Below are 72,089 nucleotides of genomic sequence, written 5' to 3'. Positions count from 1 at the left end.
AAATAAACTTTTAATGGTTTTGATTGGGTAAGATTTTACGCATTTGCAAATATGGAAGAAAATTAGATACATCAAAACAAACTGGGTTTCTAGGTCGTAACAAAGACGCGATGACCTACAGATATATGGATGTGAAGAGTTTATGTATACCAATATCAATGCAATGACATTTACTAGGAATTTATAACACATGAGTTCAACTTCTTTGGAATTACAGGTGAAATAGAAGGTAGTTCAAATGAAGTATATTAATTTTGATGCTCATGAGAGCGCTAAACAGAATACGGCAGAGTAATAAAGAAGTGGTTCTTATAAGCTGGCAAAATAAACTTTTAATGGTTTTGATTGGGTAAGATTTTACGCTTCATTTGCAAATATGGAAGAAAATTAGATACATCAAAACAAACTGGGTTTCTAGGTCGTAACAAAGACGCGATGACCTACAGATATATGGATGTGAAGAGTTTATGTAAAACATTCCATATGACTGATGAAAATCTATAAAAAAAAAATCCTTTTATAGACATGGTCGGAACGATATTGCATCTATTGTAGATCTATGTCCATGTCTTTCCCTACGACGAAATCTGCGTCATTATTAATGTCCATTATAAATAAAATGTATCAACATCTTAATTTGTATATCACTTGCATTAGTGTATTCAATAATGGTTCAGTTTTATTTTGCTTTTTGATAGATTCATATGAATTGATGAATTGAAGTAATACTCCATCTAGTGCATTCAAAATTCAAACAATATAAAGAAAGTAAAGGATTCAGTAAATTAATTATCATTTAGCATTAACCTCACTTCTATTTTTAGGTTTCGGTTTCGGTTTCGGTATCGGTATCGGTTTATGGAGAGCATGTTTGTTAGAAGAATACGCTTTAAAAAATCTTAAATAAACTGAGCAGTGAATTGACCCCAATTAATTTTGTAATTATTTATTTCTGACAACATCTCGTGAAGAATGTCGATAAACATTAACTTCGTTCGATTGCAACATGATCGTCAGCTGTCTTAAATTGATTGTTAAAACAGATATTAATCTTAATCAGGTCAATGATTTTAAGTAAGTGTTGTTAACCATCAAATTTATCTCAAAAAGCTTTTTTTCTAATCATGGTCGATAATGTAATACTCTTCAAATTTGTACTTGTTTGGCTTTTTAATTATTTTGATATGAGCGTCAGTGATGAGTCTTATGTAGACGAAACGAGCGTCTGGCGTATAACATAATAATCCTGTTAACTTTGATAACTATATTAAACTCCAAATATTTCATTCTTGTTTGAAGACTTTTAGTGAAAGAAAATTATTTTATATCATTATTCATGTAATTACGTATTAACAGAGTTTTCAAAGTTATCAAAGGTATAGTTCAGTTTCAAAATCATTTATTGCATTTATGCAACTATATCTTTATTTCGTCGGGTAAATAAACTATAAAAATATATTAAAAAAAAAAAGATTTTTTTATTCATTCACTAATAAGACAAAATCAATCATAACCAAGAAGTAAACAAATACTAAAAAAAAAACAAAGGACATTTTCATATTGATTTGTCATAATAGATAATTCTGCTTCTATTTCATGAGAAATATAAATATATATACATGTATAAATATTTATATGATGTGATGCATATTATATATGCCGGTCTATAAACCAGTGTAAAACGAGTTCATCTCGTGCTTCTGTTTTTGATTTACATAAACATGATAAACAAAAATGTGTTACTTAAATAGCACCAACAGGTGGAGCAGAATCTGATAACCCTCCAAGTGATTTCTATCACTGATAATATATCACAACAATATATCAAATCGAACCATTTTTTAAGTGAATAGCATGGTCTTTATACGATTTTCAAGTAATTTGAAAACAGAACTGAACCGAATAAACTAGTCGAAGGAACAAACATCACGACAGTAAAAGAATACATTTCTATATTACCTAAATTGGATCTAACTATTGTGCAGACAGCATGTCATTCTGCCAATAAAACCTTGGAGTATATCTGTGCGCAGGGTGTTAGTTGTATACCCTGGCTAGATCGTTCATCACACGGTATACCATTGTAAAGATGATTAAGTTGCACAGTGTGAATGATTAAATGACTTTCATAACCTTTGTTACACATAACTAAGCTCCTGATCGAATGAATAATATATTTTAACCTGAACACTACAAGGTTCAGTTGCACCGTGAAAGTGATTAAGTGGTTTAAAGATTTTCTGTTAAAAAAACCCTGATTTTTTTTGCATGCTTGAATTGATATGTTTTCTAATTATTTCTTATAACATTACCAGTAATGTCTAATGAGTGGGAGTATACTCGGCACGACATTGCCTTGAACTTCATCATACACTCATTAATCATGACAGACAATTAGTTACGAGATTTTACTAAATTATTGTTTAGTCTTATAGTAAATACTTGCAAAAGATTAAACAAATCTTAATCTTACTAATACAAACTTGTATATGTGTCAACTTTTAAAAGTCTATCACTACCTTGATTAGTTTATCGAATACAAAAGTGTCTTGTTATTTAGGTTTATTTCATAACAACATGTACACGTTTTGACAAAAACACATGATAAAGCATAGCATTAAAGCTAAAAGCAATTTAACCGACAAACAATTTAAGTTTACCTTAGGGAATTGAAACTTAAGTTTAGGAGGTCGCTACTCAGTTTTAAAATAACAAGCTTTTCATAATAATAGAATATATTGATAGGGGATTATTAAAGGAACCAAAGAGCAAAAACAAATCTATGTCAATGTGCTTTTATTGAAGATATTAGCCGCTGAAGTTTGTGCAGGAAAATATTCTCTCTTGACTTTTCTTCGCTTTATCTTTGACAAGTTTAAGGTCTCAAAATCTATTAGAAAAATAACAAAGATTGTATTAGACTTTTAGAGATGGCTTATAATTATACATGTTAAAGATTTATTAATCGAAACTGCTCAAAATAGTTCATTGTTATTCCATTATCAACTTTTTAGTTTTACACTTTCAGTCGAAATTGTTAGATTTTACAGCACTAAAGGCAATTATGTAACAATTTTAACTATTTATGTTTGCTCCATAATATAACAGGGAGCTAGAAAGCATCTACCAGTTTTTTTAGGGCATTATCCGTGAGTGTGAATTTAATCGAGAAATTTAAATCTAATAGTACCGTAGTGATTAAAAAAAAAACCAATAATATAATCAAAGTTATTCATTATTTTGACGTTTAATTATCGACAACAATTATTAAACATAACAGAAATAAACTTTTGAAAATTAATACCAGTGGAGTCTCACCTAACCACGAGACATTTTTTTAATGTCATGTTAAATCAATAAGTAACATTGTTATTTTGTCACAAATTCTTTATTCTGCTACTAAATAATTTTAACCGGATATTAATACTCTGCTCTATATAAGGAATCATTTTTTTGTAATTGTAATGTTCTGAGGATGTTTTTTCTCATCACATCATTATATCCGGATTTTTTTATGGTTTATCTTATGGAAGTCAATCCATGTTGGATTCTCACCGCGAAACTTTGTTTTACTATAAGTGGCGATAATAATTCTTACTTTTAAAGGATTGTCGTCATTCGGTTCAAATTAATTTGTTTACAATTTCTATATTATACTCGCATATTTGAAAATAAATACAAGGAAAATCATTTAACTGAATGTCGATAAATAGGGATTTATTTTTGTTCTAGTTTCATTGTGGGAAATTCAAATTGTATTCCCACCACGAAACTGTTTAAATCATTTCAATTGTATACAAATTCTAACGTATAACAGATGTTCGTCACAAGGCTTAAGCTATGTTTTTGCAATTTCAAGATTGTACTTGAACACTTAACCCCATTCTTTGAAAATAAATAGGAGGCACTTATTTTTATTTTAAATGTTCACAAGATTTCTTGTTTTAAAATGACATAAGTGATATATGTGTAAACAAGACAGACAAAGTGACTGGGAAATTCGATAGATTCTAGAAGACAACATACTTTAAATAAACGTGTTGTTAAGGATGTACAGGAAGTACACCACTAATTCATGGTCCCATTGCTTTCTATGTTAAATTCCTCCATTTCAAGCAGGCACACCTCTTTCATTTTAAGTTCAAATAAAGTGGCAATCATTGCATTTCAAAGCAACACTTTATGGTGTTTTGTACTGAAAAAATCAACATACCTTTAATTGCATATAAGAAAGAACTGGTTCCCGGAACTTCGGATGTACCAAAACAGGTACTTCAGATCTGACAAACAGACTAAATGTACCCTCTTTTTAAAATTTGGTGCAGTTTTTTTAATATTCAAATTTTTAATTCCAAAAGTGTTCTACAATGATCACCAGTCCTTCAGCTTTCATTTGATGCCAAAAATACCTAAATATTCTATATATTTTAAAAGTTACACTCATGCGTAGGAACTATTTTGTGTTAAATATGTACTACTTTCTGGTATGTGCTTTCTGGCCGGGCCCGAATTAGTGGTGTTATACCTACAACTCTGAGGAGCCAAACATTTATAGATTTAAACCTTTTTATTTAACCTGAGATTTTGGGTTTATAAGACTGTAAACAAATAATTGATGAAGAAAAAAATCAAATAGTGGTGCACTTCCTTGTTTGCGACTGCTCTTTGAAAATACCAAATGTTGATGATTTGTCCGTTTTTCATCAATGTTTACCTATTTTGGGGCTATTATCATGAAAAAAAAATGATATAGGATGTCCTTGATTCATGTAAAATCATTTTTGTATCCCTCATCCATTTTCTCAAAATTTTGGCTAAAAAGACTGACTTGATTGGTCGTAAAATTTGAAAACTGAATTATTTAATATATAATCATTGTAAATACACAACTTTTCAAATAGTTATATTGGATTTTACTTTTTTTTAAAATTCATTATTATTTTCCACTTGTATCAGATGTTTTGTAAATAATTCAAGAACAAAATTTCAACGAGACTGAAACTTCATATATGAAATTTAGTCCTGGTATCTAAATGATCTATGATGAGTTTATTTACAACCACTGGATCGATGCCACTGCTGGTGGAGATTTATTTCCCCGAGGATATCACAAGCCCAGTAGTCAGCACTCTATGTGCTGACATGAATTATCATTGATATTGTTAAATTTATGAATTAACTGTTTACAAAATTTTGAATTTTTTGAATTACTAAAGCTTTTCTACCTCAGGCATATATTACCTTAGCTATATTTGGCAACTTTTAGGAATTTATGGATCTCAATGCTCTTCAACTTCGTACTTTATTTGGATTTTTATAACTTTTTTTTGATTCGAGCGTCACTGATGAGTCTTTTGTAGACGAAACGCGCGTCTGGCGTATATATAAAATTTAGTTCTGGTATCTATGATGAGTTTAGTCATCCTTAAAGGCAAGCTACGCATTCCAATTTTGAGGATATTTAAAGTTTGGACATGATTAAAATGTAAAACCGACCACACCCTATAACTTAAAAAAATGTACAAGCTCAAGCATACTGAATATCAACACACATCTCTCTAGATAGATTGAATACAGACACACAATGTCCAAAAGACAACTATTTAAGGTTCGACCTTTCGGGTCATATACCATAAATGAGCTAAATCAATTGTCGTATTTTCTTATAAAACAAGTTTGACGAAGAAGAAATAATATATGTATCTTGATGTTATAGCTGACAATTACTGGGTACTTATAATCTACATTACTGCTAGATAGCGAAGCTAATTTACATTTTGAACTATAAACAGTAATTTCAAAAGTTTGTGATCACTCAACAATTTACATACAAAGATACTCATAGAACTAAACCGTTGCAATTAGTTCAGAAATATGAAATTAAAAGGGGCAATACTCGTTTGATATTATCATTTCTGTTTATATATTCTGTACTCTTGAGTAACATACATTTTTAAAACTCAATATCAAACAAAGGCTTAGTGAACATAGATCTAGCCAACTAGAATATACACCCTGATGTTTTAAAATCTAATGTGTCGTTACCCTCTAGCAACAACTCCGACTTAATGTCTAAAATTATGATATAAAACACTTTCATGGATAACTGATAACTTAACTTGAATGATATCAATTGCTAAGATTGCTAGTACAAATAAAGATAATATATTTGGTTTTATTTTACTTCTAAAATTCCATATGTTGATTTGCTGATACGTGGGTGTTAATTTGCTCTATCACATGACTAAGCGGGTGACATATTTTATTAATGTCACCCTCTCCTCCAGACCAATCAAAAATCGATAATTTCATGAATTGAATTTACATCAAGTAATCAAATACAATATTTAAGTTTTATGTTGGGCTCAGATTTTATTATTTGATTGTCAAAATAAAAAAAAAAACCAACATTTTGCCTCACTTTTTTTCTTCTAATACCCGTAACGTTGTTTAAATGTACGTGAAGACATTAATGATAGAACATGCAGTATAATAAATTAAATAACAGATAGCTAAGAGGGTGATAGAGGAGCAAATTGGAACCCGTCGACAAAGCAATGTCAACTTTGGCTTCGCCGCGGTTGACAATGTTTTCTCTGGGTAACAATCTACTATTTCACCATCTCATATATGTGTTGTTTATATAACACAACAATTGTCGGAGAAATGCGGTAAACTTCATTTTTAATCGTTATCGCAGTGATTACTTTAAGAGTAATATCTAGGCCTTGATGTTGATACGATTACGACAATTGTGTAAAATGTCAAAAAAATAAACATACCAAACTGGTGTAAAGCACCGTTTGTTAATCTTCGTATCTTTTTTTTTTCTTTTCTTTTTGTTTGATTGGGAGGGTTTACATGTTTTTCTTATTAGAGAAAATGTTCGATTGAATATAGATCAAAAAAATAAATATGTGTTTTATAAGAATGAAAAGAGAAAAAGGGGTTTGTTCCGTTTTAAAATAGTGTGAAAAGTAATTACGACATTGAGTTTAAATTAAAAATGTATGTAGACAGACGTTTGTTTTTAAGTGTCAAAAGGGTTATGATGGTTAACTGGGCGAATCTTAATACTATTCCATTTCCTTTTTTTCAGATAAATACAGAAACGGGTTTCATATGAATGACATTTATAAAGTGTTCTGGTTTTTTCCCAGTTCCACGTCACGTTATATGCTATTTTTTTTTATCATTTAACATTTTTTTTCAAGTTTAAGGATGCTCTTGTTTTTGAATTTTTGTTTAGCTATTCAGAATCTTCTAGTTTTATTCATGTAGTACCAATTAAAAAAAAAACGTCTGTTCAATCCTATGCTATCGTTAAAGTTATCTTTTCTTTGCATATATTTTGTTTTCATTATTTTTTTTTTCATGTATTGATGTTTATTTGTAGTACGAGGGATTCAGCTAGTAATGGAAACAAATCATTTATATCAATGTTCGTGGAAAAACATAATGCAGATAATCTTTGGGGACAGCAGTGTACTAAAGTGACAAATACATGTTTTGCTAATACAGAATTTAAGACATATGTTTTAATCATGAAATATGTAGTTTTATCTTTGGTAAAATTAAATATGACTATGCAACTGAATAATCGAGTTGAATAGATTCCTTTCCGTCTAAAAGGCGATGAATTATTTAGTGTTATGTAATATCGAATTTATTTTTTTGCAGTGACATCACCTTTCCTTTGTGTCAATCGAAAAAGTTATTAGTGTTTGATGAATTTATTATTTTGTTTGTTTTAGACGTTTAAATGTGTTTTCGTTTCTACGAATGATATCCCATCGATAATATTCATAAAGGTAACAAGGATTTTACCACGATCCAAATGACACCATTTCCTAGAATTTACTGCAAACAATATTGTATTCTCGTCTCCATTTTTAAATACGATATCGCTGACGTTAGCAGGTAATTTGAAGACCAAGTCATACTAAACATGCCTAATGAAGCGAGAAAATAGGGAATAAAAGAATCAACTGGAGAATTAAAATTCATTCCTGTAATCAAAAAGCTTTTATTCGAGGAATTAATAAGCACATGCATAGCATTTAAATGACATATTATTCATAATATCAATTATCTAAATATCTAAAGTTATATTTCACAATTAAATTGATAGCACATTAAGAGATACAATGCAATATAGAAATTTCTCATCATATCATATACACGTTATTTTCAAAATTTGATCTGATATTCTGTTGAAGCTGTTTCGTCATATTTCTAAATACTATCCTCTTACTTGAGGTTATGTTACAGTTAGTGGAAAGGATTGACTGTTATGGCTGACTGTTAGGGTTAATCATTGTAATGTCTGCATTAGTTCGTTGTATCAATGTAATATCAACATTGATATTGTACTTATTATTTCTAGTCATTTCTGTAGCGCGGTGAATATACTAAGCAATTTCAACTCCTCTACATCTTAACGTAGACACTGTTTTTGTCATCATCCTTTTACATCAACTTCAATCCATGATGTCTCAATAGTTGACAAAAAGAACGCTAGTTATACCAGACCTTTAGTAGTTTGTTTGATTCATATTAATAGGATTTAAATGTAAAGAACTCCTAAAGTCAAAAAAGTAATCAAGTCAGTAATCGTAGACTAACGACTACATAAGAATGCAAAAACATAATAAATTGTCAATTATTGCATTAAATCCGATTCAAAAGTAATTTTTATGGTCAAACGAGCAATCAAGTTAATTAAACTGTCGAAATAAAATGATAGGCAGACAATTTTATATCCCTCTTAAGTTTAATCTTTCAAATTAAGTGGTTAATAACATGTATTAAACTGTCTCATTTCACAAACAATTTACTCGTCCTTACAGTAATGCAATGTATTTTATATTGAACGGCTTTGGAAAATACAACGTGCATATGAATATTCAAACAAGTAAAATGTACAATTATTATCTGTTGAACAGAACAACTGTCAGTGAAAAACTGTCACGGTAACGTTGCTATATGAGTGACATGATTGAAAATTAATAATGTGCATCATTTAATTTAAAATATTTCATTCATCCTATTTACGCAATGATAAAAACACGTGATGTCATAATCGGTTGAGAGAAAACAAATCCGGGTTACGAACTAGAAGATAACAATAGCATTTTTTCTGAAGTATTACGGGACATGTTTTTAGAAAAAAGAGACTCCCGCTTTAATGACAAAGTTAAATACAACACTTAAATGACCACATTACATGACAGGACTACAGCTCAAACTAATGGAAGAACATAAAGAGCATACAGGACAGAAAAACACTTGACATTGTTACTTAAACTTAAAGCCTTACTTCTAAAAAAATCAAAAGAGATGTAAACATTACAGTTAAAAAAGGTTATCTTTCCATTATTTTTTTTTCTCAAGTGAAGAACAGATATTGATATACATTTTGGATTGGTGTTTGATGTTTTTTTATGTTAAATTGTGCTAATAGTCTTTCTAGAATCTAGTACGTTATGTAGGTGTAAAAATGAGTATTACACTGCTACTCATGTATCAGTGTGCAATATTTGTTCTTAAGACAATAATAATCAAAACCAAGGAGTAAACAAAGATCCGTAAAACCAAAAGACATTCACATCAACAGTTATAAATAATAGATAAGAAGCAACACGAACTCCACAAAAAGCTGGGAGTGAAATCAGGTGCTCCTGAAAGGTAAGCATTTTCTGCACCGTATACTGCACCCGTCGTGTTTTTTCTTTGTTCAGTTAAAATATATACTTCTACGAATTATTTTTACTTTTGTGTTTGCAAACAGCAGAGTAAGAACAAGTCAAAGTAATCCCTTATTGTACCCTTAGAGTCAAACTATGTTTGTCCGTAGAATTCTGAAATAGGTTTACGGCATCTAACCAAACGTAAAGATTCACAATGTGATGGAAAATGTATAGTTGTGCATATGTAATTTATGCAATAGCTCAATGGCGACATGGTTTTCATAATTCCATATTGCATAAGTCAGTGAAACCAGAAGCATAAGATGCTCATGAAAAAAGGAAAACGAATACAGACATAAAAACGCGACCATAAAAAATGTTGGAGCGGAATCAACAATTGCATATAAAGATACGAAAAATAAACAAATACCACTACAATGCAAAAGTAGGACAATAATCGGACGAAACATACATAACTTTTAATGTCTATTCAAAGTATTTGAAACATCAAAGATCATTAACTTAAAAATATTTTAGCATTCTTTTCATACATTTTGCACAGATTTGAAAAATGTTCAATGACTGCATCTCTGGAAACATTACTGCTACATGTGTATGTTTCCATTTGGTACCTTGCGCATAGGCTCGAATATTATATAAAATACCCATTGGTCCATCAGACCGATTATGTGACAGTGGACTGTCAAATACGTTGCAAGATAACCTTGATAGTGCGTTGAAATTAACAATTTCAACAACTATCTTGTGAACACAACTCCTCTAAGATCATTTGACAGAACGATCTTATACTTTTGTAGTAATGCAGACCATCATATGTTGTTGATCAAAGCTTATCGTTATTTTTGTTTAAATATTTTGATAAGAAGAGTAGACTTTACTGTACTTTCACAATCTTACCACAATGACAACTTCTGATACATAATTTAATCCTTCATTCATACATCGTCGAGCGTTATTTCGCTATGAATAAATAAAGGCAACAGTAGTATACCGCTGTCCAAAACTCATACATCTATGGACAAAAAACAAAATCGGGGTAACAAACTAAAACTGAGGGAACCGCATTAAATATTAGAGGAGAACAACGACACAACATTAAAATGTAACACACACAGCAACGGACTAAGCATTAGACAACATCCGATGAGAATAACCAATAAAATTGTAATCGTGTTCAATATTAAAGAATTCTGAATTTACACCAAACTTCATAAAATAAAAAAAACAAAACAAAACAACTGCTGTTTGTTAATTGGCTTGTTGCAAATCTGTTTACGGGTGTTACAGTTAGCAAAGGAAAAGAAAAAACAATTGTGAAAATAAATTAATACTACTTCTTAACTGAAAACGATTTTTCTCATCCAAGAATTTCAAGTTATTGTACAAATTTAGTAAACAAATATTTGCATCCATTTCAACGATATTTTCCTTTAAATATTTTGTTTAAGTGCATGTTGCAGACAATATCATTTAAATCATGTTATAAACTATATGAACCAATTTTAAAGTTAATGTGTGTATCTATTTCATTTTCTAAATTAGAAATTGATTTAATGCGTTTAGCAACTAACATTATGAAATGCCATGCAATTCGTTGCAGGTCTATATATCAAGTTAAATGCTATAAGTTTTAATAGGTGCACCTTATGGGATTTTAACATTCAAGTATTTAATTAAAACGCATATTACTCACAACAGCAAACACAAACAAATATAAGTGTTGTTTTACGAGATGGACTAATTGGTTACCTGATTTTAAATGACTATTAATTTTGTTATTCATTCCAGTTGCATGATTAATAAATCTTTATCTTTTTCACTTTTTTGACATGTTTTATTCTAAGGGGCATCATTCAAGGAATCAGTTTCGGAAACAGTTCGGACAAATCTACTCAACACATTTTGTAAGTGACTGGTTTTGTTGTTTATATATTTCCATTTAGAAACCGCGGGCTTTAAAGTTGAGATTTTGTATTTAACTTTTTAATGATAAATCACACTAAGTTTATCTCTTTTACAAATTAGAGAACTCATTGTGACTTTCATGTGATTGGCTTTTGTACTATATTTTTATAAGTTTTGGATAACATGCTTTGTTTTCTTTTTTCTTCGGCTTAACAAGAAGAGTAATCACCTTTTCAATGTTCAGAAATTTCCTTATAAGAATAAATCTGACTTTAAATCGTTACGACTAGATCTTTTGAGTTTAAAAACGTCAGCACTGACTTCGTTAAGCTAACTATTTTTAAACAGAAATTATATTTAGTTTTCCCGATGCTTATCTCCAAAAGCTGAAATAAAAGAATAAACAAGTTATATGGCAATGTATAAAAAAGACTTCCACCTGACCAAAGGATAGAAAACAGCCGATGGTGGCCTTCGGCTGGCCTCTGAAAAAAAAAACGTGTACTAGTTCAGTGAACATTGATGCATAAGTTTAAAAAAGATTAGCCGAGAAGAATCGTGGGTAAAAAAAAAAAAGAAAAAACGGTACTGGAAAAAAAGGACAAGGGTGCACCACAGTGCGTCTTACTAAGTCCAATGATAGACCTCTCAAAAATTTGTTTCAAAGGCTTTTGTGCTATTATAAACTTTTTTTATTCTTGTCTTGCATTTTGCTAATGTGCCTTGTCTTTATGCCTGTTTATTCAACTTTGCAAACCTTAACTTTTTTCAAGATGAGATTATCATTTAAAACAAAAAAAAAGGTAACAGTAGTATACCGCTGTTCAAAACTCATAAATCTATGGACAAAAAACAAAATCGGGGTAACAAACCAAAACTGAGGGAAACGCATTAAATATACAGAAGTGTTAATAAACGTAAGGGTTGTAAACTATCCTAGTTTAAATACGAAAAATCTTCGCCGGAAATTAAATGCCAATATTTTTGTCTTTCTATTGTACATGAATATCATGAATGGAGAGAATGTCAAATGTTTATTTAGGCGTTACGTTGCTTAATCAATAATTTAATTTTCATTAAATTTATTGATCAATTGAGTTTCAAAGACAATATCTTGTAAATCGTAATATAACCTATATGTATCAACCCGCAGCATTCATTATAACGGAATTAATGCACCGTTTTACTGTTCGGTGATTACATGTCTTTACATCTTGTGATACGTTATATATTCATATTGGCGCCTTTATGCTATTTGTAGCTATATTGAGTTTGATAAAAGCTGATTTTCTATATCAAACACGCGCTTATATAAGAACTTATAAGATAAACTTACAGATGAATTGATTTTAAATGAATAAGTGTTGTTATTTATGTAGCACCAGTTATGATAAATCTTCATTTTGTTTCTTTTTTTTTTAATTTTTTAGACATCAGTTACTGAAAATAGGAATTATATATTTAGAGATATGACGGCATCTGTTTTTTCATCGTTCCTTCAACATTTTTAAGCAATTAAGGTTTGTATATTATATCTTGTTTTTTTGTTATATAATGAATACATAACAACTAAGCCGCTCCTCGACATGTTTGGCGGGCTAATTGTTTGCTTACTTTTGATATGTGTCTATATTTATTCCGCACATCTTTCAAGTGTGTGCTCGTGTGTGCGCTAATAAGGGGGTTTGTGATTTTTTTCTATACTTGATTTCATACGAATATTTGTCAAATAGCAAAATCTATAAATCATATATCTGACGTTTTATCATTGTCTTAAGAACTCTTAAGATTAAAAAAAGCGTAGCCCTTTATTATTTAGGACAAGAGTATATCACGCATATTAAACTAAGAATGTTTCCTTATAAAAAGGATGCCCACTCTCATTTTCTATGTTTCGTGGACCGTAAAATTGGGATCAAAACTTTATGTCGTACTAAAACTGGACAGTTCCAATTGGTTTGGACATCTACTTCATTAGAACTAACTTGACCCACAATTTTAACCTGAAGAGGGAAATTATATTACTGTTCTATAATATTCAAATTTATACTAGATTCATTGAAAAGGTTATTGCAAAACTACTATTTACAAACTGAGGGCTTAACGAGGTTCCGACCAGAAGCACCAGCTACTAATTCTCTGTTTCAACGGGATATGACTGATCATCTAAACATCCTACGCAGTGGATGTTTCGTTCGCTTGGGAGTTAAATAACTCTGTGAGTGACTCATATTAACATCTTTAACTAACGAAAGTTCCAGGAATTACTAAAAAATGAACAAATATTCAAAAGTAAAAAAAAAAATTTTAAATTCGCAGGTCGCTGGGTGTCATTTAATTTGATCATTTCAATTATCAAACGTAACCAAAGGAACAGATGTCATTTAACTTTACCCCCGCAATTGCTTTATGCAATTTTAGAAATATCAAATTGATTTCCAAAATCAAAGAGTTCCTCCTACTTCTTTATAAATTTTCTTGGAAATAAACCTTTTCTGGGTCCAAGAAACAAATAATTACTGGTAATGACAAAACATTGAGCATGATTTAAGATGGTATAATTGTTTTGTATTTTTTTTTTTTTATTCACTTTACAATTTCACTTATAATATGCTCGTTAACAAGTTTTCGTCTTGAAATTTTTCATCTTGTAATTAGACAAAGAAAACATTAATGTTTTGTGTTGGTACAACAATTGATTGAAAAAGTAATTGCTTGATTCTGCAATGTTATAAACATAATATGATCATTTTTATTATTTACCAAGAAATTATGTTAACATTTATGTAAATAAACAGATTCAGAGGACAGAATGAAAGTACAGCCCCTTGTGATTATCCTTCGAATCTTATGTCGTCAACCAACAAAATCGTAATAAAAAAATTTCTATAATTAAAGACAGAAATGATATGTCCAAATATAGTTATCAAACGTATTAGGTATCCAGAGAAAAGTCTTAATTAAAAAAAATGTCCATGTTTTGTCAATATTAGCATTGCTTACATGTCATGATCGTACCATATCGACCTACTACAAGATGTTTATCTTTACCAGAAGAAGTGCGTATGATAATTATTTACTTTATTTAGTTTCTGATTCATGCAATTAATTAAGACTTTTCTCTGGATACCTAATACGTTTGATAATTATATTCAGACATATCATTTCTGTTTTTAATTATAGAAATCTAAAAAAAAAAAACATCAATTTTTAAAGAGGGTGGTAATATCTATGTACTTTAGGTAAATGAAAGTTGATTTATTAACATTTACTCTACATGTTCTAGATAAAAGAAAGAGGTTACAACGATTTTTTTCCTATACTTATTTTGTTTTTGTTTGGAAGTAAGGAATGGGGGTGGGGATAAGTATTCTGTTGGTAAATGGTTTATATCACTTTTATATTTGATATCTAGGCTTAATAATAGTTGAGTTTTTTCCTTGAAATTGCTTGATCTAACCTTGATAATCAGGTCTTATGATTGTTTTCTTTTTTTAAATAGCTTGGTCCTTTATTCAATTTTTTTATTGCGTAAAATTCTCTTGTCTCTAAACCTCATCTAGATCCTTGCTCTCTATAGAATAAGCTTAATATATGAATACGAGCATGATCTATTATGTGTTTAAAGAAGTTGATAAATTTTGTTATTAAGAAATAATAAACCAGGCCATCAGTCAATTATACATTTCGTTCTGTAAAAGAATAAACAAGTGATCGTTATTTTAGTTTAGTTACAGTAATAACATTCTCAAGGGTATTTATTAAAGTTTGCAATTATCTATTATGTGGGCGTACTTAAAATTAGTGAAATGCAACCATTTGGAAGGTACATAAATTGATGTCATTTGTAATTGTCAAACAAAATCAATTTCATATTCAAGAAAAGAAGCTAAATATAATATGGTTTAATTTCTGATTATTGACCTTGTATCGAAACACATAGAGCTACGGTCACTGCTCTCTAGTTTATTTTTTTTACCGGGTAATTTTTTTTTAAATAATCTATTAAATACATATTACGATTTTATAGTTTCCCATAATTTTTACATCTTTTCAAAACATAAAATATCAATTATAACTTTGGAAAAAATTACATATTCGTTTATTTTTGTGTTTTGAATTTTTTAGTTGTAGAATATCGTGAAAACAAAGTCATTAATTTTGCATAGACAACTATACTCGGTTTTGCATTGGAATATCCTTCATATTCGTTATATGATTATAAATACATACATTGTACTTGAATCAATGTTTTTAGGTAAAAGTACATTTTAAAGTTATCTCAAAGGATTCATTTTTTATCGATAATGAGCAATTTGTGAGCTGATGTTATCACAATATCAATGTTGAAAAAGCTTTGATATTTTCATAATACTATGATTGATAGTAATAGAAGAAGACTCTGTAAAAAATCTCAAATAAATTGACCCAATTAGTTTTGTAATTATTTATTTCTGACAACATCTCATGAAGAATGTCGATAAACATTAACTTCATTCGATTGCCATGTGACTATATTTTTTGTATTTCATTGCAAAACGATTGCCAGATCTCTTAAATTGATTGTTAAAAAAGATATTACGCCTAATCAGGTCAATAGATTTTAAAGTAAGTGTTGTTTACCATCAAATTTCTCTTAAATAGTTTTTTTTTCTAATCATGGTTGATAATTTAACTCAAAATCTTTCATTCTTGTTAGAAGACTTTTAGATTTTTTTATATCATTATTCATGCAATTACGTATTAACGGAATTTTAAAAAGTTATCAAAGGTATATAAAATTTATAAATTGACTGAAATGCGTTACATTTTTTGCAACTATATCGTTATTTCCTCGGGTAAAGCAACTTTTAAATAAAAATACATTTCAAAAACACCACAAGGAATATTTTATTCAGTCTTCCATAAAAGAATAACTTAATTTTGGATGTAACGCGTCTTCTGATTGGCTGACGTTATTTTGTAATGAGCCCATAGACATAATTTAGTCATGTGACCGTGACGTCATCAACGTTTTTTCATGGTTTTCTACGGTTTAGAATGGAATTTAGAAATTAAATTATAAGAAATGACTGTAATATTTTTTCTGTCTATTCGAAATAACATAAAAAATGTGGTGCACACTGTTAAATAACCCGCTACGCGCGTTATTCAGTGTGCACCACATTTTTTATGTTATTTCTTCATGGACAGAAAAAATATTACAATCATTCCTTAATTAATTAATTATTATGTTGTATTTACTGAGAAATATATGTCTATATGTATACATTTATATGAAATGAAGAAGAATCTATATAATCAAATGTAATTAGTACATGTAGTGCATGTGTCGTTTGTTGAAAAAAAATATAATCTAAAAATTGCACCAAGTGGTGCAGCGGAATCTGAAGTGATTTTGTATCACTGATGATGCACCAATCCCCTCCAAAATCGAACAGGAACCAATCTTTAAGTGAACAGAATGGTCTTCATACGATCCTCGAGTATTTAAATGAAAAATAGACTTCTAGCAGAAATAAAACGAATCTAATCCAAGAGAGAATATCTCGACAGTTGAAAAATTAAATTTCTATACGAAACTTCCTCAATTGGAACTGATTTTTGTGCAGAGCATTTCATTCTGCCAATTAAACCTTGGGGGTGATCCGTGCTCAATGTGTTAGTTATACACCCTGGCTAGATCGTTTATCACACGGTACAACTCAACATTGTAAAGATAATTGAGTTGTACCGTGTGAATGATTAAATGACTTTCATAACCTTTGTTTTAAATTACTAAGCTCCTGTTCTAATGAATAATTTGTTATATTAACCTGAACTTTACAAATAAACTCATCATAGATACAATAATTAAAATTAAGTATTTGTACAGACGTGCGTTTTGTCTACAAAAGACTCATCAGTGATGCTCGAATCGAACGAAAGTTTAAAAAGCCAAATAAAATACGAAGTTGAAGAGCATTGACGGTTAAGTTGCGACGTGAAAGCTATTAAGTGATATAAAGATCTAGCGAAAATTCACTTTCTATTAAAGAAATCATTTTGCATGATTGATTAGATAAGTTGTTTGGGTATTTGTTATAACATTACCAGTAATGTGTAATGAGTGGGAGTATACTTTGCACGACATTGCGTGGAACTTTATCATATATCAATTAAACATGACAAACATTGATTTACGTGGTTTTACGTAATTATTACTTGAAAATGACAAGTATTGAATGCTTGCATAAGTTTATACAAACGTTTCTGTCAAACCAATTAATTTATGTGTTGATTTTATATACATGTTGGAAATGTCCGTTACTACCTTGGTTAGTTTATCGAATGCAAAAGGGTTATGTAATTTAGCTTATAAATAAAACATCTGTCTATAGCATATCAATAGACAAATAACCAGTCAAACAATTTAAATTTACATGAGGGAATTGAAACCTTAATTAAACACAGTTAAAAGTTGTATTTACTGGAATTTCAATCATAATGTTTTATGATACTATATTTCATACAGTATTATCATGATTAGAAATGAGGTTACTAAAATTTTAGTCACAAGTTCTTTCCGTGATGGCTTTATATCTCATTAAATTATCACTCGTCTTTTAGGACAGGAAAACCGTATTTGCATTTTTCTAAAGAAATACAAGCGATTTTAAAAGAATAACCCTCACATAAGGTTCAAATTTGAATGGCGTTTATCATTTTTTTTTTTTTAATTTTCAGATTTTAATGATTTTCACTTTTAGCTAATATGCTTTTTTAAATTGATTTGAGTAAATACATTAACCTTTTAGGGAAAACGGTTCTATTATATTTTCCCAGCATTAGGTTGGCATTTTGTGTACCCAAGACAAGGAAGTCAACTTAGGAGGGTTGTGTTTGGATGTAAGGGTACATATATATTTTTTTATTAATCTATGAATAACTGCAGTGTGGAAATTTACAATATAAATTTTAAAACCTATTGCAATATTTTCTAGAGAATTATTCGAAATTTAAAAGGCTTCCAAAATTTCATAAATTTAGTGCAAAATGACGGTGGGCATGGATAACATCAACAAGCTCCGTTGGAAATTGGGCATGATACTATTTTGCTCCAAAGTTTAAAATATAGTAATAAAGTACTAACACACAACATAACTGTTTTATCCAGGTTTGTATTATAAAAACTGGTAAATTTAGAAAATGTTAGTATTGTCGTCTATGGCAGAATAAATAGTACCGTTTCGCCTTTATGTAGACGTACCCAACAAGATCTGAATATTTTGTAGTTAATTCGATTCTTTTGGTGGCTTTTCTATTTGCTTATATACTCAAAATGGATTATATATTACTGATGTCGTACATATGGGGCCTTCTATAGCCGATTAATGGTCATCTATAAATACTTACATCCATTTCATTTCAACTTTGATGGGTAGTTGTCACATTGGTAATCATACCACATTTCCTTATTTGTATATTGTTTTATTGCATTTACCGGTGGTGGTTTGAATTTGGATTTCCAAAAGTTAATAAAAAACCCACAATTTTTAGAATAAAATGCAACATTTAAAAACTCAATTTATATTAATCTAGGTAAGATGATCGTCTAGACTTCGACAACTGAATTTAATTGACTTGTTTGCACTCTAGAAAATACTTGTACTTTTACTTAAACTGAACTTTTTGTGTAATCCGAGTGCCAGTAGTTTTATAATCTGTTTAGAAAAAAAAAAAAAAAACAACAACAACAAACTTTAAACATGCCGAACTATACACATGGAATACACAAATCTATATTTAGTTAAGTTAAAAAAATCTATTGGAATTTTTTTTATTTAAAAAAAAAAATGGATTGTTTGAGTGTCAATAAGAAATGTCATGTCAAAGTATAAACATCTAAAATCATTTAATGATATATTTCAGATAATAGCCAGACCATTATTTAGTAAGCCGAATTTTATAAAAAAAAATAAATCGGTCTTGCCTTTAACAGAAATATACACTGCAGACCAATCTGTACTTGGATAGTACGGAAACAAGCAAGTCCTCTTACCAATAAAGTTAAATAACATAAATACCGAACTCCCACAAAAAAATATAACGGGAAAGTCCCTCAGCAAATGGCGATATCAATGGCTCAGACATATCAACGGATGGACATCAACTGCCATATTCATGACTTGGTACATACATTTTTTTCCCTTATATGTGAAATAGTTAATGCGGATTAAACCTTGATTGATAGCTAGCTAAACCTCTAACTTGTATGAGAGTCGCATAAAATTCCGAATATGAAATGTACGAATATAAATTTATTAAACACTGGAATTTTTGAACCTCAGGAATGATTACCTAAGCTATATTTAGCAAAACGTTTAGGAATTTTCGGTCCTCAATGCTCTTTAACTTTGTACTTATTTTGGACTTTTTAACCTGGATTCGAGCGTCACTGATGAGTCTTTTGTAGACTTAACAGGCGTCTGGCACAAAATTTCAATCTTGGTATTTATGATGAGTTTATTTAGACGATAACGATAAACGCTATGAATAGCAAAACTGTGGTGAAGTCCCCATAGAATAAACTGATATCACGTTCATTTACTCGTTCGAAGTTCGTTCTTAAGAATGGGTCAATTTTCTTGTAAATTAATACATTGTCATGATTGATGATCACTTTGTATGCATTACGTTGATTGCTAACAAGACAATGTAAATTAAGAGTTTCCGCCTAAATGACGAATTGTGTTTATTAAGATGTATAAAAATGTTCGAATCAGACGCATTATCAATAATTTCTAAGAATCACTCGGTTTGTTGGACAATCACAGTCGCATGAATTTGTCACGGGTAACACGTTGAGGAATAGTATCAATAATACGATTGTTTACAATTACCTTTGTTTTAACTAACAATGTCTAGTGAATTGACATAATATGACTTATAAAAGGATTTTCGACTTTGTTTATGATTCAAAAGAACAGAATAGAGTAGCAAAAAACATTATGCGAGTTATGTCAAAAAAAAAAATAAAAAATACTAATACCACAGTTTACAGATTACATCTAAATACATTGTTTTTGAAGTGGTTCTTTAGATAGGCATTCTTCAAATGTGTAAGTGTCGTCAGTAAGCGACTTACCGTTTAAGAAAAGTTGCGCTCAAAAGATAATTTTTAAAAGACACTTCATCAACTAAAGGTGTTCTTCTTTTGTTTAATTTTTGGTTAACCTTCATCTAGAACACTCAAACTAACAGCAAATGAATACAAGAAATTAAAATCTTGAGGACTAAACATGTACCAATGAAGACTATACATATAGAAAAACCATATTCACCAGATTTCACTTTCCTGAGTGAGTAAGAACCATAATACCTTACATAATTTGTAATTAGATTAAGTAAAGAATAGTATACTACAGATTATTTAAATACGAAACACCGACTACTGAGCTGTTTATAAAAGAGGCTATAATCACATTTAACAACATGCAGATCATATTTTATTTTGGTTTGGGGATGTGTTCAATGACGTATGGCGTACTAAATTACAATCGTGGTACCTTTGATACTAGTAACCAATTAATAACTTTATTTTATTTGTTTTGTTTTCTCATTATAACAAACACCGTCATAACATACACAACAAAACATTTTAAAAATCTATACTATTAAACGAGACCTCATTTTGTGTGTCGCTTCTCTTCCTTCCACAATAAATTCATTATCATGCCTCTGTGTCCTAAAGGTACCACGTATAGTCGCATTTGTCATGTATTCTTATGATCATTCAATTTGGGTTATTTTGAAAGAAACACGAAAAAAATACATCCGGATATTGTTTCCGTCATTGGAGGAAATTTTAAGTTCGACTAGACTTCCGGATTGCGTTTTTCTGTACTTTAAATATACAAATACTATGAATAAAGTGTATTTGCTATCTGCTATTATTTTCAAGTTTACTATCCACAGCGGGCACATAGTTTATTAAATAGAGAGAGTATATATAATATGTCAATGACAGCCGTAGATCGATTAGTAAACTGTGAATTGATCTATAGTAAAAAGAAAATACACTTGATGGATAATAATGAATGTTCATAATAAAATACATATAAACGCTAACTTTATTTAATTAATTGAATAAAAATAGGTATTTGGAAAAAAAGGGAATGGCAATAAAATGTGCCCAGTCCCCCAAGTACCTTTGACTTATGATACCTCTCCTGAAATTCTCCAGTTATATTTTTTTTTACAGTTTTTATATGCTCTCTTCCCCTCGATCTCGCGGGTGTGTTCTAGTAGTATTTATTTTAAGAAGCTGGTTTTCGTATCATTCGATTTAACATTCTAAAAGAACAGTTTCTGTAAATAATTGACATCTTAATCACCAATATTGGACCTCACATGCGGCCATCTGCAAGGGAATTGAAAATTTACAAATCTTACTTTAGTCTGATTATCAATAAAAAGGATTTTTGATATCGTAACTTTAATGTTAGCTTTCTTGTTAGATTGCGCCCTACCTTCCTTTTAACAACATAAGTATTGTAAAAAATACATTGTAAATATAATAAAGTATTCAGAACTTTTTCAAATTAAAGGTCACAGCAATAAACGAAATGCAGATATAAACTTTGAAATTAACAAATCAGTTTGTGTTGATGCAATATGCTTTAAATAACTTTTTTTTTTAGAAAATAACATATTTGCATTCATACTCGTTCAGGAAGAAAACAATTAACTCTTAATATGAAATATAGGTTCTTCAAGGTTGGTCGACTATGATGAAGAGTGGGAAATATATCTGTCACTTAAAATTGAAGATATGTTGCTAAAATACATAATAATTTTTCTGACAAAAAAAAGATGACTTACATTTATATTGACCAATATCACCAATACAACAACAACTGAAAATAACTCGTTTTGAGAACTACACGAAATTTAATTCCCCTTATTGGATAGCCGAAAGATAAATTCGTTAAACAGTATGTTATTTACATAATACGATATATACTGGGCCCGTAAATTCCATTTGGATTGATAGGTTTAAGATGGTACCTATCACTACCGGGAGATAACTCGTCTAAAATCATCTAAACGTGTTAATCACGTTGTATTGTGGAGGAAATATTAAGCTTCTTAAAGATCAAAATTAGTGTTTACCAAACTGCTATGTATCCTATAAAATTTAACGAGAAAGTAATTGGTTCAAGTTTTTTTAAAATTGTTATATTGTTATCAAAAGGTCAAAGTAAATATTTATCAAAATTTCATAAAATTTAACGAGCCAAATCAATTTAAGGCAAGGACACACATTAACCCCCACTCTTTCGGAAAATGTTCGTATCGAGTCAGGAATCTGGAAGATGTTTTTTCTTACCTCATAGCGTTTAATTGTGTCGGATGAATTGACTTCTGATTTTGCCTTAGAATTCGATATGTTCGAATATACAGTTTCCTGGATGGATCTAACTACTGATTGCTTAAACACACAATACCACCATAAGTCTAGAATCGCTTTATCGATCATTAAGTGACATATGACCTCCTCCAGCTTCTTTGGTTTATTTAACCGTATTACTTTGTCATAATGATGTATCGGTTCTGTTGCAATCAGTTACCCTTTTGTTCTACAACTTTGACTATTGCCTCGCAATTCCAGTGCAAGGTTAATGCAAAACAGAGGCTGTCTGTTGAACTTCTAGTAGCAAATGATGATTCTAAACAAAAATTCCAACAAAAAACAAATTCTTCACTTTTTTCACTTAAGCATCGATTACAGATCAATACTTCTATTTTGAAAAAAAAATGTTATCATCCAACATATTTATTTCTGATGTACGCTGTATGCAGTAAGATAATTATCTGGTCCAATTCTCTCTTCTGAATGTTATTGAATTTTTTTGTACTGTATTCCTGGCATGTAATGGTGTTATTTAAGTATTAGTTGGTGTGTTTACCTCAGTTTTAGTTTGTAACCCAGATTTGTTTTTGTCTCAATCGGTTTATGACTTTCAAGCAGTGGTTTACTTCTGTTGACTTTATTTACTAAACATGTCCAGTTATGATATACTCTTTAATATCACCAGTTTAAGGTAGATCAATAGCGGAAGGCTTTCAAAATACTATATCATTGATTTTTATGCAGAAGATCTATGTAGATGGCCTCAGATCACAATTAATTCCCTTTGTTCGTGGTCTAGGAATATAGTTCCCAATTATTATACGGGGTATTTCTTCCCACGTAGTCTGTCTACTGTTTTCTTTGAAATGTTTACTATCTAAGTGGCCCTATCAGTTGCATATATATATTGAAATAAGTAAAACATGTGGAAAACAATATTGTTGAAAGTGAAAGTAGTGATTTGGTCAAAATGAAAGTAGGGTAGACATCAGCCTTCGTCATTTATTCAAGATTCAAATCCTACCATTGGCATGCTAATAGGGCCCTCAAAAGAAAAAGCACTGATGGATTGTCCTTTGACAAGCATGTTTTATTAGAATAATAATGGTCTATAAGCAGTTAAATTTATTTCATGTTTGTAGCGGTGCAAATTTCTTAATTCAATTTGACTTTAACTAAAAAATTGCATTGTAGCCAAGGGGAAGAATAATTGTGTTCTGATGCCAGATCAGAAACAATATTTCTTATTATAGGAAGACTTTGTTTAGGCTGATTGATTGATTGATTGTTGGTGTTAGACGCCACGTTTAAGCGCCACATTTGGGTTATTTCGTTCTGGCCAGTTTTTGTTGGTGGAGAAAGACGGAGTGTCCAGAAAAAAACACAGAACTTCGATGTGGAAATTGACAATTCTAGTTATCTATGATTAAAGTCGAGTGCACCCGCACTAGCGGGGTTCGAACTCGACAAACTTAGTGTTGACTGGCTTGTGATTTAAGTAGAAGTACTTAGACCACTTGGTTCGTTTAGTTTAAAAACATTTACATATAAATCTTTACTTGTAAGAATGATGCCACTGAAAAAATATAATACTTGTAATAAATAAATGGTTGAAAAAAGCTAGTATATCTCTAAATCAATTATTAATCTGTTATATATGACGAGCTTATTAAATTCAAGATCTGCTGTGAGGCATATGATATTCCTCTACATGTTTTGTGATTGGTATTGCACAGTCTCTCAATTGATACGATATTCCCGGGCTTATATGTCTTATCATGATCTCCTTGTTAGAGGGTTGCTGCTCACAAGGAAGATATTAACCAAAGAATCTCAAAGAGTGAAGTTGAAATCATCCCTTAGTAAATTTTAAGAACGCCATCACGAGTTGGTTGGCCGTTATGGAATAACCGTGTCATAGATGATATCGTATATGTTCCGAACGTCTTAACTACAATCCCTTTCCCTTTCAGTGTGACCTACCGAATAAGACTATTTACCGGGTTGGACATAACATGAGCAACACGACGGGTGATAAATGAAGAGCAGGATCTGCGTACCCTTTCGGAGGACTTGAGATGAGCCCCAGTTTTTTGGTGGGGTTCGTGTTGCTTAGTCTTTCGTTTTCTATGTTGTGTCTTTGGTTCTGTTATTTGTCTGTTTATCTTTTTCATTTTTATCCCTGGCGTTGTCAGTGTATTTGTCAATCTATGAATTGACTTTTTCCCTGGTATCTTTCGACCCCATTTTGTAATTTGTGAATTACTTGTTTCGGTAAAATACGTTCATCGAGATATACGAGACGAAATCACTCACTAAATAGAGTGTTATTGGTTGATTAGACATCTACACTTTCAGGCACTGAATTTTCGGCTCTCCATTAGCACCATTCGCGAGTATGGTCTTGAGAAACGATGATAGTCCGCCGGAAGTGGACGAGAAATGGATAATCCGTGTTTAGAGAGAGAGAGCTATATCTTCTGCACGTTAAAAACACCCGTGTAAATTTCTAAAAGAATGTAGGCTGATGCTGCTTAAAGGCAGCACCCGCATCCGCGAAGTGAGAAGGGATAATTATATGTTGTAATAACTTGTTTCCCAATCCACTATACATCAATTTGTTTAAACAAAAGACATATACAGTTGATCTGAAAGTGAAATTAAAAAACCTTCCATGATACTCTGTATGATATCAGTACAAAAAATAGTCGGACAATAGGGGTTAATGAAAAAATAACCACTGAATATGGAATGTCTCGTGAAATAAATATTAAATAAAAAAATAACTAAAAGCTATGCAGTTTGTCGAACACAAGTATAGCATGCCAATTATACAATATATGGTTGATTAGGTTGTGTTTACTTTAAGCTAATATGTATAGATTAAAACTGTTCTGTATATATATAGACAGCTTTTTTTTCAAACAGATACATTAAGGTGGCGACAAAATGAACATACATTTTAATGTAATTTTATTAAATTTAAAAAAAATATCATTCTATTGTATAGTTCTTATACACATGTATATTGTTTTCGAATTCGTGTATAAGCAGGCTATATATCACAAAATTCATAATTAGCATATTTATAGAATACAACAACTTTTTTTTCGTGGATACCAAAGCTTGGAAGTAATCATGCATACCAATGCGAAAAAGTTTATTATAATTATTACAAACTTATAACTATCTAACATAGAAAAACAGTGACAAAAGCAAAATGATATATTGATAAAGTAGCACAACCGTATTGATTAACGTTAGATAATATTGAAAATTAACCTCCTGTTGAATCAAATTGTCATGCAAATTTTCTTTTCCGTAACTTTTTTTTTAATGGTTGATTGCATATGTCATTAATATTTTATTTGTATTGTATTGATAATCATGATAATAGAAACGAATTAGTTGTTTCACATATTTCACTGCAGAATGATGATTGTTAACATGCTAAAGGACAAAAGTGGTATTTTTATCTGATAAAACTTATTCGTTCAAATGAAAGGAGTAACGTCATTTTGTATTTTACTATATGTGACGTCAATACGCTCTTCGTCAATGAATGACGTGTGTGACGCCGATGATTTCGAATGTCAAAATTCTCAAATTCCTAACCGAGGGGAAATCATTTATGGACAATGTTATCGCCAGACTGCCCTACGTAGATTACCGAGAATCAGTTTTCTCACTTGTCTTAAAGAATGTATGAAAACGTCCAATTGTTCGAGTGTTAGCTACAGACGTGACTGGAAAATGTGTGATTTACATGGAAATATAACTTCGGAAGTGAAACTGGTACAAGAACATGGATGCTTTTCGTCTAATATATCTTCATGGTCACTGGTAAATGCATAAAATGCTTATTTGATATTTAAGACAACTTATCTCCAAAATCCACACAAAAATGAAACACATTATTATATTATTGTTATATATGACAATAACAATCAAACCAAGGAGTAAACAAAGACTCACAAAACCAAAAGACATTTACATCAACAGTTATAAATAATAATTAAGAAACACCACGAACTCCACTAAAAACAGGGAGTGAAATCAGGTGTTCCGGAAGGGTAAGCATTTCCTGCACCGTATCTATCATAATTAGTTGGTGAATATAGGAAACATCAAGCTGAACGTTAAAACACCTGTTTAAATATCTCAAAGAAGAATGAGCATAGAACACGGATGCTCCATTCCCACCTTGATTTTCTAGGTTCAATGGACCGTGAAATTGAGTCAAATTTCTCACTTGGCATTAAAAGTAAACATATATCATATCATAGAGAAGCTGTGTACTAATAGTTTCAAGTTGATATCAATTTTATTAAAAAACTACATCATGTACATTGACCAAGAACTTAAATCTGAAGCGGGACAGACGGATGAACGAACACACAGATCGAAATAGATAATGATCCTAGGTGGGCATAAATTCAACATAGCATTTAACATCATCCGATATCTAAATACATATAAAAATATCCTAATGCAAGTAGATTCTAAGATTATTTAATCTCGTCGCAATACCTTTTTAGCAGTACTGGCATACTTGTAGTCGCGTATGGAGTATACATATCTTAACTAATTCGTTACGATATTGAATGTTCAAACCGTACGAATCGGATTAACAGAGATTTAGTCTTGATATTTTGAAATCGGCATTACAGAGACTATTTAACAGATTTGTGTAATTTAATTCTAAGTATCTCATAAAAAATTGTTACAAAATTTTCTGTCTCATTTCTTACTTTCAAAACGTTTCCCAGCAGTTCGATGTTATTCATAGTCTCATAACTTCAGAAAAAAACTCACGAACTTATGTCTTTCAGGCACTGGTTGGGAAATGTGCTGTACATATTTGTTCAGAGGGATACAAATGTGTTCTGAAGGGAGATGGACTTACATGTGAAAAAGCGTGTAAGTATCAAGTAGTACAGATACCTTGCGTTGTAAATAAATGAATGTCATGTTTCTGACAAAAAATATGTATAATGTAGAACCAAAACTACCGCACAGGTACTTGTTTTTATAATGTGGATGTCAGACAACAGCACAGTCTCTTATTTCTGAGAAAGAAAAAAAACGAATTGTTACTTGAGGTATATCCAATAAGATACGAGTTCCTATTTCTAGATTCACATTTCCTAAGTCTATCAATGTCATTCACGTACTCTCGGGACTTTATGCACACAATGAGATAACTCTAGAAAGAGATGTGTAAGAGAAGGATAAGATACCAAATAGATAATTATAAGTAACCATTTTCTGCGAGATTTATATTTCTGAACGAGTGTGGTTTAAAATAATTTAGGTTCACATATTTGGGAAGGCCAGACACAAATGATTCCGACAACAAAGGTAGGCATGGTATACAATATTTTGTAGACTGCATCAACAGATTTATTGATGCAGACGATCGGGAAATTGAAACATAACAGATGTACACCACTTGGTGTATTTTTTTCCAAAATGCAAGTTAAGTCCCTTGTGTTATATAAAGGTTAGGTATATTGAGAAAAATATTTCAGAGACAAGTACATGTGCTATGGTACTTCAAAATACTTTTTTGGGAAAAAAATGACATTTTATAATCTGAACACGATATTAAATGGTTCACTCATTAATACAAAAAGAAATGAATTTTGCATTTTAAATCCACATTCTAGGTCAGGTATCTGAAATGATGAGACATTGTAATATATTCTTAGATTGTATCGGAAAACCAAGAGTTGTAGAAAATGCTGTGCTGGATGAACCATTTGGACTTTCTAGAGACCTAGGACACGGCATGATGTATAAGTGTGCTGACGGAATAAAAATGTCTGGGAAACCTTTTGCTGTCTGTCGTAATACAGGAATATGGACATCTTTGTTTATTTGTGGTAAGGCATTTTGTAGTTTTAGCACAGGCGAAATTTCCTTATTTATTCAAGGTTTTCCATTTACCCCATACACGAATTACAGCAGTAAAAGGGGTTTGTTTCTCAAGTTTTGTCTTTCGATATTCTCTTTCTTTTTTATAACCTACTTTGTGAGAATTTCCTGTTTTAATTTGTATATTTATTCTTCTTTTATAACTGAAAGTAAAAAAATAAACACTGATACTTGTATAACTAAATGAAAATATAATTATTCCTCTTAACATTTTTATTGAATTATGAAATGAGAATCACCTGTATCGTACAATTTTGCACTCACATCAATGACTAGATATAACTAGAATTGAAATTGCAAGTTTAAAGTAGATGCTACATTACCGTACAGGCACTTGTCTCCTTAGTGTAGATGCTAGATACTCGCACAGGCACTTGTCTCCTTAATGTAGATACCAGGCTACCGCACATGCACTTGTATTTTAAATGCAGATGCCAGACTACCGCACTTGCACTTGTCTCCTTAATGTAGATGCCAGATTACCATATAGGCACTTGTCTCCTTAATGTAGATACCAGACTACCGCATATGCACTTGTCTGTGTAATGTAGATTCCAGACTACCGCACAGGCAATTGTCTCCCTAATGTAGATGCCAGACTACCGCACATACACTTGTCGTTTTAATGTAGATGCCAAACTACCGCACTTGCACTTGGCTTTTCTTATGTAGATGCTAGCCTACCGATCAGGTACTTTCTTTTTACTGAAGATGCCAGACTACGGCACTGGCACTTTTTTCTTCTGTAGATGCCAGACTACCACACTGACACCTGTCTTTTTAATGTAAATGCCAGACTACCGTATAGGCCCTTGTAATAAATAACAAATGCCTCTCCCTCTTGAGACGTAAAATCTGACAACCCGAGCGACATATTATATGTTGATGTTAACTGAGTTTTAAAAACAACTGAATATTCACTAAGAAACTGGAATTTGGTTTAATTACATGATAGGAATTCATTTATATATAAATAATACGGGACAAATAAAGGCAACAGTAGTATACGGTTGTTCAAAACTCGTAAATCTATGGACAAAAAACAAAATCGGGGTAACAAACCAAAACCGAGGGAAACGCATTAAATATAGGAGGAGAACAACGACACAACATTAAAATGTAACGCACACAGAAACGGACTAAGTATTGGACAAAATTCGATGAGAATAACAAATATAACATCAAAACCAAATACACGAATTTGGGATAGAAAAGTACCGTGACACGTCTTATAGTAATGTGAATTCACACTAAAATATAAGAGAAAACAAACGACAAAACGGAAACACAACGTAAAAATGTTACACACACAGAAACGAACTATGATATAACAAAATCGTCAAAAGTAGTTTTAATCCTTAAACTTGCATATAAAGCCTCAAAATCTACAACACAGAAAACTAGGAAAAGGTGTTTGAGAAAACATAGAAAACATTACGCATGTGGCGTTCTACACGGAGGGTATACTACTGTTGTCTTTATTGAAGTTGATATCATTTAAAAATCATACAAAATCAAGTTCTCTCGAATGTATTTTGCAAAAACAACTTGATATTTAATTTGTATATTGGCTTGATAAATTATTTTACAATATACATAATTTGAACTTAATTTTCCGGAAATTTTGAAAGTATAAGTGATGTAATTTCGCCCAGTGTTCAACACCTCTATCATAATCTTATATGTATGTATGTGCCTGTCTCAAGTCAGGAGCATGTAAAAGATGGGCGAAAGATAACTGAGGGACAGTCAAACTCATAGATCGAAAGTAAACTGTTATTCAGTGGTTGTCGTTTGTTGCTGTATATCAAAAAAAATTTTCGTCATTAATTTGAACATGAATCATGTCGTTAGATTGTCTTGTTTCATTTGTTTAATATTCGTCAATTCGTGACTTTTTTAGTTGACTACGCAGTATGGATTTTAGTCATTGTTACGGTTACCTATATATGTTATTTTTGTGTCATATGGTCTCTTGTGGAGAGTTGTCTCAATGACCTTCATACTACTTCATTTAACTTTGTATTATATAACAGCAAAAGGAAAAGGACGGCGTCTTTTAATCGGATAACTGATTGTCAGTGGTTTTTGTAAATATGTCGGCAATACCAAATACGCGAAAATACATGTTAGAACTCGCAAATAAAGTACAAAATATAATGATATGTATTTAATATTCGTATAGGAGACGGATCTATTGTGTCTAAACTCAAGACAACTGGACAGAGTACTAATTCACCACAATACACACCAGGACTTGGGGTTGACGGACTTAAAGAAGATACCAATATGTTCCATACTCAAGCTGAACTCAAACCTTACTGGTGGGTCAATCTCGGCCATTTATACAAGATACAGAAGGTGATCAGTACAAATAGGATAGACTGTGATGCCTGCGGTAAGTAGAGAGTTGTTTTAAATATTCATTTTACATGTAGACTAGTATGAATATTGAATGTATTTGTATATAGCCAACAAGTTGGCTATATACAATTTTATTTTATTTTCATTTTACTTGTGAATGAAAAAAAAAAAACATTTTTAAAGTTTTTGAATCCGATAGTTTTCCAGTTTTGCTTTTAGTACCACTCGCATTACATAACTCGAAATATATCATAAATATACTTGGACAAAACATTCGAATCCATCTACATTAAGTTTTGCCCGAGGGTTTTACACAATTTGTTTCAAAGATTTTCTAAATTGATCAACGGTGAAATTAAATACTTACTATTAAAAGGATGATACCAATTTGGATAAGTACTTCATTAGCAGCAGAATCGTCAACCTTAAATACTCTTTTTACTAATTTGTCGGCAGAAAATTCTTAATCTAAAAAAGACAATCTGGCGAACAGTATCATGACAATTAAAAAATAGTCCCATGTCTTGCCTGTCGGAGGACTATGACCTATTTGGCACGGTCTCCAAATAGTCTTTTAACTGATTTGTAATATTAAATAATTAAATAACAAGTAATTCCTATTAAACTGACTTAAGCAGAAAACAATTGTAGATGCCACTGCCTCCGCCAGTGCCGCCGGAAAAGTGACACCCATGTCTCGTTTTGGTCGACTTTCGTCGCAGGCAAGATCAACATTTCGATTAAGAAATGTACAAATCTATTATTTTTGCTATAGCAAAATCATCACACATCCTTTATTTGTTATTCTTATTTGTTAGTCACAAAGGTTGACTGAGGTATTAAATACTGATCACGTGGACTGCGATATGCTGCATTTGCCATGGGTGTCATTTTGTGTGTGGAATAGATAAAAACGCAGACCTTATCCAACAAAATATCTTACTCTAAAGGATCGAAGACTGAATTGCACACCCTTCATCATGGCATGAAGATCCTACACATTAGATTTGTAGTTAATTTCATTCTCATCTTTTGAGAGGTGGGTTAGGTGATCAGTCACAATCATAGCCTTGCTCAATTTTCATTTGCCTGTCCAAAGAAATGAATCCGGTCAGTGATCGTGATAACTTCCGTTAAATATATATGATGGTCTGATACTAAACCCCTCACGGGGAGGATTGTGCCTGATATTCATATGATAAAGACATAATTTTTCAATCAGTTTAATTGAGGTCCGGAGCTGGCATGTCAGTTAACTGCTAGTAGTCTGATGTTATTAATGTATTATTGTCATTTTGTTTATTTTCTTTGGTTACATCTTCTGACATCAGACTCGGACTTCTCTTGAACTGAATTTTAATGTGCGTATTGTTATGCGTTTACTTTTCTACATTGGCTAGAGGTATAGGGGGAGGGTTGAGATCTCACAAACATGTTTAACCCCACCGCATTTTTGCGCCTGTCCCAAGTCAGGAGCCTCTGGCCTTTGTTAGTCTTGTATCATTTTAACTTTTAGTTTCTTGTGTACAATTTGGAGTTTAGTATGGTGTTAATTATCACTGAACCAGTCTATATTTGTTTAGGGGTCAGCTGAAGGACGCCTCTGGGTGCGAGAATTTCTCGTTGCATTGAAGACCTGTTGGTGACCTTCTGCTGTTGTCTGCTGTATGGTCGGGTTTTTGTCTCTTTGGCACATTCCCCATTTCCATTCTCAATTTTATATTCACACTAAGTTTGGATCTGAACCGAAGAGACCCGAGGAAAACCGATTTAAAAACATAAGCGAGAACTTAAGTTTGACCTTAGACCTTGACCTCATTTTCTAAGTAAGGATCTAAGGGTATCAAATAAAAAAGATTCCAGGGTTAAACGGTTTACGGGTTGTGAGTTTTAAAAAAATACCGTCTTCTATTTGGAAAAGGTTGATAACTTCAATAAAATTTCATCAAATCGCATCGATCCAAATTAGGATCTAACAAACAATAAAGAAAAATAATTTTGTCGATATATGTTTGTTACGAAGGATATGCACACACTTAATCAACAGTGAATAGGGAGATAACTCTTACATAGACAATTGCCCAGTTTAGCGGGGTGAAATTTTAAAGCGCAGGCACTGTAAGATACAATCAATACTACTAAATATAAAGACCGTTTTTGGTTCACTTAATAAACGTATAATCGAAAGCTACAAATCAAACTTAAAAATGGGTATATATATACTTGATAGGGTATAATGAAAATTTTACGCTTTTACATCGATTACTGTTTTAAACAATATGCAATTAGACAAATTAATAAGTTTTGGAACTATCTGATGCGATTTCCTTTTAGTCATGTTATTATGTCACATGCTACCTATTACTTTATTTGTACGTTCCGCATCTGTCTGGCGAACCACCAAATTGTGTGTTTCAGATTTGCCATATACACGGGTCATAATCACAGGGTTGAGACTACTTAAAATAAGGTGTATGCACAGTTTCCCATCTTTTACGCCGACATGACGTAAAAACGGCGAATCAAAGAATTCAATTAAATAATTAATCCATTCCACTCCCTTTTATTTTCCAAATAATTAATATTACCAATAATTGATAAGTTTAAAGTCGACGGGTTCAAACAGAAAGATTTTGAAAGCAAACTGTACATCTTATTATCAGATGGCAATACCAATACTAAAAATCCAGACTAACATAAGGCTACACATAATTATAGTTACTTTAATTCAGTCACGGACCCGCAATAACGCGGGTGTGTTCTAGTATGAAAAATATCTAAGTGACATACTGCAAAACAAATATTTATCGCAGGAACAAGTTTGCCGAAAATAATAATTATAATAATTAATTAATTGCCTCTTGTAACAGTGTAAACTGTCAGAGTGTACAATGAAGTCTGGAAATCTCGAAATCTTATTACTTATCTTGTGCTTACTAGTAATTGATTTCCTTATGCAATGCATTTATAAAGTTGATTAATTTATTAAATTGTGTTTGCAATTAAAGAGAACTCAGTGTATAAATATATTTCTATCATAAAAATCATTCAGAAAATAATGAACATAAAGACATTTTTGTAACTGAATATCATTTGTTTGTTATTTGTTGTGTACATGTATGTATGTTGAATGAATTGATTGAATTGATATTAAATTACTGAGAAAACATATTTGATTTTTTTTTATTACTTTTCTAACAAAGAAAGCAACTTAAATATCTAGAAAACACTATAAACTATATACCTAAGTTGGAACAGACTTTACAATTGTATGCTCATTAAAACTTTTGTCTTTTTTGTTTTCTTTTTCTTGTGGGCAAACCAAGAGTAAACCGTTTTTTTTTAACAAAACCTTGCTAGAATTATAGAACGGTTATTAGGATCGTATTTTCTGGTCCAAAAATATAGGTTCACGTTGCTTTTCTTAGCGTAATTTGTACTTATCTCCCGTGCCTACAAATTTCACACTTAAAAACACGTGCGTGTCAAAGACATCTCAGTTCCGTAAGGGCTCATGAAAATAATTTATATGGATTTTGGTATAACGCAAAATACACGAAGTCTCGAATAACAAAAGATAACATACACATATATCAATCAATCAGGATTCGCTATACTCTTAATTCCGAATGCCATGTTTATATTCATATGTCGGAGATAACAGTGATATTTTTCAATATTAATCTTATGAAAAAACAACTTCTGTTATGGGTCATTTTCAAAAAATGTCGAATTTTCAGTACACCAATGCTAAAATTTTTATTTCTAATAGGAATTTCAGTTGTAATGGTTTAAATGAAAGCTTGTCGGAATTGTGATTCAGAACATTAATAATAAACACACCTTACATCTATTTTGATAAGATTAAACTGCATTTAAGGCCGATTTTGGGGGTATTTGTGTGCGTACAGTTTCAGAAAATCACATTTCACATGATTTTTTTCCGATTTTCTGATGGCCTTTATATCTGCAAAAGAGACTTTTTAAGAACGTTTATTATTACTCTAACGAAAAATCGTAGCTTCTTTATCATTGTATGTAACGTATTATCTACAAACTAAATTGAATCAGCGTACGGGAGGTTCATGTCCATCCTGTTACCGCATTTAAATCAGCCGTTAATTTTTTCTCCCTTTGAATATTGAATCAGTCAGTGTTGATTTCAAAAGAACAAAGAACGACAATGTAGAGAAAAGAAATTTCAAGATATTAAGTGAAAAAAATAGAGTGTACTTTTTTTCATGTCTATGCTGTTACCAACAATTTTGATTAATTACACCAACAGTATGCTTGTAAAACGTGCAATAACGTGTTGGAAACCAAATTCACAATAGAAAACCATAATCATTTCACCAAAGGGAGTAGTTATTTCAAAACAGCAATCAAAAACGAAGAAATTTGTCTATCCTGTTATGTCTATCATGTTACTATGGTTGCTATGGTTACAGTAACAGGATAGACAATTGTAGACAAAAACGTCGTTAAATTTTTTATCTTAACATATAGGTGTAAAACGAATGAAATATTTCGTTGTTTTAACTCATCTTAAGGTTATAACGTCTTAATATTCCCAATTAAGTATTTGCAGGTGCAATACTGATATCGGTAACAGGATAGATAAAAAGGTAACAGGATAGACTTTTATATAGTGATATATCAGAAACGTATGTTCCTGTTACCAATGAAATAAAGAGAAAAGTAAACTAACTTATGATGGATTTACTTGATGTTGGGTTTATTTGAAAGGGTGAAAAAATGCCGAACAATATAAATTGTTATCTTAGACTTGCATTACTGGTGGTAATTTTTAACTTTTGAAAACCAATTTATAGAGGCATTTTTCAGTACAACCTGGAAAATTGGAAAACAATCTATTATTTTACAGAATGAATATATATAGAAGTTTATTCTCTTGAAAACCATCTAATTGGCTACGTAAAACAAGCTTAACATTTTATCTAAACCTTTTCTTAATAACCCAAAATTTCTTTTGAAAATGGTAACAGGATAGACAAAATATTGTCCAACGATCAAAAAATTTTTCAAGATAGAAAGCGTTCTGGCAAATACAGATAAATAAGGTAACATGTTCCCTATTAGAGAATCCTAGATATTTCTTAAAGTTCAAAGTTTTGTAAACAGTTAATTCATAGCTATGACCGTTTCAATATGTCATTTCTGGAATCACGTATTTCACCCGAAAAGATCGTCAATTTCGAACGCCTTTATGCCGTCATTTACCAGAAAGAAATCGCGCCTGTATCGCTTCTCTATTTAAAGTTTCCAGCACTTTCATAATCGTCATTCTGTAGGGTAGTAAAGAAATAATGAATGTTCCGCGAGTATATAATCGTGGTTGTCGTATGACTGAGGGAGGGTGACCATCCATTCAGATTTTAATTTCCCAAATATTTTGTGCAGTATAGAACTAAACTTTTTCACTCGTTTGCTCAACATGTAGTGGGAATTTCTATTTTTTCACGGGTATGGAAGTCACATTACAGATTCGTCTGAAAACCGTATCCCGGAACTGGCATATAATTGCTATGTCAACACCTACGTGCTGATTATAGTAAATGGTGATGCGCAGTAGAATTTTAATGATTTTGCGAGATGATGTTATGTAACATTTAATGTCATTGCATTTGCTTTATGCAATAAATGAAATTCACTAAGAATAGTCTTTGAAGGTGTTCGTTTTATATAATACTTGTTTATTATCTTTAGCCTTTCAACATTTCGTTCTGTTTATTATTTATCAAAATTATGGTTTCCAAAGTCCCTTGGGTTGATAAGTTATTAAAACCACAATGCAATCTTACATCATACATTTATCAATAGAAATCATTCGATTTTGATATTAAAATTTAATTTAGGATACATTAACATCAAAGTTAACAAAAGTTTTGATGGAGTTTCCAATGGATTTATACTGCAGAAAAAAGAGTGCTTAAACAAAACAAAAATAGACATCTATCTTGTACACTCAATAATGAACAAACAGAGAATAATGTGTTACTGATATAAAGAGATTAGATATTAATAGACAAACATTGAAGTATTGTTTAACCCTATCTAGCGTCCCCCTTAGTGGCACACTGACAAGAGTCTTGGTATATTTTGTAGTTCTTGAAATATTGAAAATCCACAAGAACTTACAAAGAAATTTTAAATAAACAATATGATATATTCAATCTTCTAAAATTGCTATTCTACCTAAACGCCCAGAGTGATGGTCAAGTGTTTGTGATAACTGTCAAATAGCTGTAAAAGCTGGATTTTGGAAGGACACACTGGGTTATTATATTTTGAGCAACTATTGGTAAAAAATTAACACTATAAAAAATCGGTGAATAAATATTTGAAGATGCGGTATGAGTGCTAATGATACAACTCCCTATCCAAGTAACAATCTATAAAAGTAAACCATTATAGGTCAAGGTACAGCCTTCAACACGGAGCCCTGGCTCACATCGAACAGCAGGCTATAAGATCTGGATATTTTTTGTCGTCTGCTTGACCACACTATTTTGTTTCATCAAACAAGGAATAAAAAAAAAAGAAGGAAACAACCATAACTCCCTTTCCCTATCTTTAAAGTTAAATGGTCGTTGCCTAATTGGGGAACATAAACATATGTCGCTTGTGGAGAATTGTTTCGTTGGCAACTATATAATACAACAATTTCTAATTTCTGTACGGATAAAGTAAAAAAGCATTGCATTACAATGTACAACATTATGAAACACATAACACTTATTCATCAGGTATTTGTGTTGGAAAAAATATTTGTGTTGTTGTAAACTGCAACAAAAAATTACGTTCATGAGTTATAAAAAAATACTAACTCGAATACTATTGAAGATTACTAATATTTATTAGTTGTTTTGTTTAAGCTTTTTTGCCATTCTCCATTCCCCGCGTTGTTAACTGCGCATATTCATGGTGGTAATTGTAGTAATTGACTTCCTGCCTAGTTGTTGCCATGGAATTAGTTGATGAATGTATGCATGACTGTTCTTTACTTTTCTCTGATTGGCTGATCTGCAAGGTTGAGACTCTGAAATTCCATACATTTTATCAATAACGGGGATAACAGGCCTCTTCATAAGACGGTGGAGTACCATCTGGTATCTCGGCTACAGATTCATATCGATAAAAAGGTGGTTGCCCTGAACCATTAGCATGGTTTTCGAGTGCTTGTGATTGTTCAGCTGACATTAGAGCCAACGGCGGCCCTGTATCATGTACATCGCCATAAGTGCTATACAAATTCTTTAAGTCATAGTTATCGTCTGCTTCGTCCAAAGTATATGGCTGATTAAGGTCACGTGCTAGTTTGTAATTTTGCCTTAAAAATGACCAAGTGCTCGTTCGAACCGGCCTTCCGTCAATGGTAGACGATTTAGAACTTTGAATCGTAGAAACTGTTTCATGTTGGTCGGATATTTGGTTGTTTCTTTTCTTTGCAAGATTTATAAATTTTAGCTGTGTAGGTAATGCTTTTAATTGTGCCATTCTACCAGTGTTTCTCTGACCCGTCATTTGTTCATCCGGTTTTAGTATACGCATTTTACCAGTGTTTTTATTATCCGTCAACCGTTCATCCGGTTTTCGTATGCGCAAAGCTTCTGCACTGTATCTTCTTGTCAGTTTTGGTGGTTTTGGTATTGGTGCAAGTTTGATTTTTGGATTCTCAAGTGTTCTTTTATGTGGTTTGAATTTATTGGAACGATTTATCGACGTTTGGAGAAGTTTTCCCTTATCAGCACTTCTTTGGGCACAACTTTGTGCAATCGAATAAAAAAATATTACAAAGCAAACTGTACATGCAATGGTTGAAGATTTATAAACATTAGAACAAAGACTGAGTCGAACCTCATCTTCCGGAATTGTAACATTTCTAGAACAACTGAAAACGTTCGATTCTGCTATAAATCCTCCGAGAAACGCACATGACGGAAATATCGCCACGAACGAGATCCACAACACAATCACGAAATGATTCACCTGAAATTAGAATAATCATAGTAGAACGAGTTTACAATCAGTCTTATCCGAGTGCTCCTAGACAGGTTTGAACTACGATCGAAAGAAGAAAAGAGTAAATGAAAGAAACCAGTCAAGCATTCAAAAAGTATCAATTACTTGCTTACGGAAAAGATCTACAAATGAAGATGTTTACATTTGTACTTATTCATAACATTCAATGTGTTTTTCTCGATATAATTTAAAAAAAAAACATATTACTCAAATAGTGTGTGTACTGTATCATATTAATTGACACTGTATAAACATGAATTGCTTTTGAAATTTAAATTATACTAGAACACACCCGCGAAATCGCGGGCATATACAGCTTGTGAACTGTTGTAGGATGATGTTTGTAAAAGATAACTAGGTATCATGGAGAATTTCAGAAAAGGTATCAAAAGCCCTCTCCCTTTTTCCAAAGTTCGATATTTGTTTCCTTTCTGTTAAATTCAATGAGTTTCGTGTTTCTGGCCTCAGACCACAATTATTATTCTCCTTTGCTACAATGCATCTTTTGGTAAAAGTCAAATTGAATTAAAAATTTGCACCGCTTCAAACATGAAATAAATGTAACTATTTATATATCGACCGTTATTAGTCTAATAAAATATGCTTCTAGGACGATCGGATTCATCAGTGCTTTTTCTTCTGAGAGCCTTATTAACATGCCAATGGTAGGATATGAATCTTGTATAAATGACTTAGACCGACTAAGGCTAATTTGAGGGGTGGTCGGAGGGGTCCTGATCCCGAAATCCCGGTCTTAAAAACATGAAATCCGTGCGTTAGTTCGTTCGTTCGTGACGTCCGTCCGTCCGTGCCGCTTCAGGTTACAGTTTTTAGTCGAGGTACTTTTTGATGAAGTTGAAGTCCAATCAACTCGAAACTTAGTAAATATAGTGCCGAGGTGGCATCTGTGTACTATGGACACATTATTGTTTCCACATGTTTTACTTATTTTAATATATATGCAACTGGTATGACCCCTTATATAGTAAACATTTTAAAGAAAATAGTAGACAGAATACAGAGAGGATCTATATATTAAAGTAGCATATCGTAGTTTACATGTAGATAAAACGCATAAAATAATTGTCCTCTCTAAGGAGGTATAATAGTTGTGGTTCTTGCGATATAAACACCATGATATGGAGAACTCTCTGATTGGCTTATTTATTTTTCGATTTTTGCTATCTATCATACGATTGGTTGTTTTAAACCGGAAGTCTTATCTATGACTTAAAGTCAGTCTGATGACGGAATCAATATCCGGACTCCTTTTTTGTCGTTTTTCTCCAAAAATAAGTCAACCTGAATAATCATAAGAATGGATGACAAATGCGACTATGCATGTTACCTATAGAACACAGAGACATGGTGATTAATTAATCGTGGAAAGAAGAGAAGCAACACCCAAAATGAGGTCTACTCGTTTAATAGTATAGATTTAGGCACAAATAAATAAATAATTAATCTACTCGCAAGGCAGTTTCTCCTCTGTACAGTGTAAATCAAAAGTAGGTATGTACATTCTTGTGTTTTGTTACCCGAACGGGACATTGTGTGTCGTAAAGACGGTTTGTTTAACCTATTCGTTTAAATTTACTATTGTCATGATGCCATATACGTTTTAAAGTAGGCGATAAATTTCAGCCTTACGATGATGACCTGTAGTTAATTTGTGTCTTTTGGTCCCGTCTGAAGGGTAGTCTCATTGGCAATTATAGCAATTACCACGACATTTTCTTGTATTTATATTCAGATGTATAATTCAGCTGTCTATATTTATCAGGGTGGGGATGAGGTTTTACCAAAAGGAGAAAAATGAAAAAAAAAACACTAGAATAAAGAAAAATGGTGTGCTAAAATATAAAGAATAGAAACAAATGCATTACAGAATAAAGAAATAGAGGATACCCCTACCACCGATCCAGGCCCTTTGTATTTTTTAATTAGACATTTAACGTTTAAAAAAATATACTATGTACCTCAGTGGTTGTCGTTTGTTTATGTGTCACAAATTTGTTTATTTTTCATTTTTTTTCTTTTATATAAATAAGGCCGTTAGTTTTCTCGTTTGAGTTGTTTTACATTGTTATTTCGGGTCCTTTAAAAGCTGACTATGCGATATGGGCTTTGCTCATTGTTGAAAGCCGTACGGTGACCTATAGTTGTTAATAACTGTGTCATTTTGGTCTCTGGTGGAGAGTTGTCTCATTGGTAATCATACCACATCACAAGAACAACTTTGCCTACCAGATCATCAAATTGTACTTTCTCTCGACTATCATTTTCTAGAATATCTGTCTTACAATGCAACAGTTACACGTTTGCAATAGTTCGTACATTTATTCATGAATACCTACCCATTTTTTAACTTCATCACGTTGACCTTTTTTCTCGTGTTCATCGATACAACAAAATGTGATAATTGCAAGCGCAAATGACTGAAAATAAAATAACACAGATTCAATGCATTCAGTTTTTTTTTAATTATCTATAATCTACAATATAAATGTCCAAACAGTAAATACAACTACACAGAACCACAATCTAGATCATAACTTGTTAACTTTGTCTACAATAAAGTGACTTACGAGAGGTTTAGTGCAAAAGCAAACATATATGTGTTTTGATTGCCAATGAGATACATCTCCACAAGAGACAAAATGCCAAAGACGTTATTACCTATTTTTCACAGTATGAACTTCACCAATGAGTAAAACCAATACCATATAATCATCTATAAAAGGCTTTGAAATGGCTTATGTAAAAGAATTGAAACTAGAACTTACGGCATGATTTATGTACAAAATAATAACTATCCACAATAGATTGTGTTCCGCTATAGCATTTATATATAACAAATTACTACACCGGAACAAAGTAAAACCAGTCTTATCAGAAACAAGAACTATCTTTAATAAAGATATCCGACGTATTTAAATTTGAGTATATGTTTAAAACTATCATTTCGATAACCTTCAGAAGCACAAAGATGCTATTTAAATAACGTTTTCTCTGTTTGTGTTTAGTATTCTCGGTCCTCGTATCTTTCTGTTTACATTCACCAAAACCCTGCGGAAATCGCACATGCGTAGGTGCGTTCTAAAAGTCATGTACGTTCGTACAACAAAGTTTACATTAAAAATTATATAATTGTCCCGAATAAACAGCTATCACGGATGCAAAGAGCTATTGGAGAAACAATTATTTTAATAAAATTAAATCTTTGTAAGATCTAGTTCAAATATTTTAAGTTTTTCACCTGCTTTCCATCACGATATAATTAACGAGACGTTTTTTTCAAACACAACCAAATCACCAACCATGACAGCATTTTGTCCAATCACAGAAAGGATTTTCGAGCATGCGTATTCTGTTGCCATAGTTACATGTAAGCGTCCTTAAGTTCAAAGGGCACAAACCGAAACTATACCGAAATATATTACAGATCCTCATTTCTTGATTCTTTGATTTTAAGCCAAAAATATCATCAATCCTGTATATCTAGTATACAGCCAAAAAATCTCTTTTCTGCTATGAGGGTGGGAATGCCTTTCACTGTCAGGCGTCAAATGGTCATTTTCGGAAAATATTAGCTTAAACAATTTGACTGTGATTGGTCAAAATATCCTTATCGTGATTCGTCGGAGTTATCAAACAATCATCGTTACCGTCAGTTCTGGAAAAATGAATAGCGTGGTTCGTCAAAAACAGCTATTTTTTTTTTACCGTATTTAAACGAACGTGTTCATTTTATTGCTATGCACTTACATTTAACGTTATCGTCCTTTGACAAGAATTTTAACTGTTATTCGTCATGAAGATACACCTATTACTACCCGAGTATTTTGTCGACTTCTTTTCTATTTTTTTTTTTATGTCTTCCCTTCTGGTTGTCGTATGATGGACCTTGAAGACCTAATTGCAGATATAAAGTATACTTACACACAGAGCTATTGTAAAAGTGCCATAGAAAATTTGGTACCAGGCACTTATATCCCAATCTGGATCTTTAGACAAAAAGTTAGCCAGAATTATTCCACAAATCGTCAATGTAATAAAGCAAATCGCAAACAACAATCCATAGCAACCAAGATCCGATAACGCTTTCTGTCTTTCTTTTTCAGCTGGAAAAGAAACCAATTTTATTAATTTTTGTTTGAATTCTGTTTAATATACTTTATTTTTTGAGTCATCTAGCCAAAGATATAATGGGAGAACTTCATTCACATGTTGTATTGTATTCCTATGCTACATGTTCCCTCTATGCATGAATAAACTCATTACTATAAAGCGTTTTTATTTGTTATATCTTAACTTATGGTGGCCTACAGCTCATAACTTCTATGTCATTTGCTATCTAATAGATCTCGAGTTTCATTGGCAATTCCCCGTTTCAGAATCTAATGCATCCTGGGAAATATTTTCAAAAATGTACACCAAAACGTCCTGATTGGTTAAAAATGTCATAAACAATGGAAATTTAACCAATGACATGACGTTATTTTAATTTTTGAGTGCGCATAATGAAATTACCCATGATGCTTTAGATTATGAATCGGCGAATTGTACCACTACTTTTTCTTTTTTCATGTGCTCTTCTTGAAACTGACGTAACTCGGTTTTATTACATAACAAAATGAGTCAAAACTTACTTGTTCATATCAGTTGCTGATATTTTTAACGATATTTTATAGGACAAAACGTTGTGGATGAATAAAATGATATGTGTGGGACTCATATAAATTCGCTGATTCAAAGTTTGAGAAAAGACTACATATGAATTGTATTTACTAAAACAATACAGAGATCTGGCTTTGAAGGCATAAAACTTTACCTAGTGCTCGAAGCACAAAAATCATGCTCGAAAGATGAAATCCAGCAATTTGATTGGTTGATTTTCGAGTACGAGTACAAAAAAATGATTAGAAAGTTTTATGACCTCACAAAAAGACTAGTATCTCACTAAAGACCAAAAAAAAGGATGTAAACAACTGCTGTATTTGTTTGAAGAACGTACCAGTAACAACCATATCTTGTCTTTATGCGCTTTCGATGTCACAACTCGCCCTAAAATAAATAAAAATACAACATATATAGGAATGGCATCTTCGATATATTTAAGAAATAACAATACTGTAGTTAAACAATTGCCGTCACCTATTTGGGGATTCGTTGGTTAACATGCAGTTGTTCCGAAACAAATTAGAAGTAGATGTTTTTGTTGTTATATTTTGAACTATGGATATTTTCATATTCAACTTATACATTTAAGCTTTGATCACATCTTTTATATCAAACATTCAAATTAAAAAAAAAAATTGTTTGTGAATCCCCCCCCTCTCCCTGCCCCCTGCCCTCTTTTTTTTCTTATAAAACTGTGTAAATTAGCACAAAAGTTGTGTTAATAATCTACATTTCTGTTGGATTTAAAATGCAGCATTTCCCTCAAACTCAGATGTGAAATGTCTTGCGTCCGCGCGGCCAACGATATCACCTATTACCTGATTTTTTCATATCCGCAATTGAACACATTCATGTATAACTGTTCTAGTAATTGTTTAAGTCTGCCGAAAGGACAATAAAAAAGACCAGTTCAAGCATAAATTTTCAATTGCAATCCGATTAACGAAATTTAGCCATTTTTAATTACAAAAATACATCATCAGATAAAATTCGTATTCAGTTAAAGTTGTATTTTTATGAAATGAAATAAAATTTGTTTGGCATCCTTGGCAGTCTAAACCGAACCATCATGTTTTGTATTAAACAATCTTTCCTGTACTCACAAGTAGCCTTTTAAAAAAGCATGTGCGAAATCACCCAACTTTTCAAGAATTTAAAAAAGAGGGGGTTTCCTTAATATTGGTCACACATTTACATTAAATCTGAAGGTTGGAATCATTTATAAAGAAGACTGCATGAAATAAAATATAAAAAAGAAGATGTGGTATGATTGCCAATGAGACAACTCTCCACGAGAGACCAAAAAAGACACAGAAATTAACAACTATAGGTCACCGTACGGCCTTCAACAATGAGCAAACCCCAAACATATGTCATATAAAAAAGGAAGATGTGGTATGATTGACAATGAGACAACTATCCACAAAAGACCAAAATGACACAGACATTAACAACTATAGGTCACCGTACGGCCTTCAACAATGAGCAAAGCCCATACCGCATAGTCAGCTATAATAGGTCCCGATAAGACAATGTAAAACAATTCAAACGAGAAAACTTATGGCCTTATTTATGTAAAAAAATGAACGAAAAACAAATATGTAACACATAAACAAATCATGAATTGATTCACGCAATATAGTTCGTTTTATGAGATCTCAAAGGTGCAGCCAACAATCGTAGTTGTGTGGATCCCCCAGACTGTACAGTAAATGTATCGTAATTGATGATTGATGGTACGCATTTAATTCGATGGTCGAACATGTGGAGCAGGATCTGCTTACCCTTTCGGAGCACCTGAGATCACCCCCAGTTTTTGGTGGGGTTCGTTATGCTTAATCTATAGTTTTCTATGTTGTGTCTTCTGTACTATTATTTATCTCTTTGTCTTTTTATTTTTAGCCATTGCGTTGGCAGTTTATTTTCAATCTATGAGTTTGACTATCCCTCTGGTATCTTTCGTCCGTCTTTTAAAATACAATACTATTTTTCTCTTACATGTTATTGACATTACCCCCTTTTTGCACACGTAAGAGAACAACACGGACATTAACAACGATTGTTTGGAAATTCCACTAGGAAACCCCCAAAACATCACATCTTACCTCATAACTGTTTATATAATTCCATACATTTATCGTATTAATGTTGTTTTCTGTAGCCACGAGATTTTGAAGCGCATGAATTAAAATTTCCGATTACTAATACTCTAATTTTTCACCCGTAAAATCAACACTATATGTATAAATATATCGATTGTAAATTTTAAACTTTAAATGCCAGTAACTGCTGGATTAGATGATCAATTCGTTAGGTGTTTAAATACCTGTTAATATCAGTGTTTGATCTTCAGGTTGTTAAATCTCTATTATAAAAACAACGACTTGACATTAATCTTAATGACAGTTTAATATATAGGTCGTTTTAATGTTAGTTTCTTTTTCTTCTCTCTAATTGTTTAACTTACAGATGATATATGTACATGTAACAACTGCAGATTCATTACAGCCCTCTATTGTCGCATGTGATGTACAAAATGTTTGATATCCGACTGCAATATGTAACAATTTGTTTTGATTTCGATCCGATATGCAGCTTTAAAAGAAGGGCGAAAGATACCAGAGGGATTATCATAGTCAAACTTATATATCGAAAACAATTTAACAATTTAATACTAGCATTTTCTGAGAATTTATTCACAACATGTCTGAACTAGCGATGAATAAGATGTCTGTTTTTCTGAACTTGTGTAGTTAGGTTGCTGCCTAGTATCATCAATTTGTAATTTATTTTCCCTTTCATTGGTGCATTTTGTTCAGTTTTAAGGAAGGTGATATTGAAGTGGAGTTGCTTTTCTTTGATTAGACAAAACGACTCAGCCACGACAGGTAATCCACCACCAGTTTTTTTTTATATACAGTTAAATCAGCTGTAAGGGAAAGGTCACCTCTATTCAACGAAAGTCTCCATGTCAAGTTATTTTCTACTTTTTCTTTATTTGGGTCGATCCCTATTACACATGTTACAAGATATATACATATCGTATGCACTGTGAATTTGTTATCGCCATGAACAATTCTGAAACATTTGCCACTGGACAATAAGGATTCAAGGGACAATCAACAATCTATCCGTCAATCAATCTATATAGTTCCGCTCTAGTAATACCTAAAAATTTGAAACATCAAGGTCACATTTCTTATAAAATCAATATTGTCCTGTCCCATGGGTGAACTTTCTTTACAGGTTTGACTATGTTCCGTATATATCAATGTAAATAACATGTGAATTAGGTTATTTTTCTATGTGTTTTGTAAGGGAAGCGAGTTAAAATATCTAACGACTCTTAACATAAAACCCCATACCAATAATACAATACAATAGAAGATAAAAGAAAGGTATGATATAAACAGTCGTCCACATGAAGCTCATTTGATGTGAATTTGATCCTAAACTGAACATTCCGTAAAAATGAACCAACAAGTTTTCAATTCTGGACTAGCTGGTTATACATGTCTGAAACAATCAGCTAAGAAAAAGACGACAGCATATTTTTCCGATTCCTTTCATAGACTTGAATGTTAACTATACTATTTTCATTACTCCTTAATCAAAGACGATATTTCGTTTCCATGTTAAAACATGGTCACAAAAAGTACATCTGAATATCGATGGTTAAAGGTTTATGCTTTCAATATGACAGTCGTATCTAATGCGAACAAATTATATTATCTTACCTCCTATACATTTATATTTGATATTAGGTTAGTAGGGAGGCGGGGCCTATCTCATACACGGTTAGTAGCCGTGTTACGTCCCTTTACATTCCATATAAGGTTTATGCTTTCAATATTACAGCCGTATCTAATGCGAACAAATTATAATATTCTTTTAGGCATTGTGTTAAGATGATTGATTGATTGTTGGTTACTTAACGTCCAGTGGCAAATATTTCATGCATATTTAGGACGAGAACAAGTTCACAATAAATACAATAGGTAGGTCTTGTCACAATAGAGGCCATCTGGGATGATGGTCGGGGAAATTGCCACTGGAAAATGAGGGTATATTGGATAGGGACAGACATTTTGCCTTGCAACAGGCCACCTACGGAGTGTAAAGATGAGATCGAATTAGGAATTCAATATATGAAACATAGAGGCACACATTTTGTGTACATACGAATAATTTAATCTACTCGTAAGAGCTCCGTATGATACTAACTACAGCTGAAATAATTATTTCTTCCGTGGTTTTTCCATATATATTTAAGAGTTTTTTAAGTGTTATATGAACAGCGTTTGTATCTGTATGTCATATTTGTTTTTCGTTATTGTTTTCAGCATAAATGCCGTTAGTTTTCGTTTCCGATTTTTTGCAGTGTGCCTATAGTGGAGCGGCGAATGTTGAAAAAGTCGCTTAGTTAACGATTTTAAATTACCTAAATACCTCATGGAATTTTAAGGTCTAAAATTGTCTATCGATTATTCAGCTTTAGACAAGTGTTTGTCGTAAATATCAAATGTGGTACAAATGACGTTACAAATGACGTTAAAAATAGCCTTAACTGACGTTACCAAATTTGCATCGAATACCCCACGACTGATTCGGTAGACAAAGGAGTAGGTCCGGTAAGGACCGATTTTGGCCTCAAATTTCAGGTTCATCTAAGGAATGTTTTTGGACACTTTTTAAACACTTAAGTGTCTATTTTAATTGATTCAATTAGTTTATGTGAAAGATTTAAACTGATTTAGTCACTAAAAACGCTCTGATTCAAGCTTAAATATGAAAAATATATCAAATATGCTAACAAACGTCACTTTTCAGATGGTTTTTGTCAAAAATGAAAGTGGCCGCATCCGTGTTCATCCTCAACCTTTATATATATTTTGTATTATCATCAAATACAACTTACATTTCAATATTATGAATGAACACGAATGCGGCCACTTTCATTTCAGACGGAAACCGTCTAAAAATTCACCAAAATGCTAAAATTTTGAAGATTTCAGTAATTTAGCATGACTTAATGATGCTAGAACGCGATATTTGTGCATTGTATTGTCAAAAACAGCTCATATTTATGCAGCAGAAGCATTTGACTTTCCAAAATATAGCTTAAAGATTACATTTTCACAATTTTCTAAAACTGCTATATTTTGGGGCAAAAAAGGGGTCTTACTGAACCTACTCCTTTCATAACAAACCCGTTCTTAAAAATAATGTGTGAACGAAATTGGTAAATACAGTTATTCTTGCACTTCATACAATATAAGGGCATTTCCAAATAGTCCTATATGTAAAGAAAGCACAATGCATCTGAAAATTGTTGAAAATAACACTGAAAAATCTTCGTTTTTCACCTAGCATTATTTGCGCGTGCAGTATAGGTGTATTTTAAAGGCACAACTGTAAAGCCGTCTTATAATACTCCAATCTACCCGATTTACTTTTTGAAGTTGATTCCTAATAAGATAGATATTTGGCTAAATATCTGCTTTTTATCCAGATTATAAGTCCGAATATTTGTCTCAGATTTACCGACATTGTTGTGATTTCTAGTTATAGTCCCACATTCAGCGATTTAGCGAAGGTCATTTGTAGTCATTTACAAGCATATTACTTGTTCATTTTATAATTATCGAAACCTTGTGATTAATTTATGTTGTTTGGTATTGTTTTGTTCGTTTTTGTTGAATTTAATTGGGAACGAGAATATCATTTTAGGGTTTGTTTGGTTTTCAGGTGTGTTTGATTTGTTTTTTATTCAATCAAATGGACACTTCTACAGTCTCGTTAAAACTGGTCCAGCCAGATGCCAAAAACAAGAGAGTGGATGTTGGTGTTGATAAATGTATTATCTGTGATTCGGTTGTTGAAGAAATTTTAATAACATCAACAGAATCTGAAAGAAAAAGTCTGATAAATGCTGCAGCAAAGAGACGTGATGATTTTTTTTTTGTTATTTGAATGAATTCTGCAATGAAACAGCAAGTGAAATACCCGTATTTAGGTATCATAGGTCATGTTATAAAAGCTACACAAGTAAGAAGAATTTAAAATCAGTATCATGTTCTTTAGCTGAAAATTAAGGAAACACCAGATATAAATTCCGATTTATCTAAATGTTTGGTGCATGAAAATAATGATCACAATACACCAAAGAGTATTATTTGCAAAATAATGTCTCATAAAAGGGTGAAAACATTACATACAATTTTATCTGCTGAAAGGTTAGTCAATCTTAAAGATGCTGCTGTTAGAGCATGCGACGCTGAAATGATTAATCGAATAGAGCAAGATAATTTGCTTTATAATGCAGTGTATCACGCAGCATGTCTGACCACATACTTGGCATATAGACCAAAATCCACTGATAAATCTGCGTATGATTTGGCTTTTGAAAGATAAGTTGAAATTATAGACAGAGACCTTATTCGTGAAAAAAAGTCTCCCGTATTGTCATAACTTTTGACAATGTACCAGTCTTTTTTACCTATTAAAGTAAGTAAGACATACTGTAATTACTCTAAACTTAAGGCTTAACTTGAGAAGCACTACAGGGATGCCATTGTATTTTTTGCTCAACAAGAACAACGTAAATCTAGCATTTCTATTTGCTAGCGATATTTCCATTGGAGACGCCGTTAAAGCAGCGAATAACATCTAAGCAGAATTAGAAATGCTTGAGATAAAAGCCGACTTAGGTACATGTAACTTTAACAAAACCAACGAACAAACCGATATGCATGTACTTTATGAAACAGCCTCAATATTAAGACAAAAATGGAAAATGTTTATGTATCTTATTATTATCATGCAAATGACGAAGTATCGTTGGAAATGTCAGATGTTATTAATGGTGCTACCCTGTATGATAAGTTTTGTTACTTGGCTTCTTGACAAAAAGTCTTTTGAAACATTTTCTTCTGTATTAATGGATATTTCGCATGAAATTCGAAGAAAAGGTGCTGCTCTAGCAGTAAAATTGTCAAATTGTAATAACATAACTACTTCATTTACTCTTAATCTTGCAGTACAGTTGTATCATGAGTTCGGATCGAAGTATGTGATTGAAAATTTAAATGCAAATGGTTTTTGTGTCAAGTTTGACGAGGTTCGGAGGTTTTTGACTAGTGTAGCGAATGCTGAAATAACAAGAAAACTCAGTGACATGTTGAATCCTTGAAAACCGAAAGAAAATTTAACATGATTGCACATTTGGTTTGATTTATCAACTATGCATTTCGGATACTCTTTGGAAAACTTTTATCATAAAGAATTCAAGAAATGCTATTTGTCGAGGTCAAATAATAAGGTTATTCTGTTACTGTTCTTTATTAGGCTTTATAATTTGTATACCACGGACTACCTTTAAAAAAGTTTTAAAAAACGTTGTTCTTACGTCATGTGCAAATATGAAAAAGATTTTGTACGAACTAACGCATTTCTACATAAAACTATTCATATAATTTTTTGAATAGATTGTTAATTTTGAGAAATATCAATGGTATTGTTTCTCCAGATGAAAATAGGATTTTTTTAAGTGATGACTTTTGACCTTGATTTTCGGTATAATTGTACCAGATTTTATATTTACGACACCTATTTTCAAAAACTACACGATTTCAGCTTTCCAATGAGCTTTTAAAATCCCATGAGGTATTTAGGTAATTTAAATTTCTAAAATTGTCTTCTCCGCCGCTCCACTACTAATGATGAGTCACGTACCACACTTCACATTGTATGAACTTGCATGTACAGTGAAACAAGAGAAAACTTTGTCTTGCTTGCTATAAAACCGGTTTAACCTAACAGTTTCTACAGGATAAAGTATGTACGAGTTCAGATATAATTGTTTGAGCTTTTGATTTTGCCATTTGACATTTAAATTTCTTGGAATTCAGTATTTTACTTATTTTTCATACATTTTCATGCCAGACCCTTTAAAATCATATTCTACGGCATAAGGATTTGCTAATTTAAGAAAGGCACTATGGTAAACTATAGGTGTTGATACTCTCGTCCTCTGGTCTCTGGTAAACAATTATCTCGTTGGCAATCACATGTTGAATGAAACCATACAACTTAAGAATTTGTAATCAGTTTTGCATTTTTGAGCATGTCCCAAGTCAGGAGCCTATGGCCTTTGTTAGTCTTTCTCGCTACATTGAAGACCTGTTAGTGACCTTCTGCTGTTGTTTTTTCTATGGTCGGGTTGTTGTCTCTTTGACACATTCCCCATTTCCATTCTCATTTTTATTGTATGCTTTTTATTTTAGTGTATATTTCGGAGTTTAGTATGACGTCCATGATCACAACAAAAATACATAAACTGTAAGTACTGATCAGAGAGAACTGGCAGTTTCTGATAGCTAGTTCAAAGACACTTACTACAATAAAAACCATGCATCTAAGACTAAAGAAGAGTTTAGATATAATAAAAACAAAACGAAAAGTTTTTGTAACATCCGTTACATTTGTTTAAAGTATTATTTAATGTTTATCCTGGATCAGGACTATATCAAAATTGACTTTTCACTGTCTATACAACAATATACAAAAATTAAAACAATTCAGACAAAGCATGTTGCAAATCATGTTCACTGCTGTGCACCTTTCACATGAATAATGTACTTAGTGCTATGCTATGAGAATGTATCTTGCAAAATCATCAACGAAATAAGTAAAAATACAGCTTCTCATACATAAGATTGAGAAAGAATACATCATATGTGTCTGTATGACTTAGGGTTAAGCTTTCTCAAACATATGCTAGAGACCCCAAGCTTGTCCTCAATGCATCTGAATGAGTAAGGGCACAGCTTTTCAAACATCAGAAAATGGTTCCCACTAAATCTACAGTTTATTAAGTATTTGTACAGATTCTCATTCATCTGATTAATGTTTAAATGCTATGTTATTTTATTTTATCTAGTGGTATCTAACAAGAATGTACTTAATCTTCTGATAATGTAATGTACTTTATGTTATGTTGTTAAGTAAGAACTTAGTGCTTTGCTATAAGAATGTACGTTTAAATGAGTACGTGTACAATTTTTTTATTCTTCTGATTGAGTACTAAAGCTATAGTGTTCAGAATGGGTCTTATTTTATGTTATAAGAATGTACTTAGTGCTATGCTATAAGAATATATTTTGCAAAATCTTTAATGAAATAAGTAAAGTGTATAGTTTTTTATTCATCTGATTGAGTACGAAAGCTATAAAGTTCAGAATGTGTCTTGTCTTGTGTTACATTATAGGAATTTACTTATTGCTATGAGATAATAATGTACTTAGAACTATGCTATAAGAATGTTTCTTGCAAAATCTTTGACGAAATAAGAAAAATACAACTTCTCATACATAAGATTGAGAAAGAATTCAACATATGTGTCTGTATGGCTTAGGGTGAAGCTTTCTCAAACATCTGCCTGAAATCCCAAGCTTGTCTCAAATGCATTTGAATGAGTAAGGGCACAGCTTTGGAAACATATCAGAATATGGTTCCAGTCTAATCTACAGTTTATTGAGTAATTGCACAGCTTCTCATTCATCTGATTTAGGATTAAATGCTATGTTATTTTACTGTATCTTTTAGTATCTAACAAGAATGTACTTAATCTTCTGATAATATAAGGTACCTTGTGTTATGTTTTTTGAGTAAGAACTTAGTGCTTTGCTATAAGAATGTACGCTTTAATGAGTACGTGTACAGTTTTTTATTCATCTGATTGAGTACTAAAGCTATAAAGTTCAGAACGTGTCTTATTTTATGTTATAAGAATGTACTTAGTACTATGCTATAAGAATGTATCTTGCAAAACCTGTAACGAAATAAGTAAAGAATACACCTTCTCATACATAAGATTGAAAATTGATGCATCACATGTATCCGTCTGGCTGAGGGTGAACTTTTCTCAAACATCTGCTTGAGATCCCAAGCTTTTCTCAAATGCATCTGAATGAGTAAGGGCACAGCTTTGCATATCAGAATATGGTTCCAGTCTAATGTACAGTTTATTGAGTAATTGCACAGGTTCTCATTCATCTGATTAAGGTTTAAATGCTATGTGATTTTATTGTATCTAGTGGTATCTACCAAGACTGTGCTTAATCTTCTGATAATACAATGTACCTTGTGTTATGTTTTTAAAGTAAGAACTTAGTGCTTTGCTATAAGAATGTACGTTTTAATAAGAAAGTGTATAGTTTTTTTTTCATCTGATTGAGTACTAAAGCTATAAAATTCAGAATGTGTCTTGCTTTGTGTTATATTATAGGAATGTACTTAGTGCTATGAGATAATAATGTACTTAGTGCAGTAAGAACTTAGCGCTTTGCTATAAGAATGTACGTTTTAATGAGTAAGTGTATAGTTTTTTTATTCATCTGATTGATTACTAAAGCTATAAAGTTCAGAATGTGTCTTGTCTTGTGTTACATTATAGGAATTTACTTAGTGCTATGAGATAATAATGTACTTAGTGCTATGCTATAAGAATGTTTCTTGCAAAATCTTTGACGAAATAAGAAAAATACAACTTCTCGTACATAAGATTGAGAAAGGATACAACATATGTGTCTGTATGGCTTAGGATGAAGCTTTCTCAAAATTCTGCCTGAAATCCCAAGCTTGTATCAAATGTATTTGAATGAGTGAGAGCACAGCTTTGCAAACATATCAGAATATGGTTCCAGTCTAATCTACAGTTTATTGAGTAATTGCACAGCATCTCATTCATCTAATAAAGGTTTAAATGCCATGTTATTTTATTGTATCTAGTGGTATCTAACAAGACTGTGCTTAATCTTCTGATAATATAAGGTACCTTGTGTTATGTTTTTTAAGTAATAACTTAGTGCTTTGCTATAAGAATGTACGCTTTAATGAGTACGTGTACAGTTTTTTATTCATCTGATTGAGTACTAAAGCTATAAAGTTCAGAATGTATCTTATTATATGTTATAAGAATGTACTAAGTGCTATGCTATATGAATGTATCTTGCAAAACCTTTAACGAAATAAGTAAAGAATACACTTTCTCATATATAAGATTGAAAATTGATGCATCACATGTATCTGTATGGCTGAGGGTGAAGCTTTCTCAAACATCTGCTGGAGATCCCAAGCTTTTCTCAAATGCATCTGAATGAGTAAGGGCACAGCTTTGCATATCAGAATATGGTTCTAGTCTAATCTAGTTTATTGAGTAAATGCACAGGTTTTCATTCATCTGATTAAGGTTTAAATGCTATGTGATTTTATTGTATCTAGTGATATCTAAAAAGACTGTGCTTAATCGTCTGATAATATAATGTAGCTTGTGTTATGTTTTTTAAGTAAGAACTTAGTGCTTTGCTATTAGAATGAACGTTTTAATGAGTTAGTCTATAGTTTTTTATTCATCTGATTGATTACTAAAGCTATAAAGTTCAGAATGTGTCTTGTCTTGTGTTTCATTATAGAAATTTACTTAGTGCTATGAGATAATAATGTACTTAGTGCTATGCTATAAGAATGTTTCTTGCAAAATCTTTGACGAAATAAGAAAAATACAACTTCTCATACATAAGATTGAGAAAGGATACAACATATGTGTCTGTATGGCATAGGGTGAAGCTTTCTCAAACATCTGCCTGAAATCCCAAGCTTGTCTCAAATGCATTTGAATGAGAGAGGGCACAGCTTTGGAAACATATCAGAATATGGTTCCAGTCTAATCTACAGTTTATTGAGTAATTGCACAGCTTCTCATTCATCTAATAAAGGTTTAAATGCTATGTTATTTTATTGTATCTAGTGGTATCTAACAAGACTGTGCTTAATTTTCTGATAATATAAGGTACCTTGTGTTATGTTTTTTAAGTAAGAATTAGTGCTTTGATATAAGAATGTACGCTTTAATGAGTACGTGCACAGTTTTTTATTCATCTGATTGAGTACTAAAGCTATAAAGTTCAGAATGTGTTGTATTATATGTTATAAGAATGTCCTTAGTGCTATGCTATATGAATGTATCTTGCAAAACCTTTAACGAAATAAGTAAAGAATACACTTTCTCATATATAAGATTGAAAATTGATGCATCACATGTATTTGTATGGCTGAGGGTGAAGCTTTTCTCAAATGCATCTGAATGAGTAAGGGCACAGCTTTGCATATCAGACTATGGTTCTAATCTAATCTACAGTTTATTGAGTAATTGCACAGGTTTTCATTCATCTGATTAAGGTTTAAATGCTATGTGATTTTATTGTATCTAGTGATATCTAACAAGACTGTGCTTAATCGTCTGATAATATAATGTAGCTTGTGTTATGTTTTTTAAGTAAGAACTTAGTGCTTTGCTATAAGAATGAACGTTTTAATGAGTTAGTGTATAGTTTTTTATTCATCTGATTGATTACTAAAGCTATAAAGTTCAGAATGTGTCTTGTCTTATGTTACATTATAGGAATTTACTTAGTGCTATGAGATAATAATGTACTTAGTGCTATGCTATAAGAATGTTTCTGGCAAACTCTTTGACGAAATAAGAAAAATACATCTTCTCATACATAAGATTGAGAAAGGATACAACATATGTGTCTGTATGGCTTAGGGTGAAGCTTTCTCAAACATCTGCCTGAAATCCCAAGCTTGTCTCAAATGCATTTGAATGAGAGAGGGCACAGCTTTGCAAACATATCAGAATATGGTTCCAGTCTAATCTACAGTTTATTGAGTAATTGCACAGCTTCTCATTCATCTAATAAAGGTTTAAATGCTATGTTATTTTATTGTATCTAGTGGTATCTAACAAGACTGTGCTTAATCTTCTGATAATATAAGGTACCTTGTGTTATGTTTTTTAAGTAAGAACTTAGTGCTTTGCTATAAGAATGTACGCTTTGATGAGTACGTGTACAGTTTTTTATTCATCTGATTGAGTACTAAAGCTCTAAAGTGCAGAATGTGTCTTATTATATGTTATAGGAATGTACTTAGTGCTATGCTATATGAATGTATCTTGCAAAACCTTTAACGAAATAAGTAAAGAATACACTTTCTCATATATAAGATTGAAAATTGATGCATCACATGTATCTGTATGGCTGAGTGTGAAGCTTTCTCAAACATCTGCTTGAGATCCCAAGCTTTTCTCAAATGCATTTGAATGAGTAAGGGCACAGCTTTGCATATAAGAATATGGTTCTAATCTAATCTACAGTTTATTGAGTAATTGCACAGGTTTTCATTCATCTGATTAAGGTTTAAATGCTATGTGATTTTATTGTATCTAGTGATATCTAACAAGACTGTGCTTAATCGTCTGATAATATAATGTAGCTTGTGTTATGTTTTTAAAGTAAGAACTTAGTGCTTTGCTATAAGAATGAACGTTTTAATGAGTTAGTGTATAGTTTTTTATTTATCTGATTGATTACTAAAGCTATAAAGTTCAGAATGTGTCTTGTCTTGTGTTACATTATAGGAATTTACTTAGTGCTATGAGATAATAATGTACTTAGTGCTATGCTATAAGAATGTTTCTTGCAAAATCTTTGACGAAATAAGAAAAATACAACTTCTCATACATAAGATTGAGAAAGGATACAACATATGTGTCTGTATGGCTTAGGGTGAAGCTTTCTCAAACATCTGCCTGAAATCCCAAGCTTGTCTCAAATGCATTTGAATGAGAGAGGGCACAGCTTTGCAAACATATCAGAATATGGTTCCAGTCTAATCTACAGTTTATTGAGTAATTGCACAGCTTCTCATTCATCTAATAAAGGTTTAAATGCTATGTTATTTTATTGTATCTAGTGGTATCTAACAAGACTGTGCTTAATCTTCTGATAATATAAGGTACCTTGTGTTATGTTTTTTAAGTAAGAACTTAGTGCTTTGCTATAAGAATGTACGCTTTGATGAGTACGTGTACAGTTTTTTATTCATCTGATTGATTACTAAAGCTCTAAAGTGCAGAATGTGTCTTATTATATGTTATAGGAATGTACTTAGTGCTATGCTATATGAATGTATCTTGCAAAACCTTTAACGAAATAAGTAAAGAATACACTTTCTCATATATAAGATTGAAAATTGATGCATCACATGTATCTGTATGGCTGAGTGTGAAGCTTTCTCAAACATCTGCTTGAGATCCCAAGCTTTTCTCAAATGCATCTGAATGAGTAAGGGCACAGCTTTGCATATCAGAATATGGTTCCAGTCTAATGTACAGTTTATTGAGTAATTGCACAGGTTCTCATTCATCTGATTAAGGTTTAAATGCTATGTGATTTTATTGTATCTAGCGGTATCTACCAAGACAGTGCTTTATCTTCTGATAATACAATGTACCTTGTGTTATGTTTTTTAAGTAAGAACTTAGTGCTTTGCTATAAGAATGTACGTTTTAATGAGAAAGTGTATAGTTTTTTATTCATCTGATTGAGTACTAAAGCTATAATATTCAGAATGTGTCTTGCTTTGTGTTATATTATAGGAATGTACTTAGTGCTATGAGATAATAATGTACTTAGTGCTATGCTATAAGAATGTTTCTTGCAAAATCTTTGACGAAATAAGAAAAATACATCTTCTCATACATAAGATTGAGAAAGGATACAACATATGTGTCTGTATGGCTTAGGGTGAAGCTTTCTCAAACATCTGCCTGAAATCCCAAGCTTGTCTCAAATGCATTTGAATGAGAGAGGGCACAGCTTTGCAAACATATCAGAATATGGTTCCAGTCTAATCTACAGTTTATTGAGTAATTGCACAGCTTCTCATTCATCTAATAAAGGTTTAAATGCTATGTTATTTTATTGTATCTAGTGGTATCTAACAAGACTGTGCTTAATCTTCTGATAATATAAGGTACCTTGTGTTATGTTTTTTAAGTAAGAACTTAGTGCTTTGCTATAAGAATGTACGCTTTGATGAGTACGTGTACAGTTTTATATTCATCTGATTGAGTACTAAAGCTCTAAAGTGCAGAATGTGTCTTATTATATGTTATAGGAATGTACTTAGTGCTATGCTATATGAATGTATCTTGCAAAACCTTTAACGAAATAAGTAAAGAATACACTTTCTCATATATAAGATTGAAAATTGATGCATCACATGTATCTGTATGGCTGAGTGTGAAGCTTTCTCAAACATCTGCTTGAGATCCCAAGCTTTTCTCAAATGCATCTGAATGAGTAAGGGCACAGCTTTGCATATAAGAATATGGTTCTAATCTAATCTACAGTTTATTGAGTAATTGCACAGGTTTTCATTCATCTGATTAAGGTTTAAATGCTATGTGATTTTATTGTATCTAGTGATATCTAACAAGACTGTGCTTAATCGTCTGATAATATAATGTAGCTTGTGTTATGTTTTTTAAGTAAGAACTTAGTGCTTTGCTATAAGAATGAACGTTTTAATGAGTTAGTGTATAGTTTTTTATTTATCTGATTGATTACTAAAGCTATAAAGTTCAGAATGTGTCTTGTCTTGTGTTACATTATAGGAATTTACTTAGTGCTATGAGATAATAATGTACTTAGTGCTATGCTATAAGAATGTTTCTTGCAAAATCTTTGACGAAATAAGAAAAATACAACTTCTCATACATAAGATTGAGAAAGGATACAACATATGTGTCTGTATGGCTTAGGGTGAAGCTTTCTCAAACATCTGCCTGAAATCCCAAGCTTGTCTCAAATGCATTTGAATGAGAGAGGGCACAGCTTTGCAAACATATCAGAATATGGTTCCAGTCTAATCTACAGTTTATTGAGTAATTGCACAGCTTCTCATTCATCTAATAAAGGTTTAAATGCTATGTTATTTTATTGTATCTAGTGGTATCTAACAAGACTGTGCTTAATCTTCTGATAATATAAGGTACCTTGTGTTATGTTTTTTAAGTAAGAACTTAGTGCTTTGCTATAAGAATGTACGCTTTGATGAGTACGTGTACAGTTTTTTATTCATCTGATTGATTACTAAAGCTCTAAAGTGCAGAATGTGTCTTATTATATGTTATAGGAATGTACTTAGTGCTATGCTATATGAATGTATCTTGCAAAACCTTTAACGAAATAAGTAAAGAATACACTTTCTCATATATAAGATTGAAAATTGTTGCATCACATGTATCTGTATGGCTGAGTGTGAAGCTTTCTCAAACATCTGCTTGAGATCCCAAGCTTTTCTCAAATGCATCTGAATGAGTAAGGGCACAGCTTTGCATATAAGAATATGGTTCTAATCTAATCTACAGTTTATTGAGTAATTGCACAGGTTTTCATTCATCTGATTAAGGTTTAAATGCTATGTGATTTTATTGTATCTAGTGATATCTAACAAGACTGTGCTTAATCGTCTGATAATATAATGTAGCTTGTGTTATGTTTTTTAAGTAAGAACTTAGTGCTTTGCTATAAGAATGAACGTTTTAATGAGTTAGTGTATAGTTTTTTATTTATCTGATTGATTACTAAAGCTATAAAGTTCAGAATGTGTCTTGTCTTGTGTTACATTATAGGAATTTACTTAGTGCTATGAGATAATAATGTACTTAGTGCTATGCTATAAGAATGTTTCTTGCAAAATCTTTGACGAAATAAGAAAAATACAACTTCTCATACATAAGATTGAGAAAGGATACAACATATGTGTCTGTATGGCTTAGGGTGAAGCTTTCTCAAACATCTGCATGAAATCCCAAGCTTGTCTCAAATGCATTTGAATGAGAGAGGGCACAGCTTTGCAAACATATCAGAATATTGTTCCAGTCTAATCTACAGTTTATTGAGTAATTGCACAGCTTCTCATTCATCTAATAAAGGTTTAAATGCTATGTTATTTTATTGTAACTTGTGGTATCTAACAAGACTGTGCTTAATCTTCTGATAATATAAGGTACCTTGTGTTATGTTTTTTAAGTAAGAACTTAGTGCTTTGCTATAAGAATGTACGCTTTAATGAGTACGTGTACAGTTTTTTATTCATCTGATTGAGTACTAAAGCTATAAAGTTCAGAATGTGTCTTATTATATGTTATAAGAATGTACTTAGTGCTATGCTATATGAATGTATGTTGCAAAACCTTTAACGAAATAAGTAAAGAATACACTTTCTCATATATAAGATTGAAAATTGATGCATCACATGTATCTGTATGGCTGAGGGTGAAGCTTTCTCAAACATCTGCTTGAGATCCCAAGCTTTTCTCAAATGCATCTGAATGAGTAAGGGCACAGCTTTGCATATAAGAATATGGTTCTAATCTAATCTACAGTTTATTGAGTAATTGCACAGGTTTTCATTCATCTGATTAAGGTTTAAATGCTATGTGATTTTATTGTATCTAGTGATATCTAACAAGACTGTGCTTAATCGTCTGATAATATAATGTAGCTTGTGTTATGTTTTTTAAGTAAGAACTTAGTGCTTTGCTATAAGAATGAACGTTTTAATGAGTTAGTGTATAGTTTTTTATTCATCTAATTGATTACTGAAGCTATAAAGTTCAGAATGTGTCTTGTCTTGTGTTACATTATAGGGATTTACTTAGTGCTATGAGATAATAATGTACTTAGTGCTATGCTATAAGAATGTTTCTTGCAAAATCTTTGACGAAATAAGAAAAATACAAATTCTCATACATAAGATTGAGAAAGGATACAACATATGTGTCTGTATGGCTTAGGGTGAAGCTTTTTCAAACATCTGCCTGAAATCCCAAGCTTGTCTCAACTGCATTTGAATGAGAGAGGGCACAGCTTTACAAACATATCAGAATATGGTTCCAATCTAATCTACAGTTTATTGATTAATTGCACAGCTTCTCATTCATCTAATAAAGGTTTAAATGCTATGTTATTTTATTGTATCTAGTGGTATCTAACAAAACTGTGCTTAATCTTCTGATAATATAAGGTACCTTGTGTTATGTTTTTTAAGTAAGAACTTAGTGCTTTGCTATAAGAATGTACGCTTTAATGAGTACGTGTACAGTTTTTTATTCATCTGATTGAGTACTAAAGCTATAAAGTTCAGAATGTGTCTTATTATATGTTATAAGAATGTACTTAGTGCTATGCTATATGAATGTATCTTGCAAAACCTTTAACGAAATAAGTAAAGAATACACTTTCTCATATATAAGATTGAAAATTGATGCATCACATGTATCTGTAAGGCTGAGGGTGAAGCTTTCTCAAACATCTGCTTGAGATCCCAAGCTTTTCTCAAATGTATTTGAATGAGTAAGGGCACAGCTTTGCATATAAGAATATGGTTCTAATCTAATCTACAGTTTATTGAGTAATTGCACAGGTTTTCATTCATCTGATTAAGGTTTAAATGCTATGTGATTTTATTGTATCTAGTGATATCTAACAAGACTGTGCTTAATCGTCTGATAATATAATGTAGCTTGTGTTATGTTTTTTAAGCAAGAACTTAGTGCTTTGCTATAAGAATGAACGTTTTAATGAGTTAGTGTATAGTTTTTTATTCATCTAATTGATTACTGAAGCTATAAAGTTCAGAATGTGTCTTGTCTTGTGTTACATTATAGGAATTTACTTAGTGCTATGAGATAATAATGTACTTAGTGCTATGCTATAAGAATGTTTCTTGCAAAATCTTTGACGAAATAAGAAAAATACAACTTCTCATACATAAGATTGAGAAAGGATACAACATATGTGTCTGTATGGCTTAGGGTGAAGCTTTTTCAAACATCTGCCTGAAATCCCAAGCTTGTCTCAAATGCATTTGAATGAGAGAGGGCACAGCTTTGCAAACATATCAGAATATGGTTCCAGTCTAATCTACAGTTTATTGAGTAATTGCACAGCTTCTCATTCATCCAATAAAGGTTTAAATGCTATGTTATTTTATTGTATCTAGTGGTATCCAACAAGACTGTGCTTAATCTTCTGATAATATAAGGTACCTTGTGTTATGTTTTTTAAGTAAGAACTTAGTGCTTTGCTATAAGAATGTACGCTTTAATGAGTACGTGTACAGTTTTTTATTCATCTGATTGAGTACTAAAGCTATAAAGTTCAGAATGTGTCTTATTATATGTTATAAGAATGTACTTAGTGCTATGCTATATGAATGTATCTTGCAAAACCTTTAACGAAATAAGTAAAGAATACACTTTCTCATATGTAAGATTGAAAATTGATGCATCACATGTATCTGTATGGCTGAGGGTGAAGCTTTCTCAAACATCTGCTTGAGATCCCAAACTTTTCTCAAATGCATCTGAATGAGTAAGGGCACAGCTTTGCATATCAGAATATGGTTCTAGTCTAATCTACAGTTCATTGAGTAATTGCACAGGTTTTTCATTCATCTGATTAAGGTTTAAATGCTATGTGATTTTATTGTATCTAGTGATATCTAACAAGACTGTGCTTAATCGTCTGATAATTTAATGTAGCTTGTGTTATGTTTTTTAAGTAAGAACTTAGTGCTTTGCTATAAGAATGAACGTTTTAATGAGTTAGTGTATAGTTTTTTATTCATCTGATTGATTACCAAAGCTATAAAGTTCAGAATGTGTCTTGTCTTGTGTTACATTATAGGAATTTACTTAGTGCTGTGAGATAATAATGTACTTAGTGCTATGCTATAAGAATGTTTCTTGCAAAATCTTTGACGAAATAAGAAAAATACAACTTCTCATACATAAGATTGAGAAAGGATACAACATATGTGTCTGTATGGCTTAGGGTGAAGCTTTCTCAAACATCTGCCTTAAATCTCAAGTTTGTCTCAAATGCATTTAAATGAGTAAGTGCACTGCTTTGCAAACATATCAGAATGTGGTTATAGTCGAATCTACAGTTTATTGAGTAATTGCACAGCTTCTCATTCATCTAATAAAGGTTTAAATGCTATGTTATTTTATTGTATCTAGTGGGATCTAACAAGACTGTGCTTAATTTTCTGATAATATAATGTACCTTGCGTTATGTTTTTTAAGTAAGAATTTAGTGCTTCGCTATGATAATGTACGTTTTAATGAGTTAGTGTATAGTGTTTTATTCATCTGATTGAATACTAAAGCTAGAAAAATCAGAATGTGTCTTGTCTTGTGTTATATTATAGGAATGTACTTAGTGCTATGAGATAATAATGTACTTAGTGCTATGCTATAAGAATGTATCTTGCAAAATCTTTAACGAAATAAGAAAATACAACTTCTCATACATAAGATTGAGAAAGGATGCAACATATGTGTCTATATGGCTTAGGGTGAAGCTTTCTCAAACATCTGGCTGAGATCTTAAGCTCGTCTCAAATGCATTTGAATGAGTAAGGGTACAGCTTGGCAAACATATCATAATATGGTTCCAGTCTAATCTACAGTGTATTGAGTGATTTCGCAGCTTCTCATTCATCTAATTTAGGTTTAAATGCTATGTGATTTTATTGTATCTAGTAGTATCTACCAAGACTGTGCTTAATCTTCTGATAATATAATGTAGCTTGTGTTATGTTTTTTAAGTAAGAACTTAGTGCTTTGCTATTAGAATGGACGCTTTAATGAGTAAATGTACAGTGTTTTATTCATCTGATTGAGTACTAAAGCAATAACGTTCAGAATGTGTCTTATTTTATGTTATAAGAATACACTTAGTGCTATGCTATAAGAATATATCTTGCAAAACCTTAAACGAAATAAGTAAAGAAAACACCTTCTCATACATAAAATTGAAAAAAAAAAGATACAGCACATGTATCTGTTTAGCTGAGGGTGAAGCTTTCTCAAACATCTGCTTGAGATCCTAAGCTTGTCTCAAATGCATTCATCTGATTAAGGTTGAAATGCTATGGTATTTTTTTGTACCTAGTGGTATCTAACAAGACAGAACTTAATGTGCTGATAATATGCTGTATCTTGTGTTATGTTTTAAGTAATAACTTAGTGCTTTTCTATAAGAATGTACGTTTCAATGAGCACGTGTACAGTTTTTCTATTTATCTGCTTGAGTACTAAAGCTATAAAGTTCAGAATAAGTCTTATGTTATGTTATAAGAATGTACTCAGTGCTATGCTATAAGAATGTATCTTGCAAAATCTTTGATGAAATAAGTAAGAATACACCTTCTCATACATAAGATTGCGAAAGGATACATAATAATTTTCTGAATGGCACGTGTTCAGTTTTTTATTCATCTGGTTGAGTACTAAAGCTATTAAGTTCAGAATGTGTCTTGTCTTGTGTTATGTTATAAGAATGTACTACAAAAATGTATACTATAAGAATGTATCTTACAAAATCTTTAATGAAATAAGTAAGAATACACCTTCTCATACAAAAGATTGAGAAAGGATACATCATAAGTATCTGTATGGCTTAGGGTGAAGCTTTCTCAAACCTCTGATTGAGATCCCAAGATTGTCTTAAATGCATCCGAATGAGTAAGGGCACAGCTTTGCCTATCAGAATATGGTTCCTGTCTAATCTACAGTTTATTCAGTAATTGTACAGCTTCTCATTCATCTAATTAAAGTGTGAATACTATGTTATTATATTGTATCCAGTGGAAAACGGGTATCTAATAAGAATGAACTTATTCTTATGTTAATATAATGTACCTTGGGGTATCTAGTAAAAAGGTACATAGTGCTATGTTATCATAGTATACATGGTGTTATGTTTAAAAAAGTACTTAGTGCTATGCTAAAAGAATGTACATGCTACAATAAGGTTACAGTTGTTCAAGCATCTGACTCAGTAAGGACACAGCTTTGCGTATCAGTACACGTATTATCTAAATTTTATTGAGTCACTGCACAGCTTCTCATACAACTAATTAACAAAATTCTATGTTATTAGAATGTATCTAGTGTTATTAAATGAGAATGTACTAAGTGCTTTGCGATAACAATGTATAAATTATTAAGGATGGTACAGCTTCACATATATCTGCTTGAGATCCCAAGTTGTCTCATAGACATCTGATTGACTAAGGGTGTAGCTTGGCATATCAGAATATGGTTCCAAACAAATGTACATTTTATTGAGTAAGTGTACATCGTTCATCTCATTGATTACTAAGAGTTATAAAATTCAGATTGTGTCTTATATTATGTTATGATACTGTTTTTAGTGATTTGCTATAGAAATGTATCTTGTGTATTTTTTTAAGGGATAAAGTGAGAAGTAAAATCACAAAAATACTGAACTCGAGGAAAATCAAATTGGAAAGTCCCTCATCACATGGCAAAATCAAATGACAAAACACATCAAAAACGAATGGACAACAGCTGTCATATTCCTGACTTGTTACAGACATTTTCAAATGTAGAAAATGATGGGTTAAACCTGGTTTTAAAGCGCTTTATCTCTGACTTTGTACGCCAGTCTCATCAAATTCCGTTATATTAACAATGATGCATGAACTAAACAGACATATAAATAAAATAGTCAAAATATGGGAACAGCATGTAGAATACACCTTCTCAACAATTTTGTAGTCTTTCAGCTAATTGGAAACTGATACTGTATTAGGTGGGTCTCATTTTGGTCTAAGTGTGACGCGGGATTGCCGATTTTTAGTAAGCTTGACACGTGAAAGTCGAATTATTGTGCCGTGAAAACGGAAATGAAGTCTGGCGGGACACGAGAAATTAGAAAAAAATGAGAATTGCTTACGTACATTGTATAAGCGGGATACGGGAATATGACACAATAGTAAGCGGGATCCGGGATCAGACCCCCCCCCCCCCCCAGTAAGACCCCCTTGTAGGGAATTATCACTTATTTTTTTGAAAAGAATTTCTATTTTTTCGAGACTCATTTTTAGCATTTTTTAGTTTATGACATCTCCAGCTTATTCCGTATCAGGATCTAAAATTTAACTTATATCACCCATTTCCTTTTTAATTATTCCGGACTGTATTACCTATCGATCGGATCGGCGTATGAAAGTCTTAGAAAAAAATGATTTTCTCTCTCAATAGATTTAGTCGAGTTAGACTTCAACAAAGCAAAATTATCGTTCCCGACTGAAATCATTTTAACTTAAGGGGGGACGAAAGATACCAGAGGAACAGCCAAACTCATAAATTGAAAATAAACTGTCAACGCCATGGCTAAAAATGAAGAGGACAAACTAACTAAATGACCGTTTCAAGCTGAAATCTTTTTACTAGTTCTTAATGACCGTTTAGTCTGAAATCTTTGTTCCAGTGCTTAATGGTCATTTCGGACTGAAACCTTTTACCTAGGGGGCAATGACCGTTTGAGACTGAAATCTTGTTATTAGTGTTAAATGATCTTTGCAGACTGATATTTTGTTACTAGTGCGAAATGACTGTTTCTGATTGAAATCTTCATACTAGTGCTTAATGATCGTTTCAGAATGAAATCTTCTTACTAGTGCTTAATGACCGTTTCAGAATGAAATCTTCTTACTAGTGCTTAATGACTGTTTCAGATTAAAATCTTGTAACTAGTGCTAAATGATCATTGCAGACTGATATCTTGTTACTAGTGCTAAATGACCGTTTCTGATTGAAATCTTGTTACTAGTGCTAAATGACCGTTTCAGACTAAAATATTGTTACTAGTGCTTAAAGATCGTTTCAGACTGAAATCTTGTAACTAATGCTTAATGATCGTTTCAGACCGACATCTTCTTACTAGTGATTAATGACCGTTTCAGACTGAAATCTTGTTACTAATGCTAAATGAACGTTTCAGACTGAAATCTTGTTACTAAATAAATGCTAAATGACCGTTTCAGACTGAAATATTGTTTCTAAAGCTAAATGACCGTTTCAGACTGAAATCTTTTTACTGGTGCTTAATGAACGTTTCAGACTGAAATCTTTTTACTAGTGGTTAATGACCGTTTCAGACTGAAATCTTGTTACTAGTGCTTAATGATAGTTTCAGACTAAAATATTGTTACTAGTGCTAAATAATCGTTTCAGACTGAAATCTTGTTACTAGTGCTGAATGAACGCTTCAGACTGAAATCTTGTTACTAATGCTAAATAACCGTTTCAGACTGAAATCTTTTTATTAGTGCTTAATGAACGTTTCAGACTAAAATCTTGTTACTAATGCTAAATGACAATTTCAGATTGAAATCTTCTTACTAGTGCCGAATAATTTAAACAATATTGGTTCTTGTTTCAAATTCAGGAATTGAAGTACCTTTCTCCTCTAAAAAAGAAATCAGACTATTTTCAACATATTACATTTCTTGTCGTCTCCTTGTACTCCTCTTTCCATGCTTTCATTGTGAATAATACTAATAGTTGGCAATCTAACTACTGGGCCATTCACGCTACGTCTACAATAGTATAGGCGTGCTGTAGTGGAGGAGTGCTTTTATATGCGTGGTATAGTGTAGGCGTGCTAATATATGCGTGATATAGTGTAGGCATGCTATTATAGGCGTGCTATAAAGGAGGCGTATTATAGTGGAAACATGCTATTATATGAGTGCTATATAGTGTTGGCGTGCTAATGTATGCGTGCTATTATAGGCGTGCTATAATGGAAGCGTATAATAGTGTAGGCGTGCTATTATAGGCGTAGCATGAGTTGCAGAATAGTAACGATTAATTAAATTCGGGTAAATCTACAGAACCTTTAATGGTTTTGATCAGTATTTTTTTTTTCGAAAAGGTTTTGGGGTAGGTCAGTTTATATATGAGACTCGGAACCGTGATATTACCGTATAGTGGGTTATTTCCGCGGGTTGTGCATTATCGCTCATTTTCGCGGATGGAACAAAATCGCCAAAATAAATTCCGTCCATTTGAAAGTGTACAATCTAAGGTATTGGTGAAAGTTTTGAATCCTTCAAAATAATAACCGCCAAAACAATTCGTATACCCTTTTCAATGAAAATCGCGACATGTTACACTCGCGAAAATAACCCGTCATACGGTTCACCGAAACACGATGTACATGCTGAGGTGCGATGGTTTGAAGCTTAACTGGTCAACATAAACTTAACAAGTCAACGAAGACGTCAATTTTTTGTTAGAACAAATTTCCTGATTTATTTTCTATGGGGTGACGGTCTTTAACCGCACAGCAAGCTATAAAGAGCCACAAAACGGACTAGTGTCAAACCATTCAAACAGAAAACAAACGGTCTAATCTACATAAAAAAAATCACTTATCAACTACATCAACACACGACAACCACTGAATAACAGGTTTCTGACCTAGGACAGATGTAAACAAATGATCCCGATTTAAACGTTTTAATATGTACCAACCTGCACCCTAGCCTAAAAAAATAGTGTAATATCACAAAATAGAGTGACGCACTTTAAAGTATCAATTGAAATGGCTTAACTTAATCGAGAGACACATTAACACAGACAAGTGAACATACAATGAACGAATAAAATTACATACCATTCACCAATCACATTTCCTTTTCTTAGTCTTGTGATCTTTTGTCATGATGAGTCATTCTGTTTATATCACTCATTGCTAAGCAGTACTGTATGTCCATGTGCTACAAAAAACAAAACATATATACAATTGTTCATCTTTACAAAGCAATTTTCTTTATCAGTTAATGTTTTTACATGATTCTTAAACTCATTTTAGTAATGGCATAATTTCTGGAATAGAACATGTTTATGTGATTAATGATTAACAATCATATCTGGAACCTAACCAATACTGAAAGCAAGAACTAATATCATCTTAATAATTCACAAAAATGCATCCCCCTTAAACTTTTTAAGTTAATTACTCTTTCACTTTTACATTTTACGAAGTAGGGAAACCAGATTTCAAAAACATTAGTCATTCCATCATGTAAACTTAACATTATCATTATCCACGAAAAACTAGACGTACAAGTGGCAGATGCCGATTTAGGATTTTGAAAAAAGGTTGAGTCTTGCGAATACCTTTCAATCTTTCCGTACACCAAATATACTGGTTCGATTGCTCATCATAAGTACTCGAGAAACAGACCAATATGAAAATATAAAACATTGACTAATTAACCATTACAATTCACGGACAAAAAAATGAGGTCAAAGTCATACATTTGTCATACGAGTCCTACCAAACAGACGTATATACCTTACAATTATTCCAAAGACCAAAATATGTTTTAAGTATTGCTTAATGCTTAATTAACTGACATTAACTGTGCTCTTCAAAATTGTACTTTGTTTTATAAATATTTTGATATGAGCGTCACTGATGAGTCTTATGCAGACGAAACGCGCGTCTGGCGTACTAAATTATAATCCTGGTACCTTTGATAACTGTTATCACAGAGATATGTCTCACTTTTTGTAATTTTTATAATGCAAATGTTGAAATTAAAATAGCAACACTTGAACATGTAAGTTTTGCAAATGTTCAAGGTAATTGAACCATAACTGAAGGTACATGGCTAAACAATCTCCATGGAAATGAGATGTACCAATGCTAATACAACTGCATACCAAATACCATTGACACACCACTAGTGGTTCCCCCATAAACCGACCTAATCACAAACTAATACATCACAAGAGTGCACACACTGAAATGTCTCGCCTTCTTTACTAATCATTGATATTATGCTGATATAAAAATAAAAAGCTTTATTAGAACTGTCACATAAATTTAACATTAACCAAGAAAACTAAACATTGACCAATGAACCATGAAAATGATGTCAAGGTCAGATGAACCATGCCAGACAGGCATGTACAGCTAACAATTCGTCAATACAACAAATATAGTTGACCTATTGCTTATAGTTTAAGAAAAACAGACCAAAACACAAAAACTTAATACTGAGCAATAACCATAAAAATGAGGTTAAGGTCAATAAAACTTGCGTGACTGACATATAGATTATGAAATATTTCCATACACCAAATATAGTTGACCAATTGCATATAGTATTTGAAAAAAAAGACCAAAATTTAAAAACTCAACTTTGACCATTGAACCATGAAGTTTAGGTCAAGGTCAAATAAAACATGTGTGACTGATAAATAAATAATAAAATATTGTCATACACCAAATATAGTTGACCAATTGCATACAGTGTTAGAAAAAAAACAAAAAAAAAACTCAAAAACTTAACTTTGACCACTGAACCATGAAAATGAGGTCAAGGTCAGAAGACACCTGTCAGTTGGACATGTACACCTCACAGTCCTCCCATACACCGAATATACTAGACCTTTTGAATATAGTATCTGAGATATGGACTTGACCACCAAAACCTAACCTTGTTCATTGATCCATGAAATGAGGTCGAGGTCAATTGAAAACTTTCTGACAGGCATGAGGACCTTTGCATGGTACGCACATACCAAATATAGTTATCATATTACTTATAATAAGAGAGAATTTAACATTATTAAAAATCTGAACTTTTTTTAAGTAGTCACTGAACCATACAAATGAGGTCAAGGACATTAGACATGTGACTGACGGAAACTTCGTAACATGAGGCATCAATATACAAACTATAAATCATCCAGGTCTCCAACCTTCTAAAATATAAAGCTTTTAAGAAGTTAGCTAACACCGCCGACGCCGCTGCCAGATCACTATCCCTATGTCGAGCTTTCTGTGACTAGAGTCGCAGGCTCGACTTGAACTAAGCAAAAGTTTCAAAGTCAATCAACCATGACTGAGGGAACGGGGCCAAATAATCTCCATGGTAATGAGATGTGCCAATACTAATATAACTGCATACCAAACATCGTTGAGTTACCACTAGTTGTTCACCATTAACTAGACCTTATCACAAACTAATACATTGTTGAAGCCGCCGCCGCCGTAGCTGGAAACAGCATACTTGTCTCGCTTTTTTTACTCCGTCAAGCGAGACAAAAATCGTGAAAACTTTTTACTGTTCAATGAATTAAGAGCTGGAGGTCAAGGTCATATTAATCTGTCAGACAGATATGTACAATGTATAACTTACAATCTTTCTACACACTAAATATAGTGGCCTTTTTGCTCATAGTAACTTAAAAATAGAATAGAACAAGAAAACAAATAATTATTTAATATATCATAAAA

At 31.9% G+C, this 72,089-nt stretch overlaps 2 long non-coding RNA genes across 3 annotated transcripts; one reads left to right on the top strand and one right to left on the bottom strand.

Annotated features, from left to right (window-relative positions):
* Positions 1 to 26,449: 26,449 nt before the first annotated feature.
* Positions 26,450 to 31,341, top strand: LOC143051197 (uncharacterized). Its single transcript, XR_012970642.1, has 4 exons — positions 26,450 to 26,853; positions 27,843 to 27,930; positions 28,722 to 28,895; positions 31,133 to 31,341. It is a non-coding gene; the product is annotated as an uncharacterized LOC143051197 (long non-coding RNA).
* A 6,828-nt stretch (positions 31,342 to 38,169) lies between these two features.
* Positions 38,170 to 46,281, bottom strand: LOC143052316 (uncharacterized). Of its 2 annotated transcripts, none has more exons than XR_012971082.1 (5): positions 46,143 to 46,281; positions 44,372 to 44,421; positions 43,297 to 43,478; positions 41,712 to 41,792; positions 38,170 to 39,321 (listed from the first exon to the last, which is right to left on the bottom strand). It is a non-coding gene; the product is annotated as an uncharacterized LOC143052316 (long non-coding RNA). The 2 variants fall into 2 exon arrangements; XR_012971083.1 differs by having other exon boundaries at positions 46,170 to 46,188.
* Between the last annotated feature and the right edge of the window lie 25,808 nt (positions 46,282 to 72,089).

This window comes from Mytilus galloprovincialis, chromosome 11 (genome assembly GCF_965363235.1).
Source record: "Mytilus galloprovincialis chromosome 11, xbMytGall1.hap1.1, whole genome shotgun sequence".
Taxonomy (NCBI): domain Eukaryota; kingdom Metazoa; phylum Mollusca; class Bivalvia; order Mytilida; family Mytilidae; genus Mytilus; species Mytilus galloprovincialis.
This window is presented reverse-complemented; position numbering and strand designations above follow the sequence as displayed.